The sequence below is a fragment of the Phalangium opilio genome, unplaced genomic scaffold (assembly GCF_054372755.1).
Source record: "Phalangium opilio isolate 3A_F unplaced genomic scaffold, DU_Popi_V2 ptg000002l_1, whole genome shotgun sequence".
Lineage (NCBI taxonomy): Eukaryota > Metazoa > Arthropoda > Arachnida > Opiliones > Phalangiidae > Phalangium > Phalangium opilio.
Window position 1 is genome coordinate 12,918,927 of NW_028324144.1, and position 72,089 is coordinate 12,991,015.

At 38.4% G+C, this 72,089-nt stretch overlaps 2 protein-coding genes and 1 long non-coding RNA gene across 3 annotated transcripts; 2 read left to right on the forward strand and 1 right to left on the reverse strand.

The window, feature by feature from the left end:
* Window positions 1–19,957: 19,957 nt before the first annotated feature.
* LOC149719865 (uncharacterized) lies at window positions 19,958–22,005 on the reverse strand. The gene is made up of 3 exons (XR_016381238.1): window positions 20,724–22,005; window positions 20,415–20,658; window positions 19,958–20,337 (listed from the first exon to the last, which is right to left on the reverse strand). It is a non-coding gene; the product is annotated as an uncharacterized LOC149719865 (long non-coding RNA).
* Window positions 22,006–26,334: 4,329 nt separating this feature from the next.
* LOC149719866 (ATP-binding cassette sub-family C member 1-like) lies at window positions 26,335–30,203 on the forward strand. Its single transcript, XM_089864458.1, has 7 exons — window positions 26,335–26,471; window positions 26,565–26,741; window positions 26,875–26,988; window positions 27,050–27,187; window positions 27,250–27,387; window positions 29,574–29,632; window positions 29,763–30,203. The coding sequence occupies exons 1-7, from the start codon at window positions 26,427–26,429 to the stop codon at window positions 30,067–30,069; spliced, it is 978 nt and encodes a 325-aa protein (XP_089720584.1). The 5' UTR covers window positions 26,335–26,426; the 3' UTR covers window positions 30,070–30,203.
* A 279-nt stretch (window positions 30,204–30,482) lies between these two features.
* Window positions 30,483–30,975, forward strand: LOC149719867 (ATP-binding cassette sub-family C member 3-like). The gene is made up of 2 exons (XM_089864549.1): window positions 30,483–30,606; window positions 30,667–30,975. The coding sequence occupies exons 1-2, from the start codon at window positions 30,586–30,588 to the stop codon at window positions 30,973–30,975; spliced, it is 330 nt and encodes a 109-aa protein (XP_089720675.1). The 5' UTR covers window positions 30,483–30,585.
* Window positions 30,976–72,089: the final 41,114 nt, after the last annotated feature.

Consider the following 72,089-nt stretch of genomic DNA (forward strand, 5'->3'; position numbering starts at 1 on the left):
TTCACCAAAAGGGCTGAATCATTTTATGGAAATGAAAACCACCCTTAGCAACTTTATTTTTTATAAAATTAACTAATGGGTGGATCTTTTTGAAATTTTAACCACATATTGAGGGCCCGAATTGTAGTTCTGTGGAATATTTTCAAAACAGTTGAAACAATACAAAAAAAGTTACATCCAAACAAAAAAACCCTCCTTATACATTAAGAGCAGTATGAAGTCTTATCAAAGAGAGCTATCGCTCTCCTAGAATTGAAAACCCATCCGATACCTTCCATTAGCGCGGCACACCAATTTCCGCACGCGTTTCGCGAACCCGTGAGATTAGAATTGGATCGCATGCTTCAGCTTGGTATAATCACCCCAGTTACTGGTACTTCAGAATGGGTACATCCTATGGTTGTAACACCTAAGCCACCACCACCTCATGCGCTACCGGATGCTCCACTTTCAGTCCGTATCTGTATGGATCCGCGAAAATTAAATAACTCGATAAAGCGTCAACCTTTTCCAGTACCTACCACCCAAGAAAATTTTGCGTCACTACAAGGTAAAACAGTTTTTACTGTTTTAGACGTAAAAAGTGTTTTTTGGCACATTGAATTAACGGAAGCCAGTTCGCGGTTATGTACATTCGCGACACCCTATGGATGTTATAGATACCTTCGGCACCCTAACGGGTTGGTTACTGGTTCGGAAGTTTGCCAACAAACTTTAAGACGTTTATACCCAGTCGATGAGTTCCCGCAAGTTCATATATCTACAGATGACTTTCTAATCGCTGATGTAGATATTTCCTCGCATAAAAATACTTTATATCGCGTTCTACAGCGTGCTTTAGACTCCGGACTTTGTTTCGGGCGAAATAAAATGTTTCTGGCAGTTCCTCGCGCTAAATATTTGGGACATATAGTAACGGCTCAAGGTGTAGAAATTGATCCGACTAAATTAGACGCAATCTGCTCACTTCCACCGCCTATAGATAAAACCGCGCTTCAACGATTTTTAGGCATGATAAATTATATCACGAGATTCCTTCCAAATGTAATAACTGACACTGCTCCTAGCTTGCGCGCGTTACTTAAGAAAGACGCGTTATTTCAATGGGAGGAAGATCATCAGAAACATTATGATTCCCTTAAAAGTTTGGCTTCTTCTGCCCCAGTTTTAGCCTATTTTGACCCTAACCTACCAATAACTCTTTCGGTGGATGCGAGCCAAACTGGTATTGGCGCCGTGCTACTTCAAAATGGACAACCTGTAGAATACGCTTCTACTTCTCTAACCGCAACCCAATGTCGGTATGCACAAATTGAAAAAGAGCTATTGGCCATCGTTTTCGCATGTGAACATTTTAACTATTAAATAGCCGGTACTAAAATAACTATCGAAACTGATCATAACCCGCTTTTGGGAATTATAAAGAAACCGATATATCTTTTATCACCCCGTCTCCAAAGACTAACAATGCGCCTTTTTCGATACCATATTAACCTAATCTATGTTCCAGGATCGAAATTACATATTGCCGATATGTTATCCCGAGCTCCCCAACCTCATGCCCTGATCAACACCAACTCACTTGAAGGACCATATGCAGGTGCATATGCGATGTCTGCACTACTTCCTTCAAAACAACAACAATACAGAGACGCCACAGCTCAAGATCATGATCTCAAACAACTGAGGGATCTCGTAAAGGCAGGTTGGCCACGTACTCTGAAGCAATTAAGCAAAACCTTATCGGTATACTGGCCACACCAAGACGAAATTCATCTATTGGATGATCTCCTGTACAAGGGTTCTAAGTTAATAGTTCCTAAAACATTACAACAGGAAGCTCTCCAAACTATACATGGCTCCCACCAAGGCATACAGTCATGTATAGCAAAGGCTAAACTGCATTTCTTTTTGGCCGAATATGATCGAACACATCACTCAACATATTAAAGCCTGTCCTATTTGTGCTAATAGGAGTGCAAACAATCAAACCATGCCAATGACGCCATACCCGGTTCCAATACTTCCTTGGGCGACCCTCGGGACTGACATATTTCATATTAAATTAAAAAATTACATAATATTAGTAGACTATTATTCTAAATTTGTCGAGGCAGCTGAACTAAATAATATGACTACACAGACCATTATAGATTTTCTTAACTCTCAATTCGCCAGACATGGAGCCCCCAAAATCTAATATCCGATAATGGTCCCCCTTTAATTCAGCTAGCTTTCACGATTTTTTGAAACAATGGGGTGTTAAACATACTACGTTGTCTCCATATTATCCACAATCTAATGGGCTTACGGAACGGTCAGTACAGACTATAAAAAATTCATTGATTAAAGCCCAATCTGAAGGCAAGGACTTACCATATGTTTTAATGGAATATCGTTCCACACCTAAAGGACCTTTACCATCTCCGGCTGAAATGTGCATGGGCCGTCGTATACGAACACCCTACACACCTAACACAGATACTTTAACTCCGAAATTCCCTACTAAAAAAGATCATAACACACTAATAGAACTTCAAGAAGCTATGGTAAATAAAGCCAATGAGGGACGAACTTCTAAACTACCTTCTCTTAAACCAGGAGACCAAGTGTTGTATTTAGCAGGCCACCGGAACTGGCTACCAGCCACCATTGTGTCTGTCGCGGAGGAACCACATTCCTATAACATCCAAACTCCACTTAATCAACTCTTTCGCCGTACTAGGACGCACTTAAAACCAGTATCAACTTTCGATCAGTCGTATTCACCAATGCATCCTCAGTATCCAAAGCAAAGTTATAGTCAGAATACAGATCAACCAACGCAAACTAGTAGCCACAACACAAGTAGCCAATCCTCCAGTAGAAGGGCCTTTACTAAGATTGGCAAGAAAGCAGAACAACAACCTCAACAACCTCAAATCCAAAACCTGACTTCCCCTCAACAAATCCAAAACCTGACTTCCCCTCAACAAATCCAAAACCTGACTTCCCCTCAACAAATCCAAAACCTGATTTCGCCCATACAGTCAATTACAGCACCAATACCTCCTCCATTTCCAGTTCCGTTATCATTACAGAAACTCCCGATTTCCTTGCAACCTACCTTACTTCCAACAAATTCCTCTATGACACCACCAGAACAATTACGTACTTGTGATCGACCGCAGCACTTAGCCTTACCGAACCTGAAACCGAAACAACTATCACCCAACTTGATTTCAAAGATCCCATCGATGCAAGAAAAAAGACCTGGATTCCCTGATAATTCATTAATCCTTCCCATAAATAGACCAGCAGCCTTTCCGAATTCATCAATCCTAAATAGACCAGCAGCCTTTCCGGTGACACGCTGTGGAAGAACGAATAAACCACCCATCCGCTATCAAGACTGACTCTGATGTATATTATCAAAAAAAAATCCTAAGCAAATTAACCTAGGAACAATAAGTTTTGATAATGATACAAATTGATTTAACTAAAACAATACTGTTGGTTTTTTTAATGGATTTTAATTTATATATAAAGGGAAAGATGTTTTGTTATAAATATCTCCCGCTAGGGGAATTAATAGTTCGGATAAGATGTTCTCCCGCTAGGGGTTCTGGAGCGAGGTGTGAGCTTGACAGGATAACGACAGTTGTTGTAACGCACTTGATATGAGTAGTCACTTTTAATAAAGGATAAATTAAGTACTTTTAATATGGCGGTTTAATAAACACAACACGGTGGGACGCTAGAAAAAAGGGGAGGAATACGCAGAAAGATTGCGGTGGTTCTTCCTGATTCGTCTGACGTAGAAAACCCGCCTTGCAAAACCAATTTGTGAAAATATAGTTCAGTGTTACTTTTAACCAGTTCCGATCGCAAGTAATCTTTTGAGAAAGTACTTAGTTTTTCATTGCACAGTCATGAGTAGATAAATTCCGAATATTAGCAAACCACATGATTGATATCAGTAATACTACAGAAATAAAGGTTTTAGAGGGTTGTTTGGTGAAAGTTCCTGTAAAGAAGGTATTAATCTTCCATTTTAGTTTAATTAACTATAGTTTTATTAATTTTAGAAAATATAAAAACTATGATTCTAAAAAAAATGTGGGTGATTGTTATATTCTCTCTCAAATGTATATGTATATTGTTACATTCAACAACAGACATATATATTCTTGGATATATACCTATTTTTGTAAAGGGACTTCACCTCTTTTACTCGGATGTATGGTATTCGGGTTTGGAACTCCTTACGATGTAGTCGTGTTAATAACGATAGAGATTAAAAATTACTGTTAATATTAGAATCGTCTTTCACTTATTCCGTACACTACAAAATGGCGACGGAGATGGGATACGAATGCCCTAATTAAAACCCGATCATCAAATTAGCAAGACCTCTCTAAACAATATCAAAACCCATCAAATAGGTGTTTTAGCCTAAGCCTCGGTATCACCGTATATTCAACGACCGCACCCACATTCCGGAAGATCCTGACATTCCTCAGCAATATGGCGGTATACGGAATCCTTGGTCCTTTTGATATTCGAGTGGAATCTTGGTCACAGTATGCTGAAAGGTTGACTGCATATTTTGTTGCGAATGATATCAAGGATGAAGATAAAAAGAAAGCCATTTTAACAACAGTTATTAGTGCCAACACGTATGCGTTACTCCGCACTTTAGTAAGCCCAGACTCTGTCACTACTAAAACGTTAAAAGAGCTTATCGATGTATTGAACACACACTTCAATCCTACGCCTTCTCGTATCATTTCACATTTCAAGTTCAACAGTCGAAATCGTCAACCTGCACTCTAAGAAATGGAAGTGTTAAAATGGTGTAAACACCGTAAAAACACCCAAAAGAGAGTTTTATTACCTTGAGTTTTTAGGGGCCAAATTAAAGTGTAAATTCGGTGTACAATAACACTATTAAAACACCGTTTTGAAATTAAACATGTGAAATTATAGTATACTGCGGGTTTCTTAAAAAAGGTCTTTCTTTTTCATTAATGTTTTAATATTAAAGTCAATGCAAACAGTAAAAAATTATTGAAAAACGTAATTGTTAAACCTTTTTTAAAGATGATATTCATGAAAGAATATATTTTTATCCTTTAAATAAAATTAACAAGGAAATTGGTAATCCGACGGTATTGTACATTCATAAAGCACTGCTAAACGTGTTAGGTGACACTCTTAAAAGTGTTAAGCAACACTCTCGCAGTGGCGTCGCTAGGCCTTTTATGGGGGCTATATCGCCCCCAAATTTCAAAGTTAGCCCCCTCCAAAGAATCTGTAAACTAAACCAAAAAATTGCTCGTAGCCCCCTAAAATTCTTTAACAATACAGGGTGTTTGTGAAAAGTCCATCAATAATGAAAGGGCGTATTTATTGGGCCATTTTGAGTCGAAAATGTTCTATGACATTTTGCCGTCCGAGCAACGGTTTTTGAGTTATGATTTGAATATTTTAGGGATGACCCCTTCATTAAATTTGCGCTGTCTTTCAATTTCTTAATTAAATTTAAGGGGTCATCCGTAAATTACTCCAATCATAACTTGAAAACAGTGGCCCGGACGGAAAAATGTCATAGAACATTTTCGACTCAAAATGGCCCAATAAATACGCCCTTTCATTATTGATGGACCTTTCACAAACACCCTGTATAGTGTATAAAAATTATAATGAAAAGTGCGTTAAGTTTCATCTTTGTAGAGATGAATTTCAATATCAAACAGTAGTGGTGGGGACTAAAAGCAAACGAAAACTAAACTTACTAAAGACGAGTAAAATTCTTTCATCCACAATTGTCTCATAGTCAATAACTCGGTTCCGTACTCTTTATCAATAAAAGTTTGTATATCTTTAATATACGAATAATAAGATTAAGCCCCCCAAATTTCAAACCCTAGCAACGCTATTGCACTCTTGAAAGTGTTACGCGATACTCTTAAAAGTATTGTGTGACACTAAAAAAACAAGACTAGGTTAGGTACTGGCCTCACAGTAGGGCGACTATTATTATTATTGTTACTATTGGGGAGAGGGGGGCTCACATCCTTGCACCGATGCCAGAGGCATATTGTGCACCCACATATTCAGGCCTTGAAGAGACCTGTGGCCGCGGTGTAGCGTAGAATTCGTTCCACCGTTATGGATTATAGACGCCAGCTATAGAGGCCAACATGTGGTGCACATGCTTTTGTGACATGTCTTATCTTTATTTTGAGAGAAATTAGAGTAGTAAATGGTTTTTTTTTAATATTTTAGAGTAGATTAGGTCAAACGCGTTTCTCGCAATCGAAAAACTCTTCGTGAAAAGAGATTGTTAAATTTAACGAGTTCGTCTGTATCTACTGCTGGGATAATATAGCCGCAAAACCAATTAAACACCCGATGCATTTATACTAATTTAAAACATTCTGCCTTTTCAGAAGTTATTAAGTCGGTGAAAATGACCAACTTATCATGCAGATTCACGCTGAATTTTATGCAGTTTCACATTGCATGAGAGAACTACCCTTGCCTAAAGGGGTATAGCTCTGCATGTTAGAACTCTTCTCTCAAGGTGGAACCTTGCTGTGAATATAGCGTTATTCGCGAATAAATCAAACACTCTTAAAGGTGTTATACGACACCCTGAAAGGTGTTATACGACACTCTGAAAGGTTTTATACGACACTCAGAAAGGTGTTATGCGTCACTCAGAAACGTGTTATGCTACACTCTTAAAAACGTTATTTAAACTCGGAAAGGTGCTATTCTACACCTTTTAAGGAATTGCACAACACTCATATGAGAGTAAAAAATTAACATTTAGTTCGATATAAGAGTTAAAAAGGTGTTAAACTACACCTCTATTGCACCATTTTATTCTTATCTTTAACACCAAATGCTCAAATAAGTGTTATTAAACACTTTCAGGGGTGTAAATGAACACCTGTAACGGTGTCAAATTTGGACCCATATAAACTACTTTTAAAGGAGTTAAAGCACACCCCAATTTCTTAGAGTGTGGGGAGTCTATAGCAACATATGTCGCAGAATTACGTAAACTCGCTGAACATTGCGAATTCTCCACTACATTGAATGATATGCTCCTGGATAGATTGGTCTGCGGTATACGCGACAACACTATGCAACGTAAACTACTTGCAGAAGAAAAAGGACTTAGGCTGATGCCATAAAAATGGTGCAAGCCATGGAAACAGCAAGTCAAAACACGAATGTCTTAAATAATCCTCATCATTCTGCCCAAATGCAAGTACACCATTGCCAAGCCAATCCTCGATTTCCTAAACAATCGAAAAAGAAGCCAACACCACACACACACGTTTCGCCGCCAGAGAACAAACTTAACTCTCCGTCCACTATTCCCTCACCACAAGGAAGAATAATCAACGGAAGATTTGGGCCCATCCTCGTTATTGTATTCGGTGCACGAGTGGTGAACATAAAGCAGGCGAATGTCCTTATTCGTTATCAACTTGTGCTTTATGTGGCAAACTGGGGCACATAGCAAAAGCATGTTTACATCCACCAAATAAGATCCCGCCAAAGTCGATGCCAATTCCTAAATCTTCCAGACCATCGACTACGCATCATATTAATGCCAATCCCCAACAAGAAGATAATCACGTTGATATGATAGAATATGACACAGTGTATCATCTTTCACACTATGACGTTATACATGCCTTATCAGAAGACCCTAATGAAGCAAAAGTTCACGACATACGACCTCCTGAGATGATAACGTGCAAGGTCAGTGGAACGCCAATGGATTTCGAACTAGATACTGGTTCAGGCCATACAGTAATCAACTAAACCTCATTCCGTACATTGGCATTTCCAGTAGACATCACACCGTATCAAGGTCAACTACGTTCCTTCACCGGTGGCGTATTGAATATATAGGGACAAGCCGCCGTGACAGTTCAATTCCATGACATGACTTCAAAATTGCCATTACTCGTGGTCAAGGGTCATGGTCCTAATTTATGTGGACGAAAATGGATTTATTCAGGATTGAATATCTTGACAGTTTTGCATCACCAAGGGATCCATAAACTTGTGGATAATCGAATGAGTTTGGAATCGATCTTAAAAACATAAAGATGTATTTTCACCAGGTTTGGGTTGCCTCAAGAATGTCAAGGCACACCTGTACATGAAAAAGGATGTACCACCGATTTTCAGTAAGGCACGTTCAGTACCGTATGCCCGTAAACATGCAGTAGAAGACGAATTGCGACGAATGGAACAAGAAGGTATCTAAGAACGAGTAGCATATTCCGAATACGCTTCACCTATTGTACCCGTACAAAAACCTGGAGGAGCCATTCGCGTCTGCGGAGATTTCAAATCAACAATCAATCCGTACCTACTCTGTAAAAAATAATGGTGCATTCCTACACCATATATGCTGTTTTTTTCGGCGCCAAAAATGACACCATTTATGGTGTACTTCAATACCATTTTTATGAAAAATTCACGCCATTTACAAATATTATTTGAAAGTTTTAAGGAAATATTAGGCATATATGCACCATTTATAATGCTTTTTAACATCTTTCTCGGGAAATCTGTTGGACTCTAATATTACTACTTAGATTAATGGTCTTAAACGTAGGCAAAATTACGCCACGTGTGTCAAATAACTATACCAAATGAAAAGAAAAAGGTGTTAAATATTTTTTCTATAGTTAGCACCACATTTAAGGTGTAAAAAACCTCATTATTACACCATTTCAAGTCCCTATTTACTCCATTTCAAGTCCCTATTTACTCCATGTCAAGCCCTATTTACTCCATGTCAAGCCCTATTTACTCCATGTCAAGCCCTATTTACTCCATGCAGAAGTCCATTAAATTAGCCTAGGAAGTGAACAATTACAATGGCTGGTATAGCGTACGTCTCTGCTGGGATAAAAACTCCTTCTAGCTCCATGGATAGGGGGTTAAATTTTTCCCCCTTTCCTAACACAGTTAGAAATCTCGAGCTCCTCTCTAGTAAGTCTTTCTTGACGTGAGCGGGGCGGGACTTCTTCAGCCCATGAACGCTGGATCTTTAAAGGGTAGATTGTTTGCTCTATAAACAATTAAAAAAAAGAACGGCCACGGTTGTTAAAGGGAGGGTGAAGTAGAATATCAAGTGGGTTTTTATCGATTCTTCTACTAATTATAAAAAGGCAGGGGGTTACGCGATTGGTCGGACGTCCTTATTTAAAATTATCCTTTAAATCTGAACCTTATTTGAATTTTAAAATCATTCGGAAGTATTTCCTGAATGTTTGGCTATGCAGACTGGTCCTGTAATTAGTAGAAGAATCGATAAAAAATCACTTGATTTTCTACTTCACCCTCCCTTTAAATAGTTTTATTTCAATAGGTTTATGAAGAGTCATAAAAAAACTGAATGACCTTGACTGTTCCAAAATTCACACCCCCATCCCTTCTCCTATGCTAAAGAGAGCTCGGTTTTACAGTGGAAGGGGGGCGTTTTCGGCCAATAGTTTTTTCTCTCTCGATAGGGCAAATTTTGGCGTACGAGTCGCACTTAAACCGGAGATCTGAGAAAAATTACCGCGAGGTGGCGAAGGTGTCGCCCTTCTTCAGTATTGCTACACAAGAGAGGGGAGTCCCAAACCCCGCTTTTGGTTACTTCCTAGGCTAATTTAATGGACTTCTGCTCCATGTCAAAGCCCTTTTACTCCATTTCAAAGCCCTATTTACTCCATTTCAAAGTCCTATTTACTCCATTTCAAAGCCCTATTTACTCCATTTCAAAGCCCTATTTACTCCATTTCAAAGCCCTATTTACTCCATTTCAAACCCCTATTTACTCCATTTTAAACCCCTATTAACTCCATTTGAAACCCCTATTTACTCCATTTGAAAAACCTATTAACTCCGTTTGAAACCCCCTATTTACTCCATTTGAAACCCCTATTTACTCCATTTGAAACTCCTATTTACTCCATTTGAAACTCCTATTTACTCCATTTGAAACTCCTATTAACTCCATTTGAAACCCCTATTAACTCCATTTGAAACCCCTATTAACTCCATTTGAAACCCCTACTTATTCCATTTCAAACCCCCTATTTACTCCATTTCAAGTCCCCATTTAAGCCATTTCAAGCCCCTGTTCACCCCATTTCAAGTTGATTTAACTACGGTAATTAACAGAGTGTCTTCCATTCGGCTGAAAAACCCCGCAATTTGGCGGATTTTGGATTCGTTATATTACTATTAAAAGTTCCCCATGGAAATATAGTAATTCTCGGGAACATGAAGATACCTGCGTTAATCTGATTATCTAATGAAGATTGAGGGGTTAGGTAAAATGAGCAATAATTCCTTGTGTATTTTTAAATATTAAGCAAAATTTAGAGTTTAGAAGAACGAAATGTTTTCAAATCGGAGAAATGTACCTTGATAAAGCGATTCGCAAATTGTTATTTTTAAGTTATTATGAAGTTTGAACATAGAATGAGTACCCAAAATCAATTTTCTAACGTAATATAGTGCCTATAAGAAACGACATAAGCAAAATTTTCATTTTTAAACGCTTTCACCGATAATAAGTTTGTTATTATTGATATTGTTTTAAATTTTTGCATTTATGGGATATGAGTATATGCATGCGCTTACTATCAAGAGGTCAAATGCTTAAAATTTGGAACCGTAGGTCTCAAAGACACATAAGCAAAACTGACCTATGCCTTTCCTATTTATTTCCTAATATTTTCGAATGAGCAATAACTGAATTCGTGTATCGAGCTTGATATGATAGAAAAGCCTTTTACGTGTACATACACAATAGGAAAGATAGTGAAGTCCCACTGAACACGACAATAATGATTCCAGTAAATGGGGTGATATGGGGTCAATAAGGACTTGAAATGGGGTAAATAGGGGTTTGCAATGGAGTAAATAGGGTTTGAAAAATGGTGTAAATAGAGGTTTGAATTGATGTAAATACAGGCTTGAAATGGAGTGAAATAAGGACTTGAAATGAGGTAAATAGGGGTTTTGCAATTGTGTAAATAGGGCTTGAAATGGAGTGAAATAAGGACTTGAAATGAGGTAAATAGGGGTTTTGCAATTGTGTAAATAGGGCTTGAAATGGGGTATATATAAACTTGAAATCGGGTAAATAGGGAATTTAAATGGGGTATATATAAATTTGAAATCGGGTAAATAGGGAATTTAAATGGGGTATATATAAACTTGAAATCGGGTAAATAGGGAATTTAAATGGGGTAAATAAGGACTTGAAATGGGGTAAATATAGACTTGAAATGGGGTAAATAGGGGTTTTACAATGGTGTAAATAGGGGTTTTGCAACGGTGTAAATACAGGTTTTGCAATGGTATTAATAGGGGTTTTGCAATGGTGTAAATAGGGGTTTTGCAATGGTATAAATATAGACTTGAAATGGGGTAAATAGGGACTTTAAATGGTGTAAATAGGGACTTTAAATGGGGTAAGTATAGACTTGAAATGGGGTAAATATATACTTGAAGTGGTGTAAATATATACTTGAAATGAGGTAAATATGGGTTTTGCAATGATGTAAATAATGGTTTTGCAATGGTGTAAATAGGGCTTGAAATGGGGTAAATAGGGACTTTAAATGGGGTAAATATGGACTTTAAATGGTGTAAATAGGGACTTTAAATGGGGTAAATGTAGACTTGAAATGGTTTAAATATATACTTGAAATGGTGTAAATATGGACTTGAAATGGTGTAAGTATGGACTTGAAATGAGGTAAATAGGGTTTTGCAATGGTGTAAAGGGGACTTGAAATGGGGTAAATATAGACTTGGAATGGGGTAATTAAGTACTTAAAATGGGGTAAATAGGGGTTTGCAATGGTGTAAGTTTTTTATATTATTTTAACACCATTTAATGGTATAATCGAAGGTGTTATTTTAATCCATTTAGGTATAATTTGAGCACCTTTTATCGAACGATGTTTTTTGAGACCTTTTTTGTACCATTCATTTTCGCTAATGGTGTTTACAAAATTTCGCACTATTTTCAATACATTTCAACACCTTATCAAGGTGTACAAATAGTGCAGAATAAATTGTACACCACTACAACACCATTTAGGTACCATAGTTTAGAGTGCATAGCTCCATTTTCACATTATTTCACCATCTTTTATATGGGCCTTGCGAAGGAGTTATATTATATCAGTTGCACACCTTTTCGAGGATGAGGTTTTTTCAGCCCTTTTTTACACCTTCTATTTAGGCGAATGGTGTTCAAAACATAACTCCATTTTCAACACCTTTTATATGGCCCTTGCGAAGGTGTTATTTTATATCAATTGCGCACGTTTTCGAGGATGAGGTTTTTTCAGCCCTTTTTTACACCTTCTATTTAAGCGAATGGTGTTCAAAACATAACTCCATTTTCAACACCTTTTATATGACGCTTGCGAATGTGTTATTTTATATCAATTGCGCACGTTTTCGAGGATGAGGTTTTATTCAGCCCTTTTTTACACCTTCTATTTAAGCGAATGGTGTTCCTAACATAACTCTATTTTAGCATTATTTCAACACCTTTATATGGGCCTTGCGAAGGTGTTATTTTATATCGTTTCGGAATCATTTGTGCGCCTTTTTATGAATGGGGCTTTTTCAACCCATTTTTACACCGTTTATTTAAGCGAATAGCGTTTAAATATTTCGCACTAATTCTATGCCATTTGAGCACCATTTAATGGGGTATTCGATAGGGTCATTTATATAATTAAGGTAACATTTGCAAACCATTTAAAAAATTATGTTCTATAAACCCATTTCTACACCATTGGTTTAAGCTAATGGTGTTTTTAAAATATCGCACTATTTTCGTACTATTTCAGTACCTTGTCAAGGTGTACAAATAGTGCTCATTGTTTTAACACCATGATGGCGCTATTTAGACACCACAATTTTTTACAGTGTACATGTCGAACAATATCCTTTACGTCGAGCTGAGGATAACTTTGCGAAATTGGCAGGTTGTCGTTATTTCTCAAATCTCGATCTCAAAGAAGCCTATTGTCAGATTGAACTCGATCACGAATCTCAACAATATGTGGTTATTAATACCACCATTGGACTTTTTCGATTCGTGAGACTACCGTTTGAGATAGCATCCGCTAGTGCCATTTTCCAACGCATTATGGAAGAAGTATTACAGGACATGAAGATGGTATCTCCATTCCAAGACGTGTTGTTGGGAGGTCCTACTTCGCGAGAACATCGCACGTGTATAGATCAAGTGCTAACACGATTGGGAAACGCTGGGTTAAAACTCAAGCCAGATAAATGTCACTTTTGTAAGCCAGGATTAGAATTCCTTAGGCATTATTTGGACGCGCAAGGCTTACATCCTCAAGAAAACAAGTTGAAAGCCATCATGAATGCACCACCACCAGCCAATGTCGAAACGCTGAGATAATTTCTTGGGTTATTAAATTACTACGCACGTTTCATTCCGCACAATGCCACCACGCTAGCACCGCTGTATTTGCTTCTTCTGAAAAACATTCCATGGATTTGGAAGAAAGGACAACAAAATGCCTTCCAAGAGGTCAAGAATATTCTTAATTGCTCGAAATTTCTTGTCCATTATGATTTGAAGAAAGACCTCATCTTAGCGTGTGACGCCTCACCGGTAGGTGTAGGAGCTGTAATTTCCCATACCAAAAGCGCATAGATCAGAAAGTGAAGAACATTAAACCTTTCCAGCCTTTAGCAACGGTATTCGTGTAAAATGAGAAGCAAGGGGGGACACAAATGGGTGGTTGGTGACCCTCGTTTTCAACTACCAATCGAATCAGAGATATATTAGGTCATCGTTAATGTCACGTGACAAGCGGAAAGTAGTTCGCGATGGTAGCGGCTCGTGCGGATGGTTTGGAATACTATTGAAAAATCGTCTGCTCAACTAGGCTTAACGGTTGTTCTTTAGCGCTCTTTCGTTTCAATCGTCGTGAAATTTTCAAGTTTCGTTAAGTTGAATTTTGATATTGTTTCCGAGACTTTGTTTTTTCTTTTATTATTGAAATGCCTCGAAAGAAAACACCAGAACAATTAGCGCTTTCAGCGCAAAAGCCGAAAAGAGGTTAGGAGCCGTTAGGAGCTTAAGGGGTATCATTCGTCGTAACTTAAATTTTAACTCTATACCTCTCATTAAAACTTTGTACAACTCTTTGGTCCTCCCTATAATTGATTACTGTTCGCCAATTTGGTCCCCCATTTCTTAACTGATCTACAGGCTTTGCAAAAAGCTCAAAACGCATATTCGAAACTCCCACACAAACTTTAAGCTCCCGGCTCCCCAACGACTCTCCCTATTAAATATTGATTCTATCACTCTACGACATAAAATTAATAACCTATGCTTAGGTTTTGACATTATACATAATAACCTTGATTTAGATTTTCGTCGTAAATTATTAGACATTTTTCGTGCTAACTTGTGAGCTCTCTACTTCTTCAACCCTCCCCCTAACGATTACATAAAAATTACATTATTGTATGGCGAATTCTAATTTTCTAAATTTTCTGACATTGTTTTAATTAATATCAGTATTATTATTTACTTGTATAATTACTATTATTATTGTTATACTTATTATTATTATTATTATTATACTTATTATTATTATTATTATTATTATTATTATTATTATGGTGCCTTAAGCTCTTTTACTTACCCTATAACATGCGGTGTACCGCAGGGTTCATCCTTGGGCCCTTTATTGTTCAACATATATATATACGATCTACAATATTCAGTTAAATCCTCCATGCTAATCGCGTTCGCGGATGACCATAAAATCTGTAAATCTATTAACTCTCGCGAAGATTGCACTAAACTCCAAAGTGATTTGCACTCTATTGCTTCATGGTGTGACGCCAATAACTTGCCAATTAACCCTACCAAATCGACTCAGGTAACCTTCACGAGGAGAGTGGGCAGAGAAATCTGCAATACATACACCATTGCAAATACAACTATCCCCCAGAAATTTCAGGTAAATGATCTAGGCGTTATTTTTGATCGTGCCTTGCTTTTTCGCGAGCAAGTGACGATTACAGTTAATCGCTGTCGCCGAACTCTAGGCGTGTCCTTAAAACTATGTCGGTCTCTAAATTCGTTAAAACATTTTAAAGTGCTCTACCTCAGTCTAGTACGATCGCGACTTGTTTACGGTTCATTGGCATGGAGTGGCTGTAGTTCCTATTTACGACAAAGAATAGAATCGGTTCAACGGAAATTTATATTATACGCCCATACGTTCTTCTTGCGAAATCTCACTTATGATTATCAATTGTTACTAATTAGTCTTGGCCTTCCATCTTTAGCCCACTTACTTGAAATAACTGATATTAAATTTCTTTCTAAATTAATTAATAATAAGATTAAATTAAGCGACTTAGTCGCAAAACTTAACTTTTTAATTCCCAATTCTCTCCGTCATACCGTGACATTTTATGTACCTATGAAAGTTCTTAATCCAATTAATCGCATTCAGAATACGTATAATAAATATTCCCATACAATAGATATATTTTCAGTACCGATCAAAAATATTCGCTAGTACATTGTTAATCTCTCTCTCATGTATATAACTACAAAAGCATTTTCTGTAAATATTGTATTGTTAATTTATGATGTCTGTCTATATTCTCGTGAACTACATGTTTAGTTTTTTATATAGACATTAAAAATCTATTTCATTTCATTTCATTTCATTATTTCTTTTTTTTTTAATGTTACATTATTAACCGTTGTTTTGTTCTCATATTATTGTGCTCCCGTAGTGTCTTTCAGTAACATGGCTATGTACTCGACTTACGATGTTCACACATACGTCACACTGTTGACTTTGTGAACAACACATTCAATAAATAAAAAATAAATAAATAAACCAAAGTACCCATTATAATTTCTACGCCAAACTTGGCCACAATGTTGGTTTGCAAACAACAATGGATTTAGAATTTTCCAACGCTAAAACAAATTCTAATGATGTGTCAGTCCAGTTTGACACTTTTGTTATGAAAACTGACATTAGCGTCGGAACTGAAAAGTGCGTTTATTGCGATGTCAGGGTTCAAACTGAATCACACAGTTCTGTAAATAGTGTTGAAACTCAAACAGAAATGTATGTGAAAACTTCGGAAACTCAATCTGAGATATTTGGAAATTTTGTATCACCTGAGAAATGGGATGAGCTAAACAAGTTTGTAATTAATCAGTAACGAGTGCAGACACGGAAAAGAAAGCTCGTTAACAAACAAACAGCTACTGATGATGATTTTCGAAAAATAATGGTTATATCAGAAGGGGTAGCCTCAAGTTTTTCGTGTATTTCGGAGACCCAAAATTCTACCCGCCCTGACGAATTTTCACCGAGAATATTAGCAACTTTTCAACATCAAGACTCGGCTTCGGCATTATCAGCTCTAGAGTTTTGCATCCATACGATCGAACTAAGTAAATATTTTGAAACATTTTCCAATGAAAAAGACCAAACATAACTAATAATATCGCGGTTTTAACTTTAATTTCCCAATAAATTTGTTAAATTAATCTTAAACATTTTTCTTTTCTTTCGTTTTCATATAAAGCTAATCAGGAATGTATGGAGGGGCAGGAATGGCTAAGGGGGCTCTCGTTGTACCCTTGATGGTGGAAACATAAGGCGAGTCCCTTTTTATTTTTGAGAAGTGTAGCTCCTCCCCCTACGTCTCTTTAGCTGTCTACCGAAGGCGAATAATGTCATGACTCGTTAAAAAAGGCATGGCAGAAGTGACCTTTTAGATTTTTTAAAGTTAAACGCGCTGATTCGCCGCCGTTCGCGTTCATATTCGATTCTCTCAGCCTAGGCAGAGGACCTAGGGTAGAGGGTGGAGAATTATAGAAAACAAGTTTTTTTGGCAGCCAATGAATGAATGAAAATAATTTAAGTGGTAAATACGATTTTTACGTCAGGCTATGACGTCACTAGCGTAAATTAAGCCACGCCAGTTGTTTCCAAGATCATTTCACGCCGATTAGGATTTGACCTTAGACATTCCAACCCCTCCATACATTCCTGAGCTAATATATGCTTAAAAAGAAGAAGTAGTTACAACGGGGAATCAGAAGATATTGAAGCAACAAGAATGAATGGAATGATTGCAGTGTCAACGTACCATGACTCTCCTATTAAGTTAATATTTTCCTCAAACGGAAAAGTTACAATATTGATTTTATTCAAATTTGCTACCGAGCTTGAATATTTTGACCATGATAAAAACAATCTAAACTTGGATGTGGTTAAAATGGCTCTGCTCATGTTAGGCAAAGACTATGCTTTTTGCCCAGGAATATCAAAGGTACCCTTATAAAACTGGCCTTTTTAGTAAAAATAAGGATTAAAATATGTTTTAACTTAATCCGTAGGATGAATTGGGGATTATACACGAAACCAAAAACCTTGAGAAGATTGTGTACCCGTTTGAACGTTTCCAGTCTAAGGATTGTTTGGTTTGGTTTACACCTCCAGCTAACACATCAAAAGAAAAGCTTCTAAACATGACGTATCAATGTCACCAATGCCGTTCTATGAAATGGTGAATATTTACTCATAGTTTACAGACTAGGAGGATTCATACCATTTACACAAGGAGGCCTGGCTTTAGACTCACCCAGTGAGTCATGCCTCCTCGTGTATCACCTGAAACCTGGCCTCCGTGTGTAAATGGTATGAATCCTCCTAGTCCGTAAACTATATATATATAGTAATCAAAAAGAACATATATGTATTTATTTACTTATTGATTAACCCTAAAGGTATATAAAAGATCGTAATAAGAAAAAGCAACAAGTGACCCCGAAAACTAAGCTGAGAAGGCAAGCTGTTAATTCTAAATGTCGGATGAGCGTCCTTACTCCGAAGTCCAAGAAAAAGCGACTCCTTCAAAACAGACAAAATAGGTTTAAACTAACAAAGAAAATTAAACTGCTTGAAAACAAACTAAGACAAACGAGTCTTCAACTGAGCGAAAATCAAGACAAGAAAATGAGGGAAGTTGTCAATGAAATTAACCTGAAGGGACATGACGATCTTGCACATATTTTTGAAGTAGCAATGAGAAAAAAACAAAACTGTGGGATTGGCTTTGAAAGCGGCGTCGGAGATGAACAGTAAGAGAGAACCAATCAATGACTTTCTTAAAGATCAAGAAAAATGCGTCCAGGGTCCGAACGGAAATAGGTGGGGCCCGCTATAACTTACAGAATAGCATTAGCTGTATATTCTCGGTCACCCGCTGCCTATGAAGCCCTAGCTTCATTTGACATTCTGAAGTTACCCAGCGCTCATACTTTACGCGATTAAATTAGAGAAATTCCAAGTAAATTTGGCATTGACTATGTTCACCTTCAAAAAGAATCGGAGAGATTCGATGAGTTTATAACAAACAATCCCGTTTATCATAATCCACCAAAAAAGGGAGCACTAATCTTTGACGAAGTAAAGGTTACTGGTAAAATGATATGGAACTCAAAAAATGGAGAGTTTATGGGGTGCGCGGTGTATTCAACCAATTGTGCTTCTCTAGAAGATCTCTTCGAATGCAAAACTGCTCCAGAAATTCTTGAAGCAGAGTATGCACTGCAATTTTTGTGGCGTTGTACCGCGACAAAGTTTGATGTCATTGGCCCATACTTTTTGTTTGCAAAGCCAGTGTCGCACTCGGCAATTTCAAGCTGCACCCTAAGTCCATTTTCGCGTTTCAGTGTAGGCTTCGAAGTCGGAGTCTTGGTCTGTGATAGAGAGAGCAGTAATATGACATCTATGAGGAAAAGCCTTAATATCACTATAGAGCCCAACAACCATCGGTGAACCCTGATGTATCGCATGATTTCCGGTTTAGTCCGAAATTTAAAAATCCTTGCGCCAGAGATGCCTGGATTTACTGGGTTGTGTGTCCCACCCATCAACTTAAGAATATGATCAATGCTATGCATAACTCACAAGTTGATGGGACTAGAGACTTCACAAAAAATGGTATTCGCTTTGGTTGGCAACAAATAAAAGACATGAAAAAACGGGAAGATCATCGTGCTGATTCCTATGAACTGGTTCAAGTGAAAGGTCTTTTGCAATCACACATCGATCGAGATTCCTGGACTAAATTGAACGTGACTCCAGCCACTATAATGCAGCAAATGCCAGTTTTGGGAGAACTTTACAACTACGCAAACAGTATGTATGAAGCACCGCCTGTTGATCGACCGGAAGTAATGGCCTGCTACAACTACCTAAAAGCCTGCCATAACATCTTTGAAGAGGGTTTACTTTCCCATAAGCCTGTTTATGGCGTAAACTCGGATCCTGTAAAATCCATGATGATGGGCATGAAGTTCTTTGAAGATTGGGCCACTGAAAGAATTAAGGAAGATACAAATGTATCGATGACGAATAATCCCAAATTTCTGGCTTGGCAAACTTGGGAGCTTCTTCGAGTTGCAGTTTATGGATGTATAGACTACATTGAAGACTTTACCACTACTCACCCAGGACGTTATGTTTACCCAGTTCGGATCAGTGGCTCTGCAGTGGAGACATTGTTCAGCCAAATGAAGTACGTAGCCGCTGGAAAACTCACAAGCATAAATTATAGTGGCGCCAGAAGATCTCTGTTGATTAAAGGGTGTACAAAGACATCCCAGAATGCCGAGGCATCGTATCGTAAAGTAGGATTAGATATTTGCGATAAATAAATTTAGCGTATAAATAAAATCAATAAAAGTTACCAATTGAAACAAATAAATTTAATATAGACCATTTACAATTTCAAATAATCACAGTTTTGATAGATTTGTTTTCAGATAAGGACTTAATTAAACTTTTAACAAATGAAATCTAATATTGACGAATTTAAATTTGAGATAATCACAGTTTTGTTTTGAGATATCGCATATAGGAACTTCGTAACAATTTGAACAAATTCAATTTAATTTGAAATAATCAGTCTTGTTTCAATATGGGAACTTGTTATCACAAAACAGGAAATATCATTAACCAATTTCTTCATGTTTGAATTAGTTGTAAACTTGTGATCATCAAAATAATACCGTCCTCTAATCGTATTAAAAATCGTCGCGAATTCTTTTTCGTATTTGTCTGCCTCGTTTTGAAACTTGAATAGGTGACGTTGCCAATTGTGGAAGTGGGTTAAGAGCTGATGTTGATGGATTCTGTTCACGAATTTCTGATTGTGGAACTGCGATATTAGCCTGCTGCAATTGCCTCTTCTGGGTTTCTTTAAAGGATTTTAGAAATTTATCTTTTTTAGCTTTGGTTTTAGCTGCTTTTATTTTGCCCGATTTCATTCCATACAGTATACAACGTAATATTTGTCCTCCAACTCCTCGTCTCCCTTTTAATTCATTTCTTCTTCTTGCTGCGGCTCTAATTAAATCCGCAACTTTGGCATGAGTTATTTTTCTTTGGAAAATAACCCTGTATTTTTCCAAGTCGGCATTTTGAAATTCATGCTAAATAATTTCTGGTATATTTGAGACAGCAGAATGAAATTGTTGCTTTAACGATTGGTTATTTTTGACAATTACTGTTATTTCATCTGAAAAATTATAGGATTAAGTCCAAATAGACAAAAATAAAGCGCTATGGTTAAGAGAAAATTACTTATAACTCTAGATGGATAAGCGCTGAGCCTCCACTTTCGGTATTCGTCAACCACGATTTTGCATATCTTGTTGACGTAAGGAATTAGACTCACATCAGCGACAAATAAACCACCTTTGTTTATCGCATCTATGGCTGGTGGGATGTCTTCTTTAAAGAGATAACGGTTGCGCAGGGAAAGGCTGATTTGATATAAAGTGTGGGCCTCATCCCTTTGTTTAGCAGTTAAAACCTTTTCCCTTTTTTCAGCCTCCTATGTAATTTGCATGCCAGCTTTATTTATAGACCATATTTCACCCATGGCACCCCCAACCAATTGAGTATAGCCTATCAGTTTGAAGGTGTCTGATTTTACATTTTTTGGCTGGAGAGTTTGGTATGTTTAAATCGTAACTTCTGTAGCAAAAATTGTTATAAATATTACTACAATTTAAAAATTATTAAAACTTAAACATTGGCCCTGGAGCTCGCGTCACTTTCACTATTGGGGTGAGCAGATTTAACAGAATACTAATTAAAGATAAGTTGTCTAGGGGTTATAAGCTTAATAAAATAAAGGCAGGGCCTTATTGGGTGTTGCCAAATATCTCATTTAATATTTAAAACAATCAATCAATTAAAATCAATTAAAAAGCAAATAAAACAAAACTGACAAAAGGTTGTGGGCCCACATGCAAAATCATTATGAATCAAAATCTTATTAGTTAAAATAATTAAACAAAATGGTAATGCTCATGAATTGCTATTACCAAGGTTTAAAACAAGAACATATAAAAAATGGGTACGCCAATACTTCGTTACGTTCTCTTTGCGTCCAGAAGACCTTTTTCACGCCGCACGATGCCCGCACAAAAGGAAGGCTTTGGTAGGCTTGAAGGCTTTGAAACCATACAAATCGCGCACAAAAATGCTCGCATTTATTTATTTGTGGTCTCGCCGTATCGATTTACCGTGTTTTAAAACCGAGGCCGAACTTAGATTTCTCAAAACGGGGTATACCCCCAGGACTTAGTCCGGACTGCAATAATAAAATTGCCCGAAATTCATAATCGGTTCGTTCTTTCGTTGCCTCGGTTAGCCGGGTCGCAAAAAGGACATCCTGCTCGTACAGAGTTCAGAACTCAACTCCTTTTCGTTCTTTCTATTTCATTCCACTCTCAGAGAGCGTCCTTCACCTCATCTTCGATGACGTACCCCGAATATTTTTAAACATGTACATACACTAAGCTTTATAGTTACAAGTTTTACTATTTACAAAAAGAATGACCACCTGAATATTTGACAAAACCCAACCTAGTTCATAGTGAATGGTAGAAAATATAAGGAAAGGTAACCTATGGTACCGAGTGGGAGATCGAACTGATAACTCGCCATACACAGTAGCTAAAGGGACGCAGCTTTTAAAATGCCAGGATCTTTACAAATAAAAGCCTAAGATGGGTAGATGGGAAAAAGTAACGGCGCCAGTTACCAAGTCCCCAAACACCAGGAAAAAATTCTAGCGACCACCACAGTAGAGACCAGCTCCAAAGAAGTTGCCGCCTAAATGTATTTCCTTTTTCGATTTGAAAGATGTTAAACAAATAAAAGGGCTAAATGTTTGAATCCCACATATTTCGCGCTACACTTCTTTCGAGCTTTTGCTGATTATCAACTTTTAGGCTCATTTCAATATCAGTTTCTCTAGAAACCTAAGCTTTGGCATCTAGTACTTTCCAGGCAAACCAATGCATTACCTTGGAAAGTTCTGATTTAAATTCTTCGTGGCACACAATAACTGGGTGAGGCTTATCATTTTGGAACAATATATTATGTACCCAGTTGTTCAACTTGTTCCAAGCAAACAAAAACGAGGAATACCCACATTGTTCTTTTTTATATTTTGATTTCAACAAATCATACTGGCTACACATATCTTCGAATATTTTTTTAAACTGCCATTGTTTTTCATGCATTCTATTGCACCTTTAAGTTTTCCGTCTTTATCAATCAGGAAAAAGTCATCCTTTTCGTAACTTTCTAAAATGTTTGCTAAATTCAAATCTGACATTTTGACAACTGTGCCGATTCCCGACTACCTAAATGACTAGATTATATTAAGCCTTGGAATTAAACTATAGCACACAACATGAAGATAAGGAAATAAGTGCACTATTTTTTCGAGCCAACTTACGCATGTAATTTGTGTAAAACTACGCGAAAGTAACTCTCCGCGGCGGCATAAGACCAACTCTTCCCGTCGCTCTGTAAGGGGGACGGAAATCTTGAATCGACTATGGGGGAACTCATTTTTCACGTTGCGGTTTAGGCTTCTCGTTCTTCACTTTCTGGTTATCTATGCGCTTTTGCTTAAAGGCGTTATGCGACACTCTGAAAGGTGTTATACGACACTCTGAATTATTATTATTATTGTTGAGGAGGGTACGCGCCCTAGCACCGATGCCAAAGGCATATTGTACATCCTCATATTCAAGCCTTGAATAGGCCCGTAGCTGCAGCGTAGCGAAGAATTCGCTCCACCGTAATAGAGGAGACCCTCGAGGGTTCCAAAGTATGTGAATCAAAATATTCTAGTCTAAGCGAGGCGAAGCAGTCGCACTCGCAAAGTACGTGAGCGGATGTTTCTTCCTTCTCCTGGCACGACCTACAGAGAGGGTTGTCGGCAAAACCCATCAGATTTAAGTGCCTATTAAGCCGACAGTGCCCGGTCGAAAAGACCGGTGGCCAGCCTAATATCCCATCTGCTGAGTGAAATTAGGTCTCTGGCACGAGACCTGCAGGGACCATTGACAAAAAGTTTTGTCTGTCTCTGGCCCTCCATGTTATGCCAGAGCTGGTTTTGTATGACAGTCAACCTGTCATGCAGACACCGTTTGACGTGCCTGTAGGGGATGGGGACGGCCGGCTCCGGCCCCAAGAGCTTGGCCTCGGCACCCCTTTTCGCAAATCTGTCGGCTTGCTCATTACCATGATATCCGCTATGCCCTGGCACCCAGTACAACAGAACCCTGTTGCAGGATGCCAATCGCGCTAGCAGATCAAGGCAGATGCGCACCAGTTGAGAGGTAATCTGACACAGGTTCAGCGCGTTCAGGGCGGCCTGACTGTCAGAATAAATTCTCACAGTCCGTCCGGTATACCCTTTGTTAATACAGTAATCTGCGCAATAACAGATCGCGGCAATTTCCGCCTGGAACACACTAGCGAAGGTGCCCAGGCAAGCAGAAAAGCCAACCCTTGTGGTTTGGCAGTAATAGCCGGCGACGACACTCTGAAAGGTGTTATGCCGCACCCTTTAAGGAATTGCACAACACTCATATGACAGTAAAAATTAACTTTTAGTTTGATATAAGAATATAAGAGTTAAAAAGGTGTTAAACTGAACCTCTGTTGCACCATTTTATTCTTATCTTCGACACCAATTGCTCAAATAATTGTTATTAAACCCTTTCAGGGGTGTAAATGAACACCTGTAATGGTGTCAAATTTGGACCTATATAAACTACTTTTAAAGGTGTTAAAGCACACTCTATTTTCTTAGAGTGTACGTATAATAGTTAAATATAAATTTTCTCTATGAACAGCTAGTTCAGTTTCTAAAGTTCAGTGTTGTCCAAATAACCGGTTTGGAGACGCAAAACGTGTGCGCGGAGCGAGTTTACGAAGAGCAATCTCACATCTCAATAGTTCCGTTATCTACCCAATAGACCTTTTCACACTTATGGCCGCGCATGAGCAGTTGCAAGTTTGTTGCCATGAGTTTTACGCTTCTATGGAGTTAACGTGTAAAATAAACTACGATGGACGAGTTTTAGAACGTTTTGAAATTTAATATTAATATAAAACGCCTAGTATTTAAACCGAGAGAGTAAAATTAAAACCATGTTAAGAAACAAACTGTTTTTAAGTTCTAATGGAAACGGTGCAATGATAATAGTTGGTTAAAACTCACTAAGCCTCGGCGACCGTATGGGATCGACGCTTCGGCCATGGATTTATACTAGAAGCTTACGTAAGCTTCTATTATAAATCCATGCTTCGGCGGACATCGCCGATGCCGTGCCCGAAAGCGCCGCGTATAACACGCTCGTAAGCCTTGGCGCCCAATTTGGTCTGTAGAATATTATAAACTACCCCAATTTTATGTCTATCAATTGAATTCGATAAAATTTCATCTACGAAGTTGAATTTATACTTTTACAACCATTAATACAACACTGTTTTATAAAAATAAACTCAAATGCCTAACTAGTAAGGTAAAAGCAATGGCTACATAAATACGACTGGCAACAAACATTCTTTCTGCGCATGCTCACCTTTCGAGAATTTTACCCCCTTTTCACCCTCGCTCTAAGTGTGAAAAGGTCTATGGCCTGAATGTGGAGAAATTGCTTTTCGAAATTACAGCGCTAGATATCGTGAAGGAATGGATCTTGTATTAAAAGATTTAAACTTCAAGTTAGTTGCCGGTGAAAAGTTCGGTGTAGTGGGTTGGACGGGAGCTGGAAAGTCATCATTGACCTTGGCCCTGTTTCGACTTACCGAGGCGAGACAATAATTGACGGGGTGAAGATCGCTAATATCGGATTGTTCGACTTGCGATCGCGGTTATCTATCATTCCCCAAGACCCTTTCTACATTTATTTTCAAATAATCAGCGATTGCATATTATTAGATTAATGCTATAATATTTTCATAACCAGGAATACAGACAGATATTATACGAATTTGTTGTATGTATACCTGATATAACCTCGTAGAATTATTATTTTAAGCCGAAAAATTTCATGGCAAAAATTAACGCTTACAGCGTCGAAAGCGAGAAGCCTGTAATTTTATTGTGGATGCAGAACATCCGCGTTTACCAAGGTCTGCAGTACAGAGGATTCTACCTTTTTCCTCTACGTCAGTCACTGTTTATTCCATAAAGTTGAAAACATCATCAACTGCTTCGAAAACGGAGAATTTGAAAAACTGAATGAAAATAAATCTTGATGGAATTTTCTTTTAAAGAGAACCATTGGAGACCTCATGGCTATTTTGTGGTGAGAATGGCATTGCAGAATTATCCATTATCCGGCAGTAGGCAAGTGACAAGATATTAACGTAGATATTAGGTCCCCAAGGCTCACACGGACAAGAAATAAGTCACCTCCGATAAGCTTAATTGTTTAATCCTGGACTGATTAATGATTATCATCCCTCGAGGTCCACCGTCTTAGATTCTTTACAGCCTTGACAAGGTTTTATTCTTTGCAATTTGAGATTAAGACCTATGGTATCTTTCGTGAAATTTAAACGAACTCTTCTGTTCATTCAAGGGTTAAATTATCTTTACAAGAATAAATTGTTAAAATAAATATTACTTTTAAGACCAACAAATATAGTCTGTAATCAGCTATCCAAAGATTATTATATATAATCTCCCCTATTAATAAGGACAAAATGTACAGTTCATAAGAGAACGGTTTTATCGCCTGAAGTCTGGAATTTTGTTTTTCAGCTAAAATGTAGGTGAAGTCGTTCTGAAATGCACTCGTGTTTTGCGAGTGAAACTCGATCAAGGTCTTTTAATGTACTGTTTTAAAACCTCACCATATCGGTTTACTAGAAAACGTTGAAAGGATTAGATAGACGTTAGATAACTCCACAACGACTAGTCTGTTAAACAAATTGCTCAAAATTAGTGTTATACATCTTGAAATGGGTTCCTTCATATTGGATGACATTTGTAAATCTCCATTTTGGGTATGCTACGTGTTTGTTATTTTACCAGGACAATAAATATATTAATTGATGGCATTTGCGTTTAATTACGAAGTCTGTATTTATTTTTAAAAGGACGGTAATTTGACATGGTACACGGATTATCCAGACTTGACTCCTTGTTTTCAAAAGACAATCCTGGTCTGGGTGCCATGCGCGATACTCTGGTTGTTCCTTCCATTGGAAGTCGCGTTGATCACCAAGTCGGAACGGCGAAGCGTTCGTTGTTCTTATCGTTCCGTTACGAAAATTGTATGTCTTTTTACACCTAACGAGCGCAGAGCATAGTTGCTCATGCAATAGGCATTGTACATCTGGCGTAGCAGGATGCGTTCTTGCCACTGTAATACCTAAAAAGTAGGTATTACTTTGCTTTCTTTTTCAGCTCTTGGTCTTGTTATTGGCCGCAATTAGCGTCTTAAAATTTGGTAAACAAATATACTACGGCAATTTTCAAGTCGCTGACAATTTGGCGGTCATTCTTCAATTTGGAACTTATGTAAGACAATTTAAAAAATGAATAACGTTTTCATGAAATAAAATAAACTCGCGTGTTTCAGATCTTGGCGTTATTCCTCATAATTTACGGCAGAGGGGGTGGCACGATGTTGTCCGGAATCCTGACAATGTTTTGGTTCCTCTTAACACTAACGCAAACTATCACACTGAGATCCACCATCATGAAATACTATTTACAAGTAAGCCAAGGCTTAAATTTTATAATAATACTACTGAAACAAATAAACGCGAAATATTTCAGAACGACAAAGATGACTATTTCGGTTTGGTAATTGAGTCGATAATTTATCCTTTAGTAGTAGTTACCCTCGTTTTACACACACTGAGTGACACCTCTCCACACTACGAGAAAGATACGTACGCAATCGAGGTTAAAATGGTAATACTCCATGCATTTTGTTGTTCATGTAATCATGGAGAAAGGGGGAGGAGTCGAATTGAGTAGCGTTTCTCGGTCACTATGCGTAGTAAATTTCACCCCCAAGTGTGGGAAAACTGTGGGGGATGGAATGAGGAAAGATTCTTGCACACTGTGGTAAAATAACCATGATGCGTCTTTGGCTACATTTATCACGCCCTCTCTCAACCATCTCTCGACTTAGCAAATTCAAAATATAGTGGCAGCATGGTTCCAGGCTTCCATCGTTTTAGATAATAACTTTGGTATTTATACACGCAGTATATGCCCATATTCAAATAATTAATACGTGAAATATTACCTAATTCACAAAAAGCTTGCCTCCGTTCCTCAGTTTAAATCTACGCGCCACGAAGTAGCAGAAACCAATTAAATTAAACCCGCCACCATGGTGCCACAGACGGCGCCAACTAACTAGGTCACGTGTGTTTACCACGATCTGGATGATGCGGCCCCCACTATTTCAACCCACCCCATCCTCCCGTTTTTGTGGGAAATTATATCGCGGGTCGGGGCAGAATTTGGCTCAAGATTTCGACTCCCCCCCTTTCTCCATGATGTAACGTAAGTTATTGCTAGTCGTTCTCGATATAGGTCTCAGCAGGAGTTCATAATAACCCGAAGTAAAAAAAAGCCCGTAACAACAAAGCTTCGCCGTAAAGCTAAGCTAATTCATACACCGCTTAACTTCCAAAGAAATCGTTACCCCATTTTTTAGCGCCCACGCGCATTAACTTACACACTTCCGGTTTAGCACTATTTTTATCTTCTGATTTTGGGAGCGAAAATGGCTCACGTCTGCTTCTGTCGGAACGGTGTAAATTAAGCCTTGGCTAAGAAGTTGGCTTTTAGTCGGGGTTTCAAGTTTTCTACAAAACATTTAAACGATCTTCAATGATGTTTTGTTGTGATATGAGTGAGTGAGAATTCCGTGGTTAAATTAAAACGGTTTGGACAAATTTATTCCCAGTATCTTTAATATCGCAACGTGTTTCTACGTCTACCATATCTCCATTTTTCTTTTCGGCGGAGATCCCAGCCAACGGAAGTTTTGGAACGAAAACCAAGGAGCATAGATACCAGTACGATATACTGTAAGGTTGTATGTCCATAAACAGGCTAATCCTTTCTAAGCGCAACGGCAGAATCTTGTTGTTCGCGATTTTTACCATTAGCTCTATGGCCACTTTCATACTCCCCCCGAAGGGGGGTTATTATGAACTCCTGGTCTCAGTAAGGTTTTGTGTCATACTTATGGATTTATAAATGCATACAGCTAATGAGAATCATTATGCCTCCATATATTTCATTTTAATTACAATTCGGGTTTTGTGCGCCGGGTTGGAGTACTATCCATCACGCCTCATAATTCTGATGTCCTTCTAACTGTGCCATTTTCTTGGTTAGTAATAACGCGTGGTTCGTCAGGTAAAATTCGTCAACATAATAATAGCATGGATAAAGAATGTGCGTTAGGAAATTTGTTTTCACTATCTAGGATAGGCAACTCTTTATCTCGGACGACAGCTTATTCTGTATTTACTCTGTTACAACATCGGTTGTAAGCACACGCAAAGCTAGGTCTCAATGTAACCTAGTTTTTGTGCCTGCTGGCAAGAGACGAAAAACTTCAGGATTTTCAGGATTTAAAATAACCACGAACTTTTTAGCTCGAGTGCACGGACCTCTAGGCCTTAGTTTCAAATACGTGTAGTAGGCTGTAGCTAGCCTGTAGGCAATTCCACACGTATTTGAAACTAAGGCCAAGAGGTCCATGCACTCGAGCTAAAAAACTCGCGGATATTTTAAATCCTGAAGTTTTTCGTCTCTTAATTGTCAGCACGCACATAGCTAGGTTTCATAGAGACCTAGCTTTGTGCGTGCTGACAACCGATACTGTAACAGAGTATACCCAGAATAAACTGTCGTTCGAGATAGGGAGTTGCCTATCCTTTAGCGTGAAAACAAATTTCCTCACGAGAATTCTTTAACCATGATAATAGTATAGCTCTTCCCACAAAAACCGCCTATAGATTCGATGAGAAAATGGCTACACAATGATTCCTATAAGATGCCTGTTATTGAACAGATGCACTTCATTTTTCTATTAAAATGCCTTATTTTTTATGATTTTTTCAAACATTTAGAAATCAAGGGAAGAAGAAGCATCGTTTTGTTCACGAATGGTTTACTCATGGCTTACCGGGTAAATCTTTTCCTGTTTTTGCATTCTCGTATATTGCCCTTACTTGAAGAAGAAGTTTTTGCAGCTCAGCTAATTTTATTTTAAATCTAACTTTGTAGTTTTTCTTTCAATATTTAAACGTATTGTATAGCGCCCTGTGGAATGGTTGGAAGAAAAACCTGGAGCCATCGGAAGTGCACGACTTGAATGACGCGGAGCGAGCGCTGACTGTCTCGCGCATTTTCGAAAAACACTGCAAGCCCCAACCTGAAACCAAAAGTGATGGCGATGAAATAGAAATGAAAAGATTTTCGGAAAAACGCAACAGAACCGTATATCAAATGAAATCCATCGCTTGGCCCTTGTTGAGGACAGTTGGGCCTTGCTTGGTGGCGGGAGTTGTCTTTCAATTTCTATCCGACGTAGTTTCATTCGGCCCAGCTCTTTTGACAGGGTAAACAAATTCTGTTTTTCAGTCATATAGGTAACGTCAAGACATCATAAGTGATTATTTATGGGAAATCAAGGTTAACAAAAAAATATATCCATACATGTGTTTCACTTAAAGCGTAAAATTAAGTTCATTTGTTGCTCTGTCTGAATGTTTACATTCCTCTGAATATTTTTTAAAACTGATTCTAACAGAGGTTGAAGTTGCAAGTGGTTGGCCAAGCTGCAATGATTACGTAAACTTTATAATAATAATAATAATAATAATAAAGGCTTTATTAGGAGTACACTTTCAGAAAAATCAGATTTACAAAGTGGTCCATGTGTCGATAAAAAAAATTGGAACGCAGTTAACCAGTTATGTTTTCAGTTCCATTATTGATTACTCGACGAGCGAAGATCCTTTGTGGAAGGGGATTTTCTACGTTTGCCTTTACGGTTTGGCCGGTATTGCGCAATCTTTGTTGCAAGAAGGCAGCGCCATTTTCCACACCAAGCTAGGACTGAGACTCAAATCCGCCACCATGCACGTTCTGTACAAAAAAGTAAGTTAGGGTTTTCGTGATTGTGCGACGCTAGTTCATTAACGAGATTCGTCGAAGCAGACATTTCGCTTGACGAGCAGCGATCGACGTGACTTGACAATGGGCGAACTACTGAACACGATGTACGTCGATACGAACAGATTCCAAATTCTGTCGCCGCAACTGGGTCTCTTGTGGTCGGTCCCGGTACAATTAGTACTGTGTTTCGCCTTCATGTATCAAGAACTGGGTCATTCAGCCTTTGCTGGTATCGTACCTATTGTCGTTTTAGTGCCGCTGAACTATCTCTGTACAAAGAATTACAAGCAACTGCAGGTAAATTTAATCCAACTAAAACACCACGTAATATTAACCATATGCCTAAATTAATAACAATAATCTCCAGTAGAATTCATCAAAAGTTTGCGTTAGAAAATTGTAGACGGAAGAAAAAGCAAATATGGAAGGCACGCGTCCCTGGTGAAGAATAATTCATAAAATCGCCTTCCTGTAGATATTATAGAGCACTTTACGAGCACTAAAATAAACAAACTCCTCAAATATACGATCGAACGTTTGTTCCGTGTCATATTACCAACAGTAGAGAAAGACTAGTTCAGAAACCAAAGTAAACCTCTCCGAGTCGAGACGAGGGCTATTTACCAAATTAGGAGGTTTTTCTTAATAATAATAAAATAAATATTATTGGCATTATTAATTTTAATCGTCAGAAGTTTACTTTAATTCAAGTTAAGTTGTTTTAAGAAACGTTATTCCCTTAATCATTTTAAACATAGCTATGGTTAACGTTTGACTTCTAGCGAACACCTTTTTCACAATTTTTGTAAACTAGGGTAAAAAAGCGATTGATTCGCAGTAAACGATAAGAAAAGCCGCAATTGCATGAACCTTTAGTTGAAGCCCTGCTATTGGGAGGTTAGACGTTTATCGCAGCCCAAGCGGATCGCCCCGTTTTTCTTAACCATAGCGATGATAATGGAGTAGAAGTCAATATTGCTTTCTGTGAACGGCGAACACGGTCCGGATATTGCGAACATGTTTGGACCGATTTTCCAACTACGAACGCGGAGATAGACACACACACACAGATAGGTCCCGTGTAATACCTCTCACTCCGAGGTATCATCGTCACTCGGAGAGGAAAAACTCGATTACTACAGCCAGCGTAAGGTTGAAATTTAGACGGACTGTTGGGTGAATATGTATTCTACAATGCAAGCCTAAACTCCCACAGTGGGAGAGAGAGGGTCGAAAGCGGTTTATTTGGTTTCTTCTTCTCACTTGGATTACTGTTTCTATACCGAATTACTACTTCTTGCCCTCTCTTTAACACAAAAATACTAATTTCAAGCAAGCGCAGTACAGAGGTACAATCGCGAAGAGCAGAACGATACCTCGCAAGGTTTCTTGTAAATACCTATGTCATAGAACTCGCTCGTTAGCAACAACCGGCGAATATTAGCCATGATCACAATACGACTGGAGAAGTTTCTGTGAATGTTTTTTTTAATCATCTCGTTTATTAGATTGAGCTGATGAAGCAGAAAGACAACAGAATGAAAATGATGAGCGAAATCCTGAACGGAATCCGCGTCTTGAAGTTGTACGCTTGGGAGAGATCATTCCAGAGAACCGTTCTTAAAATCAGGAAGAAAGAAATTGCACTCATGAAGAAACAAGCCTGCTACCAAGGAATAAACATACTTATATCTGTTCTCATACCGGTTTTGGTACGAACGTAAAAATATTACAAGTGGACTATTGTTATTGATGATACGGGCACATAGGGCTGTAGAGACTTCAGCTTCGTATTAATTTGGTTTCCAATTTTCTCACTGGCCACAAAAAGGCAGACGTTTCTGATGTCTCTACTCTTTCACCACTCACAAGAAAGGAGATTACGCCACATTTCAGCAATGAAATAAGAACACGGTTTCATGTTGGTGGTGGTCACCTCTTTTTGTTAAACTGTTCATCTTCAGGGCTTACACACTCTTTTACCTCCATATTTGATTTGAAGTTCCTACAAATATTTTTTTCAAAAATTTGCAGATTACTACACCGTGTTTCGCCATGTACGTATTAATCGACGAAGATAACGTTCTCACCTCGATGAAAGCTTTCATCTCCTTCCAGTTGGTCCGATTATTAGCGATGTCAGTGCTTTCCCTTCCGGAATTAATAAATACCCTAGTTTTGGTAAGAGCGGCGTCAGGGAAGGTCAAAACCTAAATCTACTATTTGCTTCTTCTACTAAATATATTCATTGTTTTTCGATGATAAATGATTTAAAAATTTCTGATTTGATGAAAAATTTTAAACAAATTGGCGTGTTTTTGGTACATAATTTTGAATATTATCAAAATTATGTAAGATATAACGAAACGTTTCATCAAAATTATGTAAGATAGAACGAAACGTTTATACAATTATATGTGGTTATCGTTGTAGTCAATGGTCTCCGAGTTCTCGCCCAATCACAATCGTCATTTGAAAAAAAAATATTTTTTGAACTGTTCTTTTTCATTTTATCACGCTTATAAGTGACTGCGCATACTACGAGAATTAGGTTTTTACGTGTGAAGATTTTCCATAGAATTTAATGTCTTTTTCAAAAGCTCGGAACTCTAACACGAAGGAAACGCAATGAATAACCTGATTAAAAAAATGAAAAACCGAGACTATCAGATTTAAAACATTTTAATTTTTAGACGATTTTATTTTCGCTCGGTATTTGCCCCGAATTTCAGCGCTTTCTTTACCAGTAGCCCAAAACACTAGAAGCCCCATGTAGTACAATAAATAGGCCTAGGCCTAGGCGTAGCTCCGGTGATTGTATCCAATTTCCGCAACTCGAAGTAGGACAAAGGTCAGGAAATTGGGGACTGTGATTATGACCTGGCACCGTTTCGCCTGCTTGATGGAGACTTTTGATATTATGTATGATTCGATTATCATAGTCCTTGGCTGCGTTCAGTAACACTCATCAGGAAAAACATCGATGTTTGGGAAAATTAGATCGGTGTTCTTTTGACGTCATGATGATGACGTTGCAGTTGTTGAACGGCAAATTTTGTGTAATCGATGCTTTTCTTAATGGCGACGATATTATGATAACGTTACGGCGGAGGCTTAAATAATAAATCCGTACTCTTTCCAAAAATATAGCACTTCAATTTATCAATTAAATCAAAATTCTGTCAGAATCCATTTTTTTACCGAAATAATATATTGCTTTTTAGTATTATGAGGAGTTCGTAATAACCCCCCTTCGGGGGAAAGTACGAAACTTGCCATAGAGCTAATGGTAAAAATCGCGAACAACAAGATTTTGTCGTTGCGCATATGAAGGACTAGCCTGTTGATGGACATACAACTTTACAGTAGATTGTAGTAGTATCTATACTCCTTGGTTTTCGTTCCAAAACTTGGCTGGGAGCCTGGGATCTCCGTCGTTAAGAAAAATGGCGAGTATGTGGACGTAGAAACCCGATGGATTTCTTGTATTAAAGATACTGCGATTAAATTTGTCCAAACCACGGAATTCTCACTCACACATATCACAACTAGAGATGGCCGATACCAGGCTTAACCCGATACCGATCGATACCGGTACAAACATGAACCGATACCGATCGATACCGATATGGTATCGGTTCATCCCTACAGGCGCGTACTAAGAAAGATTTTCGCTTATTAGTTGTTAGATAAACTGAATTCAGGTACTTTTCATATAAATGAGAACTCGTCACGATTGTAATTCTTAGAAATGGGATATTATCACCATAATTACGTTACGAAAAGAACTAAAAATGTCATGTAGCGTCATCTAACGCATTTTAAACGAGAATCGGTTTAGTATCGGTATCGAACCAACCGATCCGATACTATCGGGAAACCCTGAGTATCGGTGCCGATACCGATATGGTATCGGTACCGGTTCATCCCTAATCACAACAAAACATTAATGACGATCGTTTCAATGTTTTGTAGAAAACTAGGAACCATCGCAAAGCCAACTTCTTAGCCAAGGCTTAATGTACACCGTGCCGACAGACGCGACTCGCGAGCCATTTTAGGTCTAAAAATTTCAAGATAAAAATAGTGCTAAACCGGAAAATGGGAAATTAATGCGCGTGGGCGCTAAAAATTGGGGTAACTATTTCTTTGGGAGCTAAGCGGTGTATAAATCCGCTGAGCTTTACGGCGAAACTTTGTTGTTACGGGCTTTTTAACAAGTTTCGTACTTCCCCCGAAGGGGGGGTTATTATGAAATCCTGGTATTATTATCCATAAGGATAATATTTGTGAAATCTTCATTATTTTAAATTAGTGGAGATTGGGATGTGGTTCCCTCGATTTTTTTGTCGCGGCGCAAAATGACGAAATTCACGTCATGAATTCGATGCTCATCAAAAAAGCCTCCTCTCACAGCTGATTTTTCTGATGGGCATCCGATGAGCATCATGACGTCACGCCCAAAGACGCGAAAAACCGTTCAGTAAGACATCGATGTCATCTTTTAGTCATCGATGTTTTTGATGCCGGTTACTGAACGCAGCCCTACTGTAATAGAAAGTTTTGAAATTATATATTTGGCGTCACTAAATAACGACAACTAATTTAATGTTTTACTACAAACATTTTCCTAACAAAGAATCGTACAGGATTGTCAACCTTCCCTTTAGTTAAAACATCTCAAAATGACGCAAATCCATTAAGAGATTCTTTACAGACACACGTCTCGGTAAGGAGAATTTCAAACTTGTTGAATCGTGGGGAAACCAAGCATTTCGTGGAGCAGATGGCTAGCGACGCCGAATTTGGTATGTCAATCTAAAACGGAAGAGTAAAAACGGGATAAGTTGCGTATTTTTTTTTGCGGCAGCTGCTCCCACACAAGCGGATGAGTTTAAGCTCAAAATTAATTGTGGGTAAAGAGTAGAAGTGCAAACTTAACTGCGGGAAAAGAAGGAACTTCTTCAGAACTTAATCCAAAAACAGAAGCATTGGTATAAGGGACGCCGATCATGTGGGGCCAGAGGGGCCTGAGCCCCCACGGGTAAAAATGAGATGGGGCTCAGTCCCCTCTGTGAAGCCGCGTTTAATTTGGGTGCCACTGTGAGTCGGCCGAGACTGGTCCCCCACGCTCAGTCTTTTGACACTATAAGGAAAATATTATTGGCCTTTTGATGCTGAAATAATCGAGTTATTTTAGTCTATTTCACTATTTGTGATTAGGTCTGTATTTACATCGATATAGCATGTATGTGCTAAATTTCGAATAAACATTTTCTACTATTTATGGAAGTAGCCTGAAAACGGCTGGATTTTTTAATACCAACCACTTGGCAAGTTGGCATCGCTTAGAAACGCCAATCAGTGACTGCAAATAGGAGGTCGGAGAGACCGAATTCTCCCGGAGACATGGGGCCTGGCAATACCAAACTGACTCTTTGGATATTGCAGGGAGCCCAGCGGCCCTATAATTACTATAAAATGCTATATATTTGAACCTGTCCCATCTTGTCTTATAATTTCATGAAAGATCCTATTACATCCTATACTCTTGACTTAGTCGAAATTTTCGTATAGTTAAATGCCAAATTTATCAAAATTTAGCTCTTTCACCGAGATCCAATTTAAAGACAGCGAAATAGCGGAGCTCGCTTCGCTCGCTCTGGATTTTTTACACATAGTATATTCATTAGGTTTTTTTTCGAAGTAGAATCTGATTGGTTCTTTTTGAGATTTTTTACACAGTTAGAGCTAAAATAGGATTTTTAGCACTATATTTCCTATAAAAACACCCTTTTTCTACTATAAAATCCTCTAAGGAATAAAACTTTTGGCTTAGCTCCCTGGTGTTGGCTTGGGCCCCAGCCCCCCTGGGAAAAATAATGATCGGCGCCCCTGATTGGTATAAACAGAAAGTATCCACCCATAATGATCCGGATTATTCCCATAGCAGCTTCATACTGCGAGTCAAAGGGAATCTTGATTAGCCCAATAATCAATTTTAGAATTAAACCCCGCAAAGACTCAACCATCTCTTTCTTATTTGTAAAAAAAGCCAATGAACATGCCGTTCTTAAAGTCGCTTTCAAATTGTTTCCAGATATTTTTGAACTCACATCTTTGACCAATGTTGACATCAATTTATTTCTATGAAAATTTCAGCAATCGAAATTCAAAAGGGAACGTTTTATTGGAACCTGGAAGAGCCAACAGCGGTATCTCTTCAGGACATCAATTTGAAAGTGTCCCGTGGCTCGTTGGTAGCCGTAGTGGGTCCAGTTGGTTGTGGCAAGTCTTCCCTCTTGTCAGCTCTGGCTTCCGAGATGCAGAAGGTGGAGGGGGAGGTGAGTGTGGCCGGGAGAGTGGGGTACGTCACTCAACAACCCTGGATCCAGAACGCCTCACTCAGACAAAATATACTCTTCGTCGACGAGATGGACCAGGAAAGGTACGACAATGTGATACGTGCATGCGCCTTACAACCAGACCTCGAACAGCTACCCGCTGACGACGAAACGGAGATCGGAGAGAGAGTATGTATTGTCATAAACAGATATCTTCTTCTTTAAGTAAATATTATTTCGGTGGAACTTGTCCTGTCCCCATCCTTTAGGGTCTCACTTTTTAGCGTGGGCTTTATCTCCCGCTAACTTAAACCTATGTTTTTACACGACTTGCGCGGTACATTGCCACCCCTTGCGCTACTGATGTTTTTACGTTTTCAAAGAAAAACAGTGCAGAACACTAAGCAGTTTTTAATTTTGCGCGTCCATCATAGATCTTTCGTGTTTAGTGTTTACGCGTGCGACGGTGCGAGACAGGCAAGGGGGCTCGCGCTCGCTTCGGGATTTTTACCTCTCCAAGTGACGTATGTCACGGAGAGGTTCTAATTTCGACGTTTCTGTCTTTCTGTGTGTCTGTCTGTTGTTACACCCCACGTGACCGCGTTCACAGTTTGGAAATCGGAGCAAACGTGTTCTCAATTTCCGGACCGCATTTCCCGGAAATTTCGAAAATTGTATTCCACTTACACTGGCTATTATTTCAATGCCTGTCTAACACCACCATCGTCTGGATTTTTGTCCAGGCGTATGCTTTATTTCAAACGTCAATATTAGTCAAGAAGCTACGTTCTTTGGAAATTTATCTCAACAATTCCTAAAGAATTTCGTTGGAAAATATTCCCTAGACGTTCTTTGGAAATTTATCTCAAGAATTTCTTTGGAAAACAACCCCTAGGCCTACTTTGGAAATTTATCTCTAGAATTCCTAAAGAATTTCTTTAGAAAATAATCCCAAGAAATTCTTTGGAAATTTATCTCTAGAATTCCTAAAGAATTTCTTTCGAAAATAATCCTTAGACCTTCTTTGGAAATTTATCTCTAGAATTCCTAAAGAATTTCTTTAGAAAATAATCCCAAGATATTCTTTGGAAATTTATCTCTAGAATTCCTAAAGAATTTCTTTAGAAAATAATCCTTAGACCTTCTTTGGAAATTTATCTCTAGAATTCCTAAAGAATTTCATTAGAAAATAATCCCAAGAAATCCTTTGGAAATTTGTCTCTAGAATTCCTAAAGAATTTCTTTAGAAAATAATCCCTAGACCTTCTTTGGAAATTTATCTCTAGAATTCCTAAGGAATTTCTTTAGAAAATAATCCCAAGACATTCTTTGGAAATTTATCTCAAGAATTCTTTAGGAAATTCCAAGGAAGTCTTTGGAAATGGTTTCTTTAGAAAATGATCCCAAGGGCTCCGTAGGGTTCCAAAGAAATTCCTTTAGAACTCTTAAGAAGATTTTTGTAAGGGAACGTCGCCTACAATGCCGCCATCAGGGCAGGACAAACTAATGCCCACATCGAGATGTTCATCATACGATGTGGCTAAAATCAAAAAGTGAGATAACTTTTCAGGCTAGTCAAAAACATTTACCACGAGTGTGTTAATCCATTCCCCATTTTGTAGAGTATTGTAAAAATCAAATGCTAAAAGGATCATCATCCTTATGAAACTTTGTCTAAAGTAAATTGACTTATAGATCAAAATATTGTAATAATGGTATTTTAGTATTATGAGAACCTCATTTCGGGGCCCCTCTGAAATTTACAGGTAGGCTGTAGCCTACCCAGTCTACCCCTGCCGGCGCCACTGTCCGTAAACGGCAGAAAGTTTTAAACCTTGTGCAATTGTATGGGGTACTAAGTGGGTTTTGGAGGCTTTAACGGCCAAGCAGTAGATACAGACGTCGTTGTTAAATTTAATAATGTATATTCACTGAGAGTTTTTCGAGTATCAGAAACGCATTTAACCTAATTTCCTCTACAATTGTTTTTAAAAAAATATTTATTTTGGACTCTAATTACGCTCGAAATAAAGATAAAACATGCCATAAGAGAATTAAGCAAAAATTCCGACTGACAGCTTAGATTCCCTGTAAATCTAAACATAACGATTTTAATTACTCTTATTTTACTTTTAATCTATTTTATCCTTTACATAAACACCTCACGGATTATTGAAGGCAAAAAAAAAAATAAAAAAATAGGTAAATATAACATTCCATTTCAGCGCTTGCCTAGCCTTAGCTACGGGACAAGCCTTCGTGAAACGTTTTTAATTTTTTTAACCATCAAATTAATGTCTATCTAGGGTAAAAATATTTTGAGATAATTATATGTAAAGCATAATTGCAATATATCTGGCCCTTTGAAATTCATCTCTAAAATTCTTAACTAATTTCGTTGGAAAATAAACCTTCTTTGGAAATTAATCTCTTGAATTCCAAACGAATTTCGTTGGAAGATAAACCCTAGATCTTCTTTGAAAAACCAACCCTAGAGCTTCATTGGACATTTATCTCAATAATTCCTAACGAATTTCTTTTTGAAATAAACCATGGACTTTAAGTTTATCTCAAGAATTCCTTACTTTGGAAAATAAACCTTAAACCTTCTTTGGAAATTGATCTCAAGAATTCTAAAGAATTTCGTTGGAAAATATTCCCTAGACATTCTTTGGAAATTTATCTCAAGAATTTCTAAAGAACTTCTTTGGAAAACAACCCCTAGACCTACTTTGGAAATTTATCCCTAGAATTCCTAAAGAATTTCTTTAGAAAATAATCCCAAGAAATTCTTTGGAAATTTATCTATAAAATTCCTAAAGAATTTCTTTAGAAAATAATCCCAAGACATTCCTTGGAAATTTATCTCTAGAATTCCTAAAGAATTTCTTTCGAAAATAATCCCAAGACCTTCTTAGGAAATTTATCTCTAGAATTTCTAAAGAATTTCTTTAGAAAATAATCCCAAGACATTCTTTGGAAATTAATCTCTAGAATTCCTAAAGAATTTCTTTAGAAAATAGTCCCTAGACCTTCTTAGGAAATTTATCTCTAGAATTCCTAAAGAAATTCTTTAGAAAATAATCCCAAGACATTCTTTCGAAATTTATCTCAAGAATTATTTAGGAAATTCCAAGGAAGTCTTTGGAAATAGTTTCTTTAGAAAATGATCCCAAGGGCTCCGTAGGGTTCCAAAGAAATTCCTTTAGAACTCTTAAGAAGATTTTTGTAAGGGTTTCTCTTCGAAAGAAGCTATGGTTATTTCTCAATTATAAATTTGAAATCTTGGTACTTTATTTTCTTAATCATAAACCCTATATGTAGACGGTACAACTGGTATGGATAATTTATAATTACACCTGCACGGTAAAAAAAAAGGGTTCTTCGAGGGTTTTCAATAGAACCCTTACGTTCTTGTTGAAACGCTAAAGGTTCCCAGAGGTGGATGAAGGTTCACAGTAGAACAGGAAGGTTCTTAGCAGATCGTATCTAATTAAAAGGGTTCTTGTAATAACGTGTGGGTTTTTAATAGATCCTTGAAGGTTCTTGAAAGAACATTCGGGTTCTTGAAAGATCCTTGAAGGTTCTTGAAAGACCATTCGGGTTCTTGAAAGATCCTTGAACGTTCTTTAAAGAACATTTGGGATCTTGCGAGAGCCTTCACGGTTCGTGAAAGAACATTCAAGTTCTCGATAGATCCATGAGGGTTCGTGATAGAACATTTCGGTTCTCGATAGATACTTGAGGGGTCATGAAAAAAATAAGGGTTCGTGATAGAACATTTCGGTTCTCGATAGATACTTGAGGGGTCATGAAAAAAATAAGGGTTCGTGAAAGAACACTGTTAGAAAAAAAGGTGTTTCGTGGGTGTTTGGAAATACCTTGAGGTGTTTATATACTCTTTTTAGAGTGTTTTGTAACTGAGATAGTGTTTTCCAAAAGGTGCTAGTTGACTCTTTTTAGGTATTTTTTAAAGGAAATGGTGATTCACTGGTACGTAGAAACACCTTTTGGTTTTAGTAACTCTTCCAGGTGTGCTTTAATCTGAAGGGTGTTTTCTGTTTCAGTTGGAAGGTGTTCTATCAATGGGTGCTTAGGAAAACGGCAGGGTGTTAATTGACCCTTATTGAAATGTTTTTAAAAGGAAATACAAGCCGCGTTTACACGAGCTTGCACGAACCGTTGCCAACGCATTGGAAACGATTTGAAACCACGTGTTAACACAACCGTTTATAATCGAACCAATTCCGAATCGCATTGTTTTTAATATAAAACTGTTTGAATGGTGGGGATAAACACCTTTGGGCCCTACTTAACACTTTTTTACCTCACATGGTGTATTTTTAAGTTATAGGTTTTTTGATATGAGCTTAGAGCGTGAAGGGTGAAGAGAGAAATCATCTACTAATTCTCCCTGCATAGTGAAACATCCAAAAAAATCCCAAGCTTTTAAAAATAAAAAATAAATATAATAAATCTTCGGGGATTCATACTTATTTTGAATTTTCAATCATTGGGAAATAATAATCGGAGAGTTCAATATGCTGGAATGTCTTGGAATTAGAGTAATTCATAAACATCAGTTGAATTTTCCTTTAACACCAGTTTTTACCTCTCCGAGTGACGATGACGTCACGAAGAGGTATAACACTGGACGTTTCTGTGTGTGTGTCTGTTTGTCACCACGTTCGCAGTTGGAAAATCGGTGCAACCGTGTTCACAATTCCCGGACCGCGTTCGCAGTTAACAGAAATTAGGAAAATTCTACTTCATTACGCTCTCTCCACACTTGTCTTTCATATGGTATATACCACATACACGCCAATCTGCAACATTGGCTTCTACTCCATTATCATCGTTGGGGTTAAGATGTACGCGCGATCGGCTACGGTTACGAGAAACGTTTAGCTTCCCAATGGCAGGGCTTCCACCAAATGCTCACGCAATTACACTTATTCTTATCATTTGTGAATGAATCGCCTTATATACCCTAAATTTTCAAACATTGTGAAAACGGTGTACGCTAGAAGTCAAACGTCAGAAATAGCTATGTTTAAATTTATTTTAAGAATAATGTTTCTTAAAACGGCTTAACTAGAATTAAGGAAAAATACTGACGATTAAAAAAATTAATATCAGTTATATTTATTTAATTATTTAAGATAATCTTCTTTTCTACGGAACGACACAAGTGCAAGTTTATATAGAACGAGTAATGAAGATTGCATATGAATAGAAACACAAGGTTAATATAAAGCGAGTAGGATCAGAAGTATATAATACTTCTCTTCGAGAGAAGTGTACCACAAAGCGGGATAAGTGTAACGTCACTCTTCCCGACATCGGATCATTTAGAGCAAGGTTACTAAACCGAATCACATACACGATAAATAGTTCCCTCATCATTACTCTATTAGCGTTTAAATATTTGGTAAGACGCGCTTGTGCATTTTTGTCCCACGTCAAGACGAAGTTTGTGGAATGATTGCTGAGGATTTAGTGCCAAACATCTATAGAATTCACCTTACGGTGCAATGCCCATTTGTAATTTGATGAGCGGGAAAGCAAACTAAAAGGGTGAGCTTGGGAAGAATGACGTTACATAACTAAAGCATTAAGAGGATACAGAGTGTCATCCTTCTTCTATTATCCCCTTCTGGTAGGATGAAATAATCTCTTACAAAATTATAACTTTTTTTATTGCTGAAAATATGTTAAATATGTTTCGGCATTACGATTCCTTTTGTAGTTTTGTAGCTACAAAGCTCTGTTTCATTTCAATATTCCAAGAAACTATTTTATTATTAATATTTCAAATTTGGTGTTTACTCTTTAATTCAGCTTTACTACATTTATATATAGTGGTGAAGAGTTTTAAAAAAGTCACCAAGAGAGAAAAATTGAAAATCATTGCAACGCCTACGTTATTAATATAAAGCCTATGCACGGCGCCTTAAGCTCGGGGACAAAGAGCTGTCTTGAGCCGCTTGTTTTTATGCATCAATGATCATAGATGGCGCTTTTCATTTAGCGCCCACAATTTAAAAAAAGCCGGGAAACTGGGTTTTTATATGAAAGTTATTTATACCAAGACGTTTCTAATTATAAGCAGTTTTTAATTAAAAATTGGACGGAAATGTTTATTTTTCCAAATTATCACATTACAAAGGACTATTGCTACTGTATCACAAGGAAATATATCACATTATCCTAAAACGTAATTTTTTTTCTATTTATTTATAACATTAAAATGGATTAATCCTACAAAAGAGTACTTGAAAAACACATTAAGACTAATTTAGATTTCATGAAACTACTCAAGTACACTTTATTGGTAATATTTAATTAATAGAATAACTTTATTATCTTTCCGGTAAACAACACTTCTTCCACTCCGTCTCTCCCCGTTGCGGCGCCCAAACTGCTGTGCGGGAGCAGGCGGGAGGAAAAATTCGAGCGGGAATCCCAGATTCAAAAAAGCTCTGACGTAAAATACGTCACCAACCTTAACAGTAAAGCGCCTCTAGCGATAGAAGCGCGCGAAGTATAAGGTCCGGAAAAAAATCCCCAATTAGCCCGCTGCATAGGCTTTATATTTATAACGTAGGCGTTGATCATTGTTATGATTGCAACCTAACACTGTTAAAATAAAAACCTCTATAAGGTGGTCATATGATATAATATAATTCCAACGGAGTTGAAACAAACGAGGGCTCTGAGTCAAAATAAATCAGGTTCAGATTTGAACTAAACCGGGTTCAGAGTCGAGCTACACGGGTTCTGGGTTGATTGCAACACGGTTCTTAGGCGTTCTCAACACGGTTCAGAGTCAAACTACATGGAGTTCTGGGTCTAACTCAATACGGTTCTTAGCCGTACGAAACAGGGTTCTTAGGCTAACTAAACAGGGTTCTTAGGCTAACTCAACAGGGTTCTTAGGCAAACTCGACAGGGTTCTGAGCCAAACTCGACAGGGTTCAGAGTCGAACTCGACATGATTCAGAGTCAAACTACACAGCGTTCGGATTATAACTAAACAGGGTTCTGGGTCGAACTAAACTGGGTTCTGGATCGAACTAAACAGGGTTCTGAGTCGATAAACCGGGTTTTAGGTTTAACGCAATACGGTTCTTAGCCGTACGAAATGGGGTTCAGAGTCGAACTAAACCAGGTTCAGAGTCGAACTCAACACGGTTCTCAGTCAAACTACACATGGTTCCGATTACAACTGAACAAGGTTTTGAAGCACACGCCACATGATTCAGGGAGGAACCTAATACGGTTCCAAAAGAAACTAACTTGGTTCAAAGAAAAACCCCAGCTCGGATCGTAGATGAACTCCTTAGGGCTTTATAGAGAACTCATATCAAAGGGTTCTATGTATAACAAAAAGGGTTTAAAATAGGGTACAAGCGTTAAGAACCCTTTTCTCGGCGAAGTAGAACCTTTTTTTCTTAGAGTGTGGATTTTCTATAGAACCGGTAAAAATACATCCATATTTGAATCCCCTACGATTCAGAGGTATGCACTAACCCTAATATTTAGTCGGCCTCTCCCGTGCCCTTGGATCGGTGAAATTTAAAACAATCCCCTTTTTCCATTGTTCAGAAAAATTATACAGGGTGTTACAAAAAGATGTGTCACAAATTCAGGGGCGTATTCTACGGGTCAAAACAAGACTAAGTCACCAAAGAACTATGGTCCAAAACTGAACACCCGCGGAGATACGGGCCATCAAAGTATCACGTAAAATGCGATGAATTTTACCTTCAAGTGAAACGACGAATATGGCTTGACCATATTGTTTTCAATTAATTGGTCATAATTGAAAAATATTCGATATTTAAGAAACGATCGACTCTGGGGGGCAGAGCTAAAAGCATTTTAGACCAAAAAATTAAACATTTAATTTGGTAAAGTGTTTTAATGTGGCCTAAAGTTACAACGGCGTTTTCAGATCGCTGTAGTTGCTGAGTGGCTTGGTTTTTCATTCATTAAAACGATGGCCCATTCAACTTCTTTGTCAAGCCAACGAGTAAAGCGCTTTTACGTGTAAGCAAAAGCGCCTAGTTATTGGAAAGATGTCGTGACAACGGCATGAACCTAACTAACACGTGGTAGTATTGTGAATTCATGCTTACGGGTGGTATGATATGCTTATGGTATTATTAGACAAACCATTATTCAAATGTAATAACGAAAATCTTTTTAAAATGCTTATATATATATAAAAAATAAAATACTTCAATATCATTCCCAGGATACTTCTTAATACAAGTTGGGAAAACCAAAATATTACCTCTCCGAGTCAATCAGTCAATGGGGAAAAGTCTACGCTTCAGCTGTTTACCGTATATTTTGATAGCTACATTCACAACTGGTTTGCAGTGTAAACACTATCGCCTCGTCTCACCTCAACATTATTCTTAGTTTGCCAATATGAATGTTAACGTTAAATAATACCAAAGCTAAATTGTAGCTAGACGCACTAATAGTCAATGCGCACCATAAAGAGAATAAAACGTCTCTAGCTACTACCCGTTTACCATTAGCCCTTTATTAATTCCACCATGATCTTATCTTCTATTATAACATCTTAACCTGATTAATTAAGAGTGTATTTAACTTTCGGCTCACTCAAAATCAAAGCCCAAAGTTTACTTCACCTCACACTCTAAGAAATTGGAGTGTGATTTAACACCTTTATAAGTACTTTATATGGGTCCAAATTTGACACCGTTACAGGTGTACATTTACACCCCTGAAGGGATTTAATCACACTTACACTCTAAGAAAATGGGGTGTGCTTTAACACCTTTAAAAGTAGTTTATTAGGGTCAAAATTTGACACCGTTACAGGTGTTCATTTACACCCCTGAAAGGGTTTAATAACACTTATTTGAGCAATTGGTGGCAAAGATAAGTATAAAATTGTGCAACAGAGGTGCAGTGTAACACCTTTTTAACTCTTATATCGCACTGAAAGTGAATTTTTACTCTCATATTAGTGTTGTGCAACACCTTTCAGAGTGTCGCTTCACACCTTTAAGAGTGTCGCGTAACACCTTTAAGACTGGGAGATTTTTGGTAGGATAGTAGTAGAAATTCTAAAGTACTTTTCCTAGACTTAAGAGCAAAACCGATGACGTGAAAAACACTATAGTAGCTACATTTTGACCACTCATGAGGCATAACTCAAATATCGAGTATGGTTTTCCGGTTTAATTAAATTTTGATTATCCGCCATTCCGCAGTATTATTAGCAATCAATGCTATATTCTTAGCAGGGTTCCATCTTGAGAGAACTTCATCACCTATAGGGAGGAAAGTTCTCACATGACTCTTTGAGCGAGGGTTGTTGCGTATAAAGTCATTTATACGGGTTTAAAAACTTCTGAAAAAGGCAGAAAGTTTTCAATTCGTACAAGAGAGTAGGGGTGACGGTATAGAACCAAAAATTTTACCCCCCTTCTTTCCCCCCTTTCAGGGGGGGGGGTTAAATTTTTGGTTCTATACCTTCACCCTTTGCGTAGGGGGGGGATTGGGGGGGGGAATTTATGACGTCACGTGATGGTGTTGGTGGGGGGGGGAGATGAGGGGGGGGGGGAATTGATGACGTCACGTGATGGTGTTGGCGGGAAATTTGAATTGTTGAGCCACCTGGTGGTGGTTTTCTTGATGACGTCACGGCTAATTTTTGATGACGTCACGTGGCTGGTACCTTTAGGGATAGGCTTATGCTATTGTAGGCTTATGCTAAGGTAGGCTTATGCTATAGTGGATCCTGTAAAATTAAGCTTATGCTAGGCTTATGCTATGGTAGATCCTGAAAAGATAGGCTTATGCTAGGTTATTCTAGGCTTATTATTATTAAGAATCGGATTTTTTAGTCAAAAACATTTAATTAACGTGATAATAACATACATAATTAAGTTAAAATAGTAATAAATTAGTTAAATATTTAAAAAACCTCATCCTTAAACTTGATTCAAGCCGTATCTGAAGATGTTTTTTTCTATACCGGACTAATAAAGCGCCGTTGGTAGGAAGTCGAACCCTGGAATGGAAACTCAAATGTTGTTGAAACAACACAGAGCTGGACGCATTACCACCAGGCAACCACACGGTTTGTTAATAAGCTCCTTTTACACTTTTTTAGTCGCCGTATATGATTTTGAAATTGTTTAGCAATTTTCATATCGTTAATTTTTCGATTTGCGGTAAAAGCTTTTAGGAAAGCTTTCGTACTTTTCTTCTTACTTCTATGAATAAGATAGAGGGCGCTATACTGCCCACATACGCTACTTTCTAACCTCTGAAGTTGTCGCTTACCAAAAGTCCATTTTCTGCAGTTTAAAGATAAAAATCTTCGTATACTAGGCAGAAATGGTGGCAAACCGTAGCTATCGAAATAATAGCCTACACGAGCTCCGTCTATAAAGACCGATACCCAGTGAGACCCCTTTTCATAGTGCTGATCTAAATTTATAATTAACGATGCGGGATATTTGGTAACCTTAGGTAACCTATTTGACGCGAAAACACCCAAAAAGTTGGGCGTATCTGATAAAGCGAGAATCAAGTCTACGGTGGTAGTTGCTGACATTTTTAATAATCTACAATTACGTTTCTATTTTTATCGATTTGAATCATGCTTTGAAATTCGGCGTATACAATGCAGACTGCGGCTTCGGGCAAAGGTTTAGCGAATCCCATGTCCAATCTTAATTGTCCTTGCTTAACGGGGTTCCAGTGGTTTGTTTCGCTAGCCGATAGGTCCGGTGTCAGATCAAAAGCGTAGAGGGTTAAGCCGTTGGCAAACTCGTTGGGAGTAATATCGTTACCGTCGTCTTTATAATGAATACCCGTGCCCGCGAACAATGTTTGATAAGCTTGTATATACAAGTTTTTAGCGAAATCAGGAGTCAACGGTTTCGAAGGTATTTGTTCGTTATCGAGATACAGAGACAAAAAATTTAAATCCCAAGTTTTAAAGTTAAAGGGATTCAGAGCGTAACTGCCCTTGAACGCCGCATTGGAGACTATTCCAATAATGACGCGATTAGGTTGAGGACCTAGATATATATTGTTAAAACTCTCGGTGCTACTTCCGGTAGAGATAGTTTTAGTTTTAAGTTCGGTGCGCGTAAAATTATATTTGGCAGTACCGTTATTAAGCGCTGCTTCATGCGCTAACAATATTTTAGGACTGAGTTTAACTTTACGTACCGCGAGTGCAGCGTCTAGTATCTTGACTTTACAGTTTTTGAGAGTGGCTGTTTCTTCACACATTAAGGCAAACTCGTCCTTGTTGCGAGTAAACACGACTTTAAGGTCCACCCCGTTTAAGAGATATTCGGGAATATTAAACACGTCACTAAACACGGGTGTAAAAAATTCAATCACGGCCGATTTAGCAGTTTTAGCCATTCGAGCGACGAAACCTTTATTTGAAAAGTCGTCGAACTTTCCGGCTTCGTCCTTTTCCCATCCGGCCATCATAAGGTGAGATGTTTTGGCCGCGGGTCCGTAATTTGAGACAGTTTCGATAAAAGAAGTGAAGGCGTAGTTTTGAGCGGCTGAAGAAACTCGGGTATTGTTCAAGAAAACATCGCAAGTTCTCCACAATGCGTGGCCAGCGTTGTTTACGAAAGCTACCACGGCGGCATCAGGAAGATCACTTCCATCTTCGTTGGTGATTTTGACTTTGTTGTAATGCATGGTGTGGGCTACATCGATGTAGCTATCTCCATTGCCCGAGATGAGGTATTCGAGGGTAGAGCTATCACCAATGGCCGCCAAGGGTTTGGCCCATACACCTTGAGCATGTTCGACACTAGTTTGAATCGGCACAGGGGCAAAAATGTCCAATTCACTCTTAAGAGCTTGGAGAGAAAACATGATTTTTTTCAGGAGCTAAATATATCGCGTGGCGTCTGCTTTGAATGACGGTGATAAACTGACAGGCGTTTAACTTTGCGTCTCTTTATCTTTAATCCTGAACCTTGCTGTGCAGCAGTCATGTTCTCATAAGTTTCCTGCAATCTCTTTTTCGCTGCACTTTTCACATTCTGACCTTGCATTACGTCACCAAGAATCTTTTGTCCCGTACTAATGGCTCTAGGTGCCAGATACTTTGCACCTCTAATTAATAAGGGGCGTGCCCATCTAAATAACCCTTTCAGGGCGCTCCCAATTCCGTGTCCTTTTTGGTGGGGGGTCCCGACAAATACTTTTGACACCCCTCCACCCCCTACCTGATCTAAATAATACCTCCTATACTCGCAACGAGACTCTAATGTTTGGGGTTTTGGCATGGTCTAAAGTGTAGTTTACAGGTCGACGTTCCAAACTCGAATGACGCGGCTTGGCCTAAACTATTCCTTATATCAATGTCTATAGTATCAAAGTAACGTTTAGCAACTTTAACGTAATGGGGAGAGTTAAATGATTTAGTTATAGTCGAACCGTGAGGTTTTTCGCTGTCTACGCCTACTATACGAAGTAGCGGGGCTACCGTATCGCCTATAAATTCATTAGCTACTATATCGGAATAAATAAACAATTGGTCGGGAACATAATAATTTAAGTTAGCGGGAACAGAGCTTCTATACGATTGGCTGGTTTTATCCGAAGGGCAAGAGAAAGACGTACTTTGACCTTTTGGGGTTTTAAATCCTAATATCCTTTTCAAAGTGGGAGAAAGAGCCAAGATACCGTTAGGTTGAATAGTTAAAGAAATGTAATCAGAGAGGGGATCCGAATCAAATTTAAACTTTGAACCGTATTGAAAGCCGTTTAACCCGGAAGCTATTTGTTTAAGTAGGGCTTCTAATGATTTGTAATAACCCCCGGGAACTATAAAGGCCTCGGCTTTAACAATAGGCTTTGATTTTCCGTCCCGACCTTTTTTATTTTCATGCGAGACCACCTGCACGTGACCTTCCTCACTGGGTATGTTAAAAAAGGACATTGGGTACAAAACTTCTACTAGAGCAACCTCCCAGTCATCCCCGATCAGCTCTATAGCCTGGGGCAACTTGGTAGTGTACGAAGACGTCTTGTTGTTGTCATAAATTTTCATGCTAGCGTTGCTGGGGAGCGTTAGGTAAAAGGGAGACTGCATCTTTAGCCGGAATCCAAGAATTCATAGAAGGGGGATAGCCTAGCCACTTTACAAAGAGCTCCTTTTGTCCTCTCCTAGTCCGCTTACGAATAACTTTCTCGATCTTGTACGTCTCGGGTCTAGCTACCGACTGAAGTTCCATCCCGTAAAACACCCCCTTTATTGGTTCCCCGTTTAAATCTTCTAGTTTGAATACCGGAGGGCGTCTGTCAATTTTTCCCACTATTTTAAAAACCTCTATTGTGTAAGTTCGCTCGTACCCTTTTTCAAAAATCATCTTATTTCTACTTACTCGGACGTATTCGCCCACCTTTAATTTTTTCCCGTAAACTTTCCTTTCGCTAAAGTACTTTCCGTATACATTTTTAAAAACCTGAAGGACATTGATACCAGTAACTTCCAAAGGAGTCATTTTTATCGCGGAATGCACCGAGTTATTGTAAGCCTTAACCAGGTCATCTAGAACATCTATATATCTATTGGTATTCTTTTCTGTAAAATACCTGTACATGCGTGACTTTAAAGTTTGATTTAATCTTTCTACCATACACGCTTTTATATCGTCATTCTCAGTTGTAAAAAATATAACCCCTTTCTCCTTCAAGTATCCTTGTAATTGGGAATTTCTAAATTCAGTACCCTTATCCGTTTGTAGTTTCCTAGGAACCCGCTCTCTAAAGACAGACTTAAAAGCCTCAACCGTTTCAACACCGCTTTTGGATTTTAAAGGTACGGCCCAGGCTTTTCTGCTAAAGCAATCTATTACGGTTAATATGTATTTGTACCCGTCGTTGTACTGACTCAAAGAACGCATGTCGTTCAAATCCGCCTGATATTGATCTCCTATGTTAGTTACAACCACCTTGTTTCTTTTAAACTTTCTAAAAACTCTCTTATGTAGAGTGTACGCGTCTTTTCCCTTTAACCAATCTAGTACCTGTTTCTTACTAATACCCTTTAATTTCACTGCTAAATATAATTTTTCAGCACCCCCGAAACTGGCAGGGTGGGAAGGGTTAAAGTAGATACCTTCTAAAATTTTGGAGATTTTACGTACGCTACCCATTTCGGAGACTCAGTTTTAAGTTTTTTAGCTGCTGTCTTAAGACTTTTCTCAGATTTAAGTTTTTTAGCTGATGCCTCAAGACTATTCTCAGATTTAAGTTTTTTAGCTGCTACCTTGACACTAACTTTGGGAGCTCTAGTTCTTTTGATTTTAATTTGTTGGGGTATTGTATACGAAGTTAGAGGGGAAAAACTAGAAAGTAGGTTTGTAAATGCGTAAAAACCTCTAGGTTTTGGGTCTTTGTTAGAGGAAGGCTTGACAAATTCTAAAGCTATATCTCTAATATTCGAGCCGGGTATTAATGAATCATTAACTATAACTTCCCCACTATCTGTCCACCTAAGCTTTTCAGGGTTAGTTGAAATCTGATCAACGATACTATGTACATGCCCTATATATTTAAGGGGGATATCGTCTAACCAAGCCAAGTTAAAATAGTTGGATGTTGGTTGGGGGACCGTGGGTATAGGTTGCCTAGCGATATTATGTAAATTATTATATCTCTGTACAGTCTGTTCGTATAAGCGCCATTTTGAAGCTTCGTCTAAATCTTTACGAGCTAAAATAACATTCATTTCATTGTCCAATTCCGAAACTACTTGTTGTTGGGGGTGTGGAAAGGGGTCGCTTTTAAAGGTAGAGCTAGGGACAAGGAGCATTTTCTGAGCGTACTGCATATTTTACTGACTACCTCCTGTTATAGCGCCGATAATAGAGGAAACTAGAGGGAAAAGGAAAGAAAAGAAACTACCACCTTCCTGAACTAATATATCACGTTTTGTTTTCCAAGATATTCTCTTATTAGCAATTTTTCTAAGCTTTGCGGAATGCCTAGCTAATCTAGCTTTTTGACTTTTAGTTAATTTAACGTTACCGTGTAAAGTATTTTCAACACACTCTGCGATTGCGTCAATTAAGGGCTTCTTGGCGTTACGTAAAATTATTCTACGTTGTTTTCGAGGGGATTTGGCAATAACGGAGAGCAAATTTCTTTGTGACCGAACGGCATAAGGCATAGTGACTAAATGAAGAGATGGCTAAACACCCATCTGCTATTATAATTATTTGGGGATGTAAACTTCGCAAGGGTTGTCGGGAAATATTCCTGTCCTAAGTCTATGATTCTCGGGGCATCTTTGGTGTAGATCGAATAATAAATATCCGAAAGGTAAACTAGTAGCGTCACGGTAGGCGTCGACAGCGAAACGCCATTTATCGGCAAACATTTGTCTAGCTATTATTGAACTTTGCAATTTGTCTCTAGGAGATTTCATAAGTATAAGATAATGAGCGTTCAAAGAAATATCTCTAGAGTCTTTGGATCGATGGAATACGTTTTGGACGATATAAATCACGCTCAAGTTGCGATGATGCGTTCCCTTGGTAAAAAGAGAACCAACTTCTCCTTTGTTCTCGGTCATCAAGTCATCAATGATTAAAAGGCAAGGCTTACCGCCTGTATATTCTGATAAATCTGGCATACCTTGTTTGAAAACCACAAATTTTCTCAAACTTTCGAAAAAAGGTTGCCATTCACCGTAGAACCAATGTATTTCGCTTATATTAGGGGAAAACATGGCTTCCCTGTTCTCTAATATTTTTAAAACTAATTGAGTTTTCCCGCTTTGAGACGGGCCTGCTATCACCATGTTAAAAGGATGGTAGAATGGATACATGACCTTACACTTTGGCTTTCAACGAACGAATGAGATAAAGATTGTAAAGTGTTTGTATATATATATATATATATATATATAGAAGAGATCGACACGGAAATGAACAATTGCAATTTCGAAAATACATGGGATATTTAAGGAAGCATTGACGAAAAAATTAGTTAATCACAGGACATTTCACCGAGACGAAAATGACTAATTGATAATATTGATCAAAAAACAATATGGCTAGACTTTATATACATGCCGACTAGATAAATAAATATATAAATAAATAAATATCACAGGGACTGACTAGATAAATAAATAAATAAATAAATAAAGAAGAGACCCCTCACAGAAACAGATACTGTCGAATGTGCTCAAACTCGATAACCGTAAGGTAGCGTGCGGAAATCTTCAATCAATCTGACCTTATCCACCACAGTTCTGTAAACCTTGGACTGGTCGACACTTATAACAGTGTGATCAGCTTTTCGGCGTATTTGCTTGGGGATTGGTACTTGGATTGGTTCCGCCGGCGGTTCGTAAATGCCTATAAGCCCCATTAACCTATCCATGTTAACCAAATCTTTGGTGGTATGGTTAAGTCGGAACCCCTTAACCTTCATCTCGACGGCTGTCGATCCGGTATCAGGGTTCATAACTCGGTATGCGTAGTTCTTACATCCACCACTCGCATATTCTTCGATGTAGGCCTGGGGTCCGTACTTTTCAAGCTCATTGGTCATTTCACCGAGGAAATTCCCAGTTTCGATTTCTACGCCCCCTGGTGTGTAAACGTACAGTATCGAATCAGTGTCTGTATATAGAACAGACTCACCCAAGCGGTCTAAGTAGGAATAAAGCTTAATCCGAGCCATGGCCGTGGTGTAGGCTGCGATCGGAACACTGACATTTTTATTAATTGGGTCAATCTCGTTGATATAACACCACTTAGCAACGCAAATGTCGTCGCTAACTGGTATCAACGTCTTGACCTCAATTGCTGGGTCATAGAACAAGTTAAAGAACTTCTGTGGATCATCAAAGACTTCAACCTTGTCAAGCCGAGTCCTCTCACCAAATTTGCCCCAAAACGAATTCAAACACAGTTTGGCGATGGTACGCTTGCCAGCGTTCTTCTCGATACAGCTAGGATCAAGTTTTACCCCTTCCTTTTCGTAGTACTCGGCTACGTATTGGTCTTTCTGCGCTTGGGTTACTACGTCAGAAGGCCAGCCGCTACTCTCCTGTTTTAGCTTCAGAAAGCAGTTGACGTAATTGTTAAAAAGCCCGCCTGATTTAGTTACGGGGTCGTACTGAGATATTTTGTACGACCAGGCCTCGTGGATTTTAACAACCACGTAACCCTTTCTAACCGCTAAATGGACTTCATCCGCCACAAACGTCCCCCTAATAACTCTTTCCTCGTCGGAATGTGTGCAATCCCCTTGATATTTGTTTTCAGCGCACAGCTGACACAGGGCAAAGCACAATTTCCCCCCGATCTTTTGGGGTAAAACTGGGTGGAAGAGGTTACGAGGGGGCAGGATATCCAGTTTAATAAAACCTTCAATCTCGTCAATGGGTGGGAAGTTGTCTGTCAAGATCGTAGGGTGGCCGTAAGGTAGTTTACCGTATTTGTTACACCACGGATATAGACTAGTGACGTCGACATATCGAATCTCCTCTCCCGGTTTAACCTTGTGATGAAGACATAGAGCTGAAGTACGTCCCCCGAAAAATGCGTTACGGGGATTAAGTGGTTCCCACGCATCGATTTGGACATGAATGGAAGAGAGAAAGGTGTTAATTTCGGGCTTTTGCTCCCTCAATTTGTGGAATACGCATTCCCACATTTCGATTACCTTATACCCCAGCTCCCTAAGCCTCTTATTGCAGTTCAAAGTATCAGTATAGCGGGAGTGTAAAGTTTGGGTGACGTCACCGTGCAAAACCAGGTCTCTGTTTACCGGGAAACAGGTTCTACACCCGTGCCAAAAACAACCTTGAAATTGGTAGACGACCTTTTGATCTGCGCCAAGATCGTCTACTAGAAGCCCGTCGACTTTAATGTTCAAAATTTTAGGTTCAGAACCGTTAAAAGCCGACTTAATAATGACCCCGCGCTTATGGGCTTCCCACCTCAACCACTCGATGGCTACTTTAGACTGAGGGTCTTTCATTCTATAGCCGTGAGGTGGAACAATTCCAATTGAATTTGGCGCTAGGTGGTCCTTCCTGAAAACGGCGTTACAAAGCCCGGCAATTGTCACGGCAGTGTTAAAGGGGTTAACGTCCGCAATCTTCTCAAAAATCTCCCTGTACTTTAAGCACCCCTCTCTTAAAATCCTAACGTCCAAACGGCAATAATGTATCAACTCTTCAACATAGTTGAAACCTTTTTTGGCTTCAACTTGTTCGTTGTACCAAGAAATTAAAACCGAACGTTGTTTTTCGGTTAGCCTGTCTGGCGCGTAAGATTCTAAAAGAGGCATGCTTTCCCTCAAGACATAATTTGTACTCGTAGGATCTTTTGGATCAAACACGTGTTCGGGAACAAAGTTGAAGAGCAAGTGCGGGAAATATCCCTTATTTAAACTAGGGTCTAAGCCAAAAGTGGAAACAAAGCTAGATAAGGGGGATGGGATGAAATTTAAACTATCTATAAATGTCAAATTCTCATATCGAATTTGCATAATCTTCGTTCCCGTCATTATCACTTGAGGGCGCCACGCTTTGATGGCTAACATGGCTTTGTACAGAAATTGTAAATCGTACCCCTTCGCATTATGTGCTATAACGGTTATTTTGGGAGAATTGTGGAATTCTTGAAGATAATTTAAAAAATCCAGAACAGGATCATTCCCGAGAAACACCCGTTCTCGAGGCCCGCAGGTGGCGCAAGTAAATTGATCGGATTTCTCGAGAATGCATTGATCACAAATTTTTTGAGAAATACATAAGATAGGAGTGTGTAGGAAAGCATTAGGGTTTGAAGGGTCTGGGGTATTTTGAACACATTCGAGATCATAAAAGATAGTAACCGAAGGATGGGTCTTAGCTTTTTTAGCCGCAGGGTGGGCTTTAGAGTCGGTAACCTGCATGAAACAATAGTGGGGGTGTGGGTTGAATTTATTGCAGATGACGCAATAGACTTCACCGCAGTTGTGAGGTGACTTGCGTTTCCCCATATCTATTGTTTTCGCGCATCGGGGGCAATTAAAAACCCTTTGGCAAACGGATAAGGTTTTGCTTCCACTAGCCTTATGGGCGTCAAAACATTCTTGCCCCCTAAAGTCGCGATGGCAGGTCCCGCATCTAATTTCTTCCCCCTCGCAATCTTCGGCCCTTTGGCAGGAATAACAATACTTATTGCAGGCGTGCAAGTTTAAATGGTTATAGCCCACAAGGCACCTCTCGCAGAAATAATGAAAATTGAAGAGAGGTTTAGGTTTGGTGATGACGTCAAAATGGTTTTGATAGTTAAAAAGGTATAGCCTCGGCTTTGGATTACCATCGGCTCCGATAATGAAATCAGGGTCGCCGAAAATGCGGTAGGGGACGTTTGCTCTAACCGTAAAAACTATTAATTGGTAATCAACCAGGTACGATTGAAATCTAGGTAGAGCACCCGCCCCCGAGCATTCGTCCAAAGGTATTTCCGCCGCCAAGGCTAATTCCTCCGCCATCTTCCTAAGCCTCTCTCCTGCTTTTTTCCTAATAGTGGGACGACATAGTGTTTTGAAATCCGCCTCGAGGCTTTTGTCAAGGGGATGCAATGTATGATCCCTGTGTATTCTAGCAAAAACTAGAGAATAAGGGAGACATAGGCGATCGTTGTTCTTGATCTGAACAATGCATTTCTTCTCCCTGGCAAAAGTCTCGAAGCTACAGATTCCAATAGCCTTGCATCGGTAGGCGCCTTGGGGCAATCTCACACGCTGTATGGTTATTCCTATAGGACCGAGAAAAAACTTTGAACCCCCTTCAGAATTATAGGCTTTATCAGCCACTACTTCTAGTATGAATCCAATATCTATTTGATCCCTTCTTCTAAAACTAAAGTCTGCGGTTTGAATGCCTGGATTATTAATGCTTGTCATCGAAATTGCAATCATGTCATCGGGTAAACAGTCGTCCAAAACGTACTCTAGGAAGTCGCTTACAGATTCAACGATGTTATTGTTAAACTGTACTTCCATTTCCCATCCATCAAGATTAAAATTGGGGAAGGACACTACCCCGCTAGAAAGTACGTTTACACCTGGTGGTGCAACTAGCGGAGATGGGGGTGGAGGTGGAGGAGTAAGAGCCCCACCACCTACCTGTCCTTCCCCTTGATCCATTGACTCATTCTGAGATGGAGATATGGGGGGAGTACAATAGCCTTCTAAAAAAGAAACATCGTCGTTTTGAAACGCCTCCTCCAGAGGTGATAAAGGAGGAGGAGAAGGGCTATTGTTAGCCCTAGACTGCCCGGGGGTAATGTTAAACATAGACGGGGGTGTAGAATAGTTTGCCATAAACGTGTCATCGGCATTTAAAAAGGCTATTTCTAACGAGTCTGGAAAGTCGACTAAAAAACTATCAACTTCAATAGGGAGTTCAATTTCTACATTAGAGTTGGCCATTGCGATAATTTAAAAATACAAATACCACAAAATACTAATAATAAATCTGAATAGGCCTAAATAATAATACTAAAACACAAAAATACACTAAAATACTAAAACAGTAATGTACTTATAAAAGTCAAATACTAAGTTAAAATGAAAGTATTTATAAAAAAATTTAAAGTACTTATAAAAAATTGAAGTACTTGTAATTACTAAGTTAAAAATACTAAAACACTTGTAAAAAATTGAAAATACTTGTAAAACTAAATGAAAATACTAAAACACTTGTAAAAAATATAAAAAAATTGAAAATACTTATAAAAAAATACTAAAACACTTGTAAAAAATATAAAAAAATTGAAAATACTTATAAAAAAATACTAAAACACTTGTAAAAAATATAAAAAAAATGAAAATACTTATAAAAAATACTTGTAAAAAATTTAAGTTAAATTGAAAACACTTGTGAAAACTAAGTTAAAATACTAAGAGTCAAATACCAATACTAACAGTTAAAAATACTAAAGCACTAGGATATGGGCACTGAAAAACTCACAAGTTTTGTTTGGGAGCAGAAGATTTCTTGGCTTGCATCAACAGCGGTCAGAAGTAAACTGATAAGTAGCCTAGACTGATCCGCCCTTTTATACTTTCGTGATACAATTAGAAAAAAAAATAGATCCCCCTCAATGTCATAAACATGTCTTAACACGTTTGGGCTAGTCATAAAACACTCTAAATATAAATTCCATTGATAACAATACAACTGTTTCGACCACGCCCCCTTTTAAGGAACTAAAGCACCTGGTGTGGGGTCCAATTAAAGAATTGACAAAATAAATTCTTTTGGTCAAGTTCAGCCCCTTTTAAAGGCCATAGAAGTCTTGAAATGACCCAGAAAGACAAAGGGAATAGATGCTTTTGTTCAAGTTCAGTCCCCCTTTTCAAGGTCATAAACCAACCTGTGGGGTGGCCCAATCAAAGAAAAATAAATTCCCATGCATCGCAGGGACCCGAGGTCATTCCCCCCCATCCCTAAAAGCCATAAATAATTTTGAGGAACTCTCAAGACTGAAAATAGGAATGATTTTGATAAATTTAGTTAGAATTTATTTCAACGCTTTAAACATTTGAAATGTTTTTTTTCAAATGACGCTTTTCGTGTCAGTCAATTGCCACGTACATGAATGATTTCGTGTCGGTGGATTATTCAATTCCCCATGTATTCCTATGGGATTTTAGAAATTTTAAATGACGCGTTTCGCTTTGGTCTTTGGCAATGTAAATGTTCAAAAACGTTTTACTTTTAACACGAAATGTGTTGAGAAAAGCTAAGTAACACCCTACACTATCACCACTGAAAAGGTTTTGTCAAGACTGTAGTAGGTATAATAGCAATACAAAGAACAAATTAAGGAAAAAATTATATTTATTTCAAGTTACATTTCAAGTTTTTTGATTGGTTCTTTTATAATTTAGAAACGTAATAAGGTATGGAATATATTACAATAATAGGATCTAACTTTCATGTCGCAAAAGTTCTTGAATAAACATTTCAATTATAGCTTTCTCGAGATTCGCGCGTTTAATTCTTAGTACAATATCGTCATTCGTAGTAAGTGTTGTTGGTATGGGTTGAGTTGGCGGAATGACTTTTTCTTTCTCCCACTCTTCTTGAGGGACATCTCTGTACTTTCTGTTTGGTGGTATATCTTCAGACAATGGGTTTTGGATGAATATAGGCATGTTATTAGTTGGTAATCCTTGAAGTAGTGGACAGTCTGCCTTGAATTTCTGATGCTCTACGAAAACATTGTCGTTAGGTTCCCATCCTCGTAGCGTTAAGTCACAAAAATGGCATTTAACAGCGTCCGTCCCCGAACTTAAATAGTAAAACCCATGACGGGCTAGTTCTGACGGTTTTACAAACGTACTCGCAAATGCGCCAAACGTTTCTAGACGGGTAATTTCACGATTCATCTTATCCTGGCGGTGTCTAACAATCAAATGAGGTCCGGACCAAATCAGACGCTATTTATATCCCAAATAAGGGGATGAAAGGTTAGATTGTAATGGATGCTGTTACTAAGCAGACGTTAATTCGCGAAGCTCTTTCAAAGCCAGGGAAAATAGTGGCCGTTACTTTCATCCTCGTAACTGTATTCCTAGTTGAATTTGCATTTTGGTATTTTAAAAATATTACTTTAATTTCGGGTAACGCAACAAAGACATAACATGTTGAGACTTGTCAAGATGCCTTAGGGGCAAACACCTGGAAACAATTAAATGTTTCGTGGTAGGAAGAGTCACCGACTAACAAAGCAATAAATCCGAAAATAGATTGAATTCATAACAATACAACTGATTCGACCATACCCCTAAACCCATTAAAACACGTCTTTATAGTAAAAATAAAAACGGATGGGGATAAATTCTTTTCTTCAAGTTCTGCCCCTTTTTATGGCCATAGACCCGTCTGACCATGGTTACGTATAAATATTACGTATAAATAAAAAGCCGATGGAATGTCTTAACACGTTTGTGTGAGTCATAAATCACTCAGATTCCATTGATATACAAAAGGTTTACCCTCGCCCCCCTTTAAGGTACTAAACCATCGCGACTTTAGGGGGTGGTATGTAGCCCATAAAGGGCAATAAAAAAAGAAAAGCACCAGTCAATATACCCTCAGGCTAATTATCAAGTACGCACTCAAGAAAATCACGCAATAAAAATCATTCAGTCGTCAGCTTTTAAACCGTAAGGACCTGCCGTAAGAATGCCCACCAAGATCATAGATTACCGCGTGAACGCCCGTGTTAGACTTGGGGCTGATTGCTATGCCGTTTTCGGTGTAAATGGATTCGAGCCAAGCTTACTTCTCACAAAGAAGGACGGTACTATTGTTATAATCTCGGAAGACGTTTTGAAGGAATTTATGGAGGAGTGGACGGAGATCTATTCAGCTTTGGAGACTGGCGACCTGGGTAATTATCGTTACTTGAACTTGAAAATAAAAATAACCGTTATGGAGGGGAGTATAGTATTCGACGATGGCAGCGTATTCACTCTAACAAAGGCCGAGGCAGGGAAACTGAACGAGAAATTTAGTTTTATGAGATTTCACTTCAAGCTTTTAAACGATCAAGCCGAAGTTATTAAATGCATGTACGAAGCTATTGTAAAACGCATGAATGATATATATCAAAAATATTATGTAAGTCGCGGTACTATGTCTCACAATGATTACGACCGTGTAAAAAATTTCCTAGCGGCGTGTATAGTTCCTTCGAGCATTTTCGAAGATTTTTGTAACTTGGTTCGTGACAAAAACTTGACGCGTAAACTACAATTATATAATTTATTCTACATTTGCTTAAATAACGACGCGTACATTCGCGAATTAATTGGAATTGATTGTGTTCACTAAACGTTTTTGACTAAAAACCCGATTCATAATAATAATAATAAGCCTAGAATAACCTATCATAAGCCTATATTTCAGGATCAACCATAGGATAAGCCTACAATAGCATAAGCCTATCCCTACAGGTACCAGCCACGTGACGTTATCAAAAAAATTAGCCGTGACGTCATACCAATACACTAAAAATAAATTCAAATTTCCCGCCAACACCATCACGTGACGTCATCAATTTCCCTCCCCCATCTTCCCCCAACACCATCATGTGACGTCATCGATCCCCCCCCCATCCCCCCTAAAGGGTGAAGGTATAGAACCAAAAATTTTTACCCCCCCCCTGAAAGGGGGGAAAGAAGGGGGGTAAAATTTTTGGTTCTATACCGTCACCCCTACTCTCTCGTACAAATGCATAGGGTATTAAATTAGATTTGGAGGCTATAATATTCAAGCAGTAGATATAGACGTTCTTGTTAAATTTAATAATCTCTTTTCACTAAAAGTTTTTCGAGCACCAGAAACGCGTTTAATCTAATTTGCACTACAGATTTTACAAAAAAAAATCCATTTAGTACTCTAATTTTTCTCAAAATAATGATAAAACATGTCACAAAAGCAAGTGCCCCACTTTGGCTTCTCAAGCTGGCCCTACTGTGAGACCAGTATCTAACTTAGTCTCGTTTTTTAAGAGTATCGCTTAACACCTGTAAGAGTGTCGCCTAACACGTTTAGCATAGTTTTATGAAGGTACAACACCGCCAGATTACCAATTTCTTTGTTAATTTTATTTAAAGGATAAAACTGTTTTCTTTCATGAATATCATCTTTAAAAAAAGGTTTAACAAGTACGTTTTTCAATAATTTTTTACTGTTTGTATTGACTCTAATATTAAAACATTAATGAAAAATAAATGAAAGACCTTATTTAAGAAACCAGCAGTATTATAATTTTTCATGTTTAATTTCGAACGGTGTTTTAATAGTGTTATTTTACACCGAATTTACACTTTAAATTGGCCCCTAAAAACTCAAGGTAATAAAACACTCTTTTGGGTGTTTTTACGGTGTTTACACCGTTTTAACACCTTTTTAACACTTCCATTTCTTAGAGTGCAGGCCTCAAATATTTACTCTTTGTTTTCACTGAGCCTATTGCGGATAATACTTGATATACCCGCCAGAGTCGAGGTATTAGTTTTCTTCTTGAAGTCACTAAAGCAAGAATTATTCTATATACAGATGTAGTATAGCTTAAGTAATATATAAACAGCCATTTCAAACAACACTATTAAAAAATGTCTTTGGAATATCAAAATGATACAGAGCTTTAAAGCTACAAAAGTACTAAATGCATCATAATTACGAAAAATACTTCCACATATTCACTTTATATTATGGAAAAAGGGAATATTAAGGTTCTGTATGATTTCTTAACACATCAACACAAGGGTAACTGCTAACGCGACGCACTAGTGTAACAATGGACGGACACACACAGACAAAAACATAGACTGCTTTTTAACTCTTTCCGTATTAATTTTGAGTTGAGAAACGAGATTATCTTAAATATTAAAATAAATTTAATTAATATTAAATATTTTCTTCGTTAGTTGTTCGCCTTATTGAGCGTTACATCGTTTTGATAAAGAACAATTAAACATTCTTGAGAGACTTGACTAATATTGGCGTTTGAAATGAAGCATACGCCGGTTGCTTTTCCTTACTCAAATAGGTAGTATATAAGGGTGTCGAACTACAGTTAAAAGCAAGAACAACCGCAATTGCGAAAACCTTTGGTGGACAACCCACCCTAGGGAGGCTAGACGTTTCTCGTAACCCTAGCTGATCGCCGCGAATGTCTTAAACCCAACGATGACGGAAGACCAGTAGATGGTGGTGATTAGAAGCCAGTATATACAGACTGGTGTCCAAGTGGGATGGACAAAGACCAGAAGATGGTGGAGATTAGACGCCAGTATGTACAGTCCCGGACAAAAGTTTCTGGACATTTTCATTTGGCTGCCATTTTGTTCCTATTTGAGCTAGAGTAAAAAAAATAGGACTTTCTAGATAGGTCGCCTTCTCAAGATTATATTAAAACAAGTTGGGAAAACCAAAATATTACCTCTCCGACATTAAAATCATCCGATGGGGGAGAAACGGGAAATGAAGAGAAGCTGATACCCGAGTTTGATCCTAAACAGCCCCAACAGACCGTGGATATGTGGTTGAAAAAGGTCAAACAAGTGGCTAGAACGTATAGTTGGGACGAACAAGCTATAATTCGATACGCATTGCCGAAACTGCAAGGTACCGCGAAAACATGGTACGAAAGCTTGAACACTGTTGATCACACGTGGTCCGAATGGAAAGTCCTACTAAGGAACTAGTTCACGTCTCCTCAAGGAACCATGCATCTTATGAAAGAAATGGAACGTCGTGTACGAGGCCCGGCCGAACCCGTGGATGAATATTTTCATGATAAGGTAGCGAAGGCACGCCTAGCAGGATTGAACGAACAAACCATGATGGACTACATCATAGCCGGTTTGAATGATGAGAGCATGTCAACTTCGCTTAGTTCGAGGTCATTCAACTCACCCCATGAACTCCTGCATAGTATTCGCAAGATCGAGGAAAGTCGCTTATTGGTCAAACGAGGCCACAACAAGACAGTAAGCCACTCGCACGATAAGTGGAGAAGTGAAGAAAGAACAAGGACCGGCCAGAAGACAGAACGAAATGAAGAACGCTACAAAGAACGAAAACGCAACGAAGAGAACAGTGAACGCCTCAAACCTACCCGCCCGTATAGACCAAGTATAAACGCAAAAGGAGATTCCCTTTGTTTCAATTGTCTTGAATACGGACATCTCTCGCGGGAATGCGACCAGCCACAGAGAAAGCCAAGATGTTCGCACTGTAAGAGAACGGGACATTCGACCGAGCATTGTCGCCGAAAACAAGAAAAGCCATCAGCGAAAAATCTCGCCAACTGTCACGTTGACACCAAGAGTGAACCCACTCAAACAAATGAAAAATATTTCAAGGACGCATGGCTGAACGACAAACCTGTTCGATCATATGTCGATCAGAGAAGCAAATGTATTACTCTACAGAAGTCTATCGCCGAAGAGATGAACCTAACGTACGAGAAACCGCCCAAGGGAACGGTAATAAGCGGTTATGGACAGGGAAAAACGTTACCCATCGGAGTACTGAGCGGAGAACTAAGGGTCAATCAAGCGAGCCCCAATGTGAATATTTACGTAGTGGATGATCATGTCCAAACAATACCCTTACTCATCGGTCAACCTTTGACAGATCAACCCCATGTAACGGTGGTTAAACGAAAAGAAACAATCCGCTTGTTCAATGAACAAAACGATAACGAAGAAGAGGACGGTTGTTTAACAAATATCAAGATTCCCATCTTGCCGAAAGAGAAAGTAAATCTCTGGGCGAAGGAAGCCGTAGTTATACCGGCCAACCACGTTGGATATATTGATTTACTGGCCAACGATCGAGAAGCCATTGGACGAGAACTTTTCGTCGATGCACAAATACGAGCGCATCCTGGGAAGGAACATTGCATATAGTGAACGTCTCCAACCAAGAGATAACGATTAAGAAAGGGCAGAAAATTGCTAGAGCAGAAGTTTGCCAACAGAACGAGAGTGAAGAGCCGTGCACGAAAACTGTTCTTCACTTGAACGATGAAAAGCTGAAACCTTTCAGGGTCGAAGAAATAAATATCGGACCGGACGTCACGGAGGAAGATAAAATCAAACTTGTCTCATTGTTGAACGCGTTCCGAGACTGTTTTGCAGAAAGTCTTCGGGAAATTGGACGAACAACCAAGGCCGAAATGAAGATAGAGTTAACATCGAACGAACCGGTTACTTTTCGTCCTTACCGATTGTCGTACGCAGAACGGGAGAAAGTTCGAGAAAAAATAGCAGAACTTAAAGATTGTGGCATTATCGTTGACTCATCATCTCCTTACGCAAGTCCGATAATTCTCGTAAAAAAGAAAAATGGGGAAGATCGGATATGTATCGATTACCGCGCATTGAACCGTTTGACTAAAAGAGACGCTTTTCCGTTGCCTAGGATTGATGATCAACTTGAACGTCTACAGGGGAATAAATTCTTTACAACTCCGGATCTAGCATCGGGATACTACCAGATTCCCGTAGAAGAGCAATCGCGAGACAAAACACCTTTCGTGACGCCCGACGGCCATTACGAATTTCTTGCCATGCCCTTTGGCATCACAAATGGGCCTGCGATTTTCCAACGTTTGATGAATAATGTTCTAGGGCCGTTGCGATACACTATCGCTATGGCTTGCTTGGACGATTTGTTGTTGCCTAGTGTAACCGTCGAAGAAGGTTTGGGAAACCTAAGGCAAATCTTAGAAGTATTAAGAAATAGCGGATTAACCTTGAACCAAACGAAATGCTTTTTCCTACAAAGCCGAATCGATTTCTTAGGCTTTGAAGTCAGTAAAGATGGAATTCAACCGGGAGAAAAGAAGATCAACTGTGTACGCAATTTTCCCCGTCCCACAAACGTGCATGAAGTTCGAGCGTTTCTTGGATAAGCAAGTTATTTTCGCCGATTTGTAAATGGATTCTCTGAAATTGCAAGCCCGCTGACCGCTCTGTTACGCAAGGACACCTCATGGAAATGCGAAATGAAAGAAGATCAGGCTTTTGAACGTTTAAAAGAAAGCCTAATAACTAGACCCGTTCTGGGCTTGTACTATCCCATGGCAGAAACGGAGATACACACGGATGCCTCCCAACGAGGTCTTGGCGCTGTACTTTTGCAGGTGGGAGTAGATAGAACGAAACATCCCATTTGCTATGCTAGTCGATGTACGACGACAGACGAACAGAAGTACCTCTCATACGAGTTAGAAACATTAGCCGTCGTATGGGCCTTGGAGAAGTTTAGAACGTTTTTAATTGGAAGAACTTTCAAAGTTGTAACGGATTGCATTTCAATGAGAAACACTCAAGTGAAGAAAAACCTAATACCACGTATTTAACGATGGTTTTTGAAGTTAGCGGAATTCAAGTACGACATTGAACACCGACCGGGTGCCCGTATGGCTCATGTCGATGCATTGAGCAGGTATCCCGTTAATGAACCGGAAGACACTGACATCACGCCGGGATTGGAAGTACTTAACCTTAAGCTTTCCACCGAAGACTGGCTCATAGCTGCTCAGAACCAAGATGAACGCATAAAAACGATTAAGCGGCAACTTTTGAAAACTAATAACTTGACTAAGTCTGACCGACAGACTAAGACTGAGTTTGCAATCAAGCAAGGACAAGTATTTCGTATAAACCCAGACACTAGTCACGGTGAATCGCAATACCAATGGGTTGTTCCAGAACGAGCGCGATGGAGAATCGTGAAATCGTGCCATGACGATATCGGACACTTCTCTGTCGATAACACTTACTCAAAGATCAAGTCTGAGTACTGGTTTCCGCGCATGAAAAGATATGTACGTCGGTAAATCGCCTCATGCTTGCCGTGTCTATACAATAAAAAGCCAGCAGGAAAACAACCCGGAATGCTCCACTCAATTGAAAAAGTGGGCGAGCCGTTTCATACGATTCATATGGATCACTTGGGACCTTTTGTCCGAAGTCTAAAAGGAAATACGTACCTAATTGTCGCTGTCGACGGGTTCACAAAATTCAGTATTCTTAGAGCTGTACGAAACGCCGGAATGAACCCGGCAAGACAATTTCTCGAGGACGTAATCGGCATTTTCGGAGCGCCACAAAGGCTAATAACAGACCAGGGAACGACATACACAGACGGAAACTTTAGACAGCTTTACAAAACTGCAAATATTAGCCACGTCTTGAACGCAACCGCTACGCCTAGAGGGAACGGACAGGTAGAGCGGTATAATCGAACGTTAATACCTTCTATCGCCAGCTTGTGCGAACGCGAGGACGAAAAAGATGGGATGTGAGATTGGCCCAAGTTCAATGGGGACTCAATAATACCGTCCACAAGGCAACTCAAACGACTCCATTTGCCTTACTGTTTAATTATCATTCTCGAGCCGCAGCGGGAAATGAAGTTTCAAGCGCAGAATTCAAGAGAAGAATTTGTCGATGAAGTCATGAGAAGACGCGAACGGGCCATAGAACGAATTCGAGACGATCAAGAGCAGTAACGCAAACGGTACAACGCAAAGCGCTGCAAGGCACCAACGTACGAGCCTGGTGACCTGGTGCTAGTCCGTAGAGAACCGCCGGCTAGCGGCGAACCACGGAAAACGAATGCCTCATACAGAGGGCCATACATAGTAACTAAAAAACTGAAGTACGATCGGTACGTCATAGAAGACCTACCCGAAGCCCAAAGATCACAGCGCTTTTATAGAAATACCGCTTCAGCTGATAAGCTGAAACGCTTCATAGTCGCGGACAACGACCACCATTCTAGTTCGGAAGAGTCTGATGACGATGATCAAGAAGAAAGACCGGACCAACACCAACAATCACAGTCGTTAACCGAACAAGCACGGGATGACGTTTTATCTGGCGAAAACCAACTGCAAACGACTTTTGAAGATGTCCGAACGAGACCAAAACGGCAACTATGAAGACCAACATACTTGAAAGACTTTGTTTAATTGATTAACCCATAATTTAGTTTAACATTTTTGTTAGTAACTTTTAACCATGTACGATGTCTAACTCTTCATTTATCTGTTAATTTTTAGCGACAATTAATCGGGAGTTTAATGAGAACGGATGGCCGAGTATAAACGTTTTCTTTATTTCATTTAAAACTCCCGCGAAAGACTTCCACGGTTCCTCTTCCGAAAAACCATTAAAACCACTTTCCCCCAAAAACACCCCACCTATGAGAGAGACGCGAGTCCGGATTCGGATTTCGGACGCGAACGCTCTAGCAATTGTCGGACTGTTACTAATGCATTAAATAAATCTTTTTCCTATCTAAATAACGTCCTCCACTCATTCCACCTGACCAAACACAAAAAAAACGCTAAAAATGGTCACTTCTGATGAGTTCTTTTTCAATAAAGGAGTCCTATACTTTTTGAATCAATTCCCACACTGGCACTCTTGATAAATTAGCCCATTGAAAATAATTAACTCCTGATAGAACGAAGTCCACTGCCCAAAGTACTTATGACATGTTTCGTAAAAACTTGAAGCTGTAGTTTGCACGAAACCTTCTTCAATTAAACCGCTTTGCTGCAGCTGCGCATTTAATGTTCTAACTGGGTACGGTAGAAAGTTGTTCCTTTGTTTAGTAATCAAATTATCCTTCAAGTCATTTACTTGCTGGACCACTTCAATGGCAGAAATGTTTTGACCTTCAATTTTCAAAACTGCTTGATGAAAAGTAGCAGCTTGAGCATGGATAAAACAAAAAAACCATAATTCTGAATGGGGGTTCTCGAAAAACTCTTTCAGTATTTTAGGACATTTCTCAATGCTTAAAAAATAACTTTTTAAAGCCTGATACAGCTTTAAGACTCTCTCAACTGCAGGCATTAGCGCAAGCCATCTTGTTTTTCTGTAACCTAGCAATTTTTCATATTCAGTACCAACATTTTCACAAAAATCTTTAAGCGCCTCTACCCTAACTGTGTATATGTAAAAAAATGAATATATTTTCACAATAATACATTCAGTGTCAAAAGGCAAACAATCTGCTGAAGATTTAATTGCGTTGTGAACTATATGCGCTCCGCATCCAATACCAATCCATTTGCGGTTTAGAGCTGAGTTTAGTTTGTGATAAACATTATTAACACCTCGTCTCTGAGCGCCTCCAAAGTTACTATTAGTGTTATCTCCGCAAAACGCGACAATTTTCGATGAAAAATTGTGTTTAGCAAGAACCGATGTCAGATAATTAACATAATTTCCGATGTTTCACCAGCCTGTTCTTGAAAATCTAAGATTTTTATCTTCACTCCTTCGTATGGTAGAAAGTAACGCACCAAATATGAAATATTTTGTTTGAGCCGTGATTTGAAGCGTCGGTAGAAATCGAGATGCAGTTTGACTCAGATAAATGTCTTTTCAATTCCTTAGCTGCGTTACGGGCTAAAACATTAGTTAAGATCGATTCCGTTTTGGTACGGGCACATCTGAACTTAGGCTCAAAGCATAGCTGTATTAATTTAGAAGCGCAGTCGTTGGAGCGAAAACTGTGGTTTTCTTGAATAGTGTGGTAAGCCCAGACACCTTCAGCTGCTGCGACATCCATGTCTTTGGAAGTTGGAGTCGAAGTACTCTTAAAGTAATTAAGCTTGATGCTACAGCTCGTTTAGCTTTCACATGCTTTTCTGTTTTTAAATGATGTTCTATGTCGCTTCCTCCTCCATGAGATATACTAAATTCTGAATGGCATTGTTCGCATCGAACATCTGAAGGAGTCGAGGGTGCCGTCGCTTCACTTTATAGCGTACAAGATTTGAAATCTTATGATTTGGTTGATTTGGCTGATTTGAAATTGATTTCATTGATTTGACTGATTTGAAGTTGATTTCATTGATTTGGCTGATTTTAAATTGATTTGGCTGATTTAGTAAAGATTTGAATGATTTGGTTGATTTGGTAGAGATTTGAATGATTTGGTTGATTTGGTAGAGATTTGGATGATTTGGTTGATTTGGTAGAGATTTGAATGATTTGGATGATTTGGTTGATTTGGTAGAGATTTGAATGATTTAGTTGATTTGGTAGAGATTTGGATGATTTGGTAGAGATTTGAATGATTTGGATGATTTGGTTGATTTGGTAGAGATTTGAATGATTTGGTAGAGATTTGAAAGATTTAGTTGATTTGGTTGATTTGAAATCGATTTCATGGATTTGGATAATTTGTTTGATTTGGTTGATTTTTATGATTTGGATCATTTGTTTGATTTACTTGATTTGAATGATTTAGTTGATTTGAATGATTTAGTTGATTTGAATGATTTAGTTGATTTGAATGATTTAGCTGATTTGAATGATTTAGTTGATTTGAATGATTTAGTTGATTTGAATGATTTAGTTGATTCGAATGATTTTGTTAATTATGATGATTCGAATAATTTTGTTAATTATGATGATTCGAATAATTTTGTTAATTATGATGATTCGAATGATTTTGTTAATTATGATGATTCGAATGATTTTGTTAATTTTGATGATTTAAATGATTTTGTTAATTTTGATGATTTAAATGATTTTGTTACCTTTGATGATTTTAATGACTTAGTCATATGTTCTTAATATTACGTGATTAGGTAGACGATATGGATTTGACTGATATATTGATGATTTTAGTAATATGTGTACCTTGATAAGTATATGATTTTCTTCAATTAACCAGGTTCGTTAATTACAATTCGATTTGGATGATTCAGATATTCCATAAGCTAATCATCCTCGATGAACTAATAGTTATTATTTGAACGAAAATCAACGTTTCGAAACATATGGGATTGTTTTAATCTATCTTAGATTTTATTTGATTATTGGCTTTAACAAATTCATGTGGTAAGACAAATTTCAATTATTTTCACTTTTCATCTAATCGTTACACGACTAATTCTCAGTACTTAGGAATATCAATGGAGAGTAAATTAAAACATTTCAATATTAAAATACATTATTTCTATTTGAATTTAAAAAAGAATGTAACACCTCATGACCAATGATGACCGTGAAGTTCAACTCACTGCAATTCTTTGACAAGTGTTAAGACTTCTACTGGAAAAGAAATGCCTTCATTGGTGAATTCCAAGAGGTTGCGCGAGACAGTAAATATATAATTTTTGGAGTCCATAAATGACGTTTTAACTGATAATTTAAAATGGCATCTGTCCGATTTATCTGTTAAAAGAAACCACTTACACAGAACACCGACTGACCTTTTAGGGGGAGGTTTTACGTTAACGTACGCGCTACTGTAAGTACGGTCCAATTAAACTTTCCTTGCAAATAGGAAAACTGTAGCACCCGGCCTAAATAATATTCGCCTTTTAAGAAAAATGCGCAAAAATCGCCTACATTGATTGAGGATATTTTGCGTATACCACAGTCTTTTGATTCTGCATAGTTATGATCATTTCTGACCGAAGGGCAACGAACCCTTATTGACCGATCGTTGGACAGCCTATCGGTGAGGTAACCACAGTGCCGTGGTTTTTTTTAATAATCGTGGTAGACCCATTTCTTTTGTATTTCACAAAACGACTTTTGGGAGACAGGTCGCCATCAAAATAAGCACTTTGAGTAGAGCTTACGCTATTTATTAAAATTAGGTCTTCAGCGGAGCCTCCGGGATGAACTAGGCCCATGCATGTCAAATTTTATGTGGGGAAATATCCAGTTTGTTAGAAAAAATATTTTCACCATAGATGGCGCTTATTTTTCCGTTGTGACAGGGGTCTTCCTTAAATTATCGTTGATAATTTAGGGGTCAGTCATACAATTTTTATGAAAGAGAAAAGTTTCGTCCTAAAATTAACGTAAATGTTTTTGGGGCTATTCACTTTTTACTGAATCTTTCGGTTAGATTGTATTGATGACAACAAAATAAATTATTTCAATTAAAATAATTCAGTATAAGAGTTATAAAAACGTGTACTTACAATCCGCGACCTTGGCCCAAATACTTAAGCAGTCGGAGGCTCCAGTTTTATATTTCTAAAAAGGGTTCAAGCTTTTAGAATGCATAGTTTTTTTTAATTATTTTTATAGCCAAAATGATTGGTTCAGTGCTAAGACTGAATATATCTTCAGATCTACTCGTCCAAATGTCCTTAAATTTTAATGAGAGATGTGTTACAATCTATTCTATTATATGAAAAAGGATTCAAGCTTTTAGAGTGGATAATTATTTCAATAAAAATTAATTTCCAATGTCACAATTGTAAATTAAGTACTTAATGCACAACATCTTTGGATCTAAAGGCACAAATGTCCCGAAAATTTAATTACAGGTGTTACAATCGATTATATTATACTTCAAAAATTAATATCCTATGTCACAATTGTAAATTAAGTACTTACAACCGTTTTCCATGATATATATTTTTGGGGGAGAGGGGGACTCAAGCCCTAGCACCGATGCCAGATGCATATTGTGCACCATGATAAAAAACCAAACCCCATTCTACTTGTCCAAAACTTGCCTTTTAGGGAGTAATAGACTATAAA

What these genes read in the sequence shown, in the direction of transcription:
- LOC149719866 (XM_089864458.1), top strand. Translation starts at nt 26,427, where the DNA reads ATGGGTTCCTTCATATTGGATGACATTTGTAAATCTCCATTTTGG. An exon ending in TTTGTAAATCTCCATTTTGG is followed by an intron (nt 26,472 to 26,564) that starts GTATGCTACGTG and finishes TATTTTTAAAAG; the next exon opens with GACGGTAATTTGACATGGTA. An exon ending in ACGCAATCGAGGTTAAAATG is followed by an intron (nt 27,388 to 29,573) that starts GTAATACTCCAT and finishes TCAAACATTTAG; the next exon opens with AAATCAAGGGAAGAAGAAGC.
- LOC149719867 (XM_089864549.1), top strand. Translation starts at nt 30,586, where the DNA reads ATGCACGTTCTGTACAAAAAA. An exon ending in TGCACGTTCTGTACAAAAAA is followed by an intron (nt 30,607 to 30,666) that starts GTAAGTTAGGGT and finishes TCGTCGAAGCAG; the next exon opens with ACATTTCGCTTGACGAGCAG.